This window comes from Biomphalaria glabrata, chromosome 1 (genome assembly GCF_947242115.1).
Source record: "Biomphalaria glabrata chromosome 1, xgBioGlab47.1, whole genome shotgun sequence".
NCBI lineage: Eukaryota > Metazoa > Mollusca > Gastropoda > Planorbidae > Biomphalaria > Biomphalaria glabrata.
The window spans coordinates 85,477,039-85,542,821 of NC_074711.1; the positions used below are offsets into that span (position 1 = coordinate 85,477,039).

The 65,783-nt window shown below is 37.3% G+C and overlaps 2 protein-coding genes across 2 annotated transcripts in view; both read right to left on the bottom strand.

Annotated features, from left to right (window-relative positions):
- Positions 1 to 10,005: 10,005 nt before the first annotated feature.
- On the bottom strand, positions 10,006 to 31,497 carry LOC106066622 (solute carrier family 28 member 3-like). Its single transcript, XM_056018289.1, has 13 exons — positions 31,379 to 31,497; positions 30,613 to 31,038; positions 26,118 to 26,285; positions 25,574 to 25,718; positions 23,758 to 23,955; positions 22,096 to 22,257; positions 18,876 to 19,001; positions 16,826 to 16,959; positions 15,493 to 15,661; positions 14,915 to 15,058; positions 13,755 to 13,868; positions 11,343 to 11,523; positions 10,006 to 10,235 (listed from the first exon to the last, which is right to left on the bottom strand). The coding sequence occupies exons 2-13, from the start codon at positions 31,017 to 31,019 to the stop codon at positions 10,216 to 10,218; spliced, it is 1,968 nt and encodes a 655-aa protein (XP_055874264.1). The 5' UTR covers positions 31,020 to 31,038; positions 31,379 to 31,497; the 3' UTR covers positions 10,006 to 10,215.
- Positions 31,498 to 47,115: 15,618 nt separating this feature from the next.
- The window catches only part of LOC106077350 (solute carrier family 28 member 3-like), a 25,420-nt gene continuing 6,752 nt past the window's right edge, over positions 47,116 to 65,783 (bottom strand). The window contains exons 4-13 of the mRNA XM_056018290.1: positions 64,008 to 64,152; positions 63,001 to 63,198; positions 61,177 to 61,338; positions 60,862 to 60,987; positions 58,790 to 58,923; positions 56,832 to 57,000; positions 56,270 to 56,413; positions 55,614 to 55,727; positions 50,344 to 50,524; positions 47,116 to 48,886 (exon numbers count right to left, since the gene is read on the bottom strand). Of these exons, the coding sequence (XP_055874265.1) occupies positions 48,867 to 48,886; positions 50,344 to 50,524; positions 55,614 to 55,727; positions 56,270 to 56,413; positions 56,832 to 57,000; positions 58,790 to 58,923; positions 60,862 to 60,987; positions 61,177 to 61,338; positions 63,001 to 63,198; positions 64,008 to 64,152 (1,393 nt within the window). The 3' untranslated portion in view covers positions 47,116 to 48,866. The remainder of the gene's footprint in view (positions 48,887 to 50,343; positions 50,525 to 55,613; positions 55,728 to 56,269; positions 56,414 to 56,831; positions 57,001 to 58,789; positions 58,924 to 60,861; positions 60,988 to 61,176; positions 61,339 to 63,000; positions 63,199 to 64,007; positions 64,153 to 65,783) is intronic.

Consider the following 65,783-nt stretch of genomic DNA (forward strand, 5'->3'; position numbering starts at 1 on the left):
CATGTAGATCTAATACCAAGGCGCGGTGGCCAATCGGTAAAAAGCTAGACTTTCGAACCAGGGCTCCCGGTTTCAATTCCCAGCGAAGACTGGCATTTTAAATTTCGGGATCTTTGGGATCCTGTTAGTCTACACAGCTCTAATAGGTACCTGACATTAGTTGAGAAAAATGAAAGGGGGTAGGTCGTTGTGGTGGCCACATGACAACCTCGTTGACCGTGTTCAACAGAAACAGATGACCTTTAAATCACAAGGTGTATTTGGGAACGTCTTTTTAATTACATGTAATACCTTATACAGTTGTTTTTTTTATCCAGAAATGGTTTACCAGTGTACCCTTATTCTCCGAATAGCTATTTTTAAAGCAGGGGTTCTCAAACATTTTCCACCCGGGGCACTTCATATAGTCCAAATTTGTCCACAGATTTCTAAGTGAAAAAAAAAACAATAATATATAGTATATTAGTTACAAAGGTAAAACAAATTCAGGTAAAGGAGTGTTTATTTAGGTAATAACGTTTGTAAAAAAAAAAATGAATTTCCCGTGGCTACGCAGCTCTGTGACCTACATACTTTGCCACAACCAGTGCAAGCATAACTATCGTCCACCGGGGGTCGATTAAGATTTTCTTTTCGCCGTCTACTTCTGTTCTAGGCAGCGGATTTTGTATTTTTTTTTTTTGCTCTCAAAGGTGTATCTCGCGGCCTTTGTAAATGATTCCAGCTGTCTCATATACAAATGACGGCAGAACCCCAGAACTGTAGACCTTCAGCTTTGTTGATATATTGAATTCTTTCCTTGACATACCTTTTCTTAGAGTCGACACAAACAATGAAACAAATAAATTCACAAACCAAAAAAAAATTTGTTTGTTTTTATTAATAAGATTTAGTGTTTCTATTCCTGGAACTGTTTGTTTATTGGAAGTTGTAAATCTTGTGTTGCTTTAAATGGAAATTCCCGATCCTTCCTTCAGCTTGTTGGAATTAGAAAACAAGAGAGTCATTCATTCACCATTTCTAAAACATATATTCTCATCTTCTCAAGATTGAAGAACTTTGTACCAGAGTGGAAAACAAATTCCCGAATGCCGTCCAACAGAAGTAGTCAGTACTACATTGCTCTCACAATGACATTATTACCTTAGTGACCACGTGATGGATGACCACTAGATGTACATTATGGAGATCAAGGTTTGCCCTAAAGACTGATATGTTGCAGGACTCTCTTTGGCTCAATTTTCTTTCTATTCTTCATCCTCCCTTTACCTCCTTCTATGTTAGCGGTTCTCAACCTTTTAAGTTCCCCGACCCCCTTTGTTTACAATCTCCCACTCTGCCGAGACCCCCACCCACACAGCAATAGAAGACTATACACTTAAACAATCCATATTTTCAATAGTCTTGGGTGACCCCTGGCTAATTGTCAATCGACCCCCCAAGGGAGTCGCGTTCCACAGGTCGAGATCCCCTGTTCTATGTCTTGATGTTAGACATTTGGAATCAAGTTATTTTATGGAGTATAAAGGAAATACAGTAGAACGTCGTTTTAGACCAATTGCTTGTTGCCTCGTCAAAGGTCTGTACGACGTGGCAATGAGCTATTGGTCTCCAGTGCCCACAGGTTGTGACGTTACAGTTCAGTGTTGGGGACTCCTATAATGATTACTCTTAAGTTAACTCACTAGTGTCAAATGTGTAGCTTCTTGTTTAGTAAGTTTTGCATACGTGAATAGCTTAAACGACATTCATTTTTAAATGTTAAACTAAAAACAACAAGAATTCCAAGAAAAATTTGGCCTGGTAGATAGACCATATTGCCTGAGGACATTGCTTAAGGACACGACAATAATGCTTAGGGACACGACCATACTGCCAGGGGACACCACTAACTACTAATGTGTTCGCCCGTTTACAATAAATTATGGCCCCTGACGTATTTTCTAATTTTGTTGAAGCTAGTTATCTGCCCTTCTTTTTACAAAATTTTTTTTTTTAAACAGAAAATTGTGATACAACATTTTTGCGTTTCTATATTTTAAATGAATTTGAAAAAACAACATTTATAACATAGCTTCTGAGCTTAGAATTGTTTCCACTCCATCATTGCAATGTCTCATACATTTTTTCAAAGTAAATTATTTCGATAAACATTTTAAGGAATGGGGAAAATCGATGAGGAAAAAATTTTGACACGTTGCAGTCTTTTTTCTATCACATGACCTTAAGCATCGGTTCTCAACTTTTTATGCTCGGCGACCCCTTTTTTACAATCTCCCACTCTGCCGCGACCCCTCCCCCCCCCGCACACATACACATCTATAGAAGTATAGACAAAAACAATCCATTTTTTTCGATGGTCTTTGGCGACCCCTGGCCAATCATCAATCGACCCCCCCAAGGGGGTCGCGACCCACAGGTTGAGAACCCCTGCCTTAAAGTTAAGAACAGGAGAAAACAAACGAAAACATAGTGTTACGAAATTATTTTTTTTATTGAATTCTGTCCTCTCTGTTAACAAGCAAAAACGACATTTTAACACTTAATTTTTCATTTCATCTGTGGCTGGTCAACCTCATTCAAACATTTTTTTGTTGTTCAATCTGAGGCTGGCCAACTTTGGCTGCCTGTTATTAACCCACACATGTTTGGCTTGGGCAGAGGCCTAGAAACACCTGATGTCATGCGGTGCGTGCATACACATCTTTTTTTTTTTTTATTCATCCCTGTTATGGAGTGTGTGTGTGTGTGCGCGTGTGTGTTTCTATGGTGACGGTGGAAAGAGTTCAGCCATTGGTTGTGAATGATGCAACATAAGGGCATTGTCTTCACTTGGTCTTAGGTGAGGCGACGTGACACTGAAATGTTGTGTTATTGTAGTTAGTTACATTTTTTAAGAAACATTATTACTAAAGTCTACTACATTTATTTGATTTCATATTAAATTGATTTTGTTTACATAATAAATAAGTGTTATGCTATTTAGTTTGTTCACAAAAGGAAGTTATTTGAATTGTTATAACGACCGGTAATAACAGTCCCCTACGACCTTAAGTGTAGTAACTGTTAATGATATTTTGCGTTGGGTTTAAGATCCAGACATCTAGCTCAACTTACCCTTGTATTGCTTTACTTGCACACAAGTCTTGAAACAGTCAAGAAAAACATATTTTATAATCTAAATAGGCTTGACTTTTATTCACTAATATTTATTGCTTTCAAGTTCAATGTACGCACTGTCTATCGAGAGGCCCGAACAAGACGCAGCCTCTTGGAACCCATTAGTAGACAGTGATATCCACTTCTATGAGGTTTACATAGGCCCACTTCTATGAGTTTTACATAGGTCCACTTCTATGAGGTTTAGATAGGTTCACTTCTATGAGGTTTAGATAGGTCCACTTCTATGAGTTTTAGATAGGTCCACTTCTACGAGGTTTAGATAGGTTCACTTCTATGAGGTTTAGATAGGTCCACTTCTATGAGTTTTACATAGGTCCACTTCTATGAGGTTTAGAAAGGTTCACTCCTGTGAGGTTTAGATAGGTCCACTTCTATGATGTTTATATCTGATTACATTCACGTATAAAAGGTGGTGGACGACCCTTTTTTCCAATGCGCGTTATAGTAATCACTTTATAATAGTTAGTTCAATCAAAGTAACTATAGGCCTAATCTGACATTTCGGGGATGGCAGAATACGCATTTGTAAGTTGCTAATAATGTGCCATATTAAGCCGCAAACATATTATGAGATTGTTTGCTATATTTAACTTGATACCTATTCAAAACTCTCTATATATCTAGCCAATACAATATCATACTAGCCAATTATTTTTTCTCTCTATGTTTCAATGACACATAAAATGTGAGTGTAATTAATACTTAATTAAATATTATCTTGTAGTAACATTTTTGGTGATTGGAAAAATATTTAGAAATTGTATTTTTTTAGCGAAACGTTTATGTTTATGGTGTGCTGAAATGTTCACACATGTTAGCTATTTAAAAATTTTGCATCTCGAGGTCTCCCTGCCTCCACAATGGAAGGCCGACGCGTTCGCCACTGAGCTACTCTACCTTATAAAAGAAGAAGGTTTTATAGCTGCGTATTGTTTGCTTAAAATTTTTAGCGAACGACCTAATTCACCACACAATGCTTGTCTACCCTTAGCGTAGTACATTTTACATATAAACACAATTAATTAATTACGATCAGCTCATTATAACAATTTGGTTATATTTTTTATTGATACATCTACTGTTAAGGGCGATGAATCACATACAAAGTTTCAACTTGATCCAAGAATGGGAAGAGGGAGAGATAACTCGTATAATATTCCACTCAGAGTGAGTCGACATAAGCCTTGTACAAATAAAATTAAAAAGCAAAACAGGAACTGATTTTTAAAAAATATAGGCCTATATTGCTTGTTCAATATTCCTTTTAGCAGCCATATAATCCTAGTGGTAAATGTAGCCAGATGAATATATCTCCCATGGCTCACATGTAATATTTTATACTGCTTGCATTAGAAGGGAAAATTAAATATTTCCTCCATATAAAAGCAAGAAATATTTACACATAAACGGGTTTATATTGAGACATATCTGACCACACGGAATAAAGGCAGAAAGCATTAACAAAACTTAACATTAAAAAATTGGTATTGAAATCTTCCATTAGAGATGTTCATCCATGGAGATCAGCTCTAAATGATTAACTAGCTGCTGTTTGTTAAGGAACAGAGAGAGCGGGAGTAAGCTTTGCATTTTGAAAGCATGTGTGTAGTTAGGGAATTTTCGTTTTTTTGGGGGTCGGGGGGGGGTTAACCTCTATGGGGGCCTCTGCATTTTGCGTAATATTTAATATTTAATGTAAAAAACACTCATTTTAGGGCACTCCTCAAGTGGGGGCCTGGGAGGATGCCAAGTTCTCCCCCCTCCCACTTCACCTCAACATAGCTACGCCACTGTTTGACAGTTATATGATTTAAACAGTTTTAGGAACTACAGAATCAGTTTTCTTATCAGTTTGCAGCACAATATCCTTACATTTTATATTCACCTTCAACTATCACTTAGCCTGATGAACCGTAGGGGCTCAACAAACGATCTGTTGACCATTTCTCTCCATCCCACTCTGCCTTTTGCCTTGAACAGAATCTCTTTCAATGACATGCCCATCCATCCTTTAATTATTTTACAATTTGATATTACAAAATAAAGATCTAAAAATTGTAAGTACATTTCTGTGTTTTTAACGTGTATGGCCAGGGTTACCAGAGAGCTCAATAAGGCAAACAATTTATATATCAGCACATCTTTTATTCTCTACAACGAATGTACTAAAAAAAAGCGAATTATTTATAGGTTTTGTTTTCCACCATTGGTGAAAAGCTTCAGTAATGATTGGTGTCTAGAGTTGGCCGACATTCTTTATTCTCGTCTGGTTTTTATGAATGGATATCGCTTTAAAAAAATATATATTCTTGCGCTGATGTCATTGAGTCACTTTGCCGTTGATAAAATTTACAATTCCCGCCGACATAAAAAATGAGTCCGCCTACGCTACACATATCCCTTCTTCTACGTGTAAATATTGTGCCCCTGATGCCTTCACACTTTCCTTCAAATATTCTTTACTCTGTTGGACAGTTGGGGCACCACACTAGATCTGTTGACCGTCTTTCTCCATTCCTCTCTGTCCATTGCATTTACCTTTGATGTTGTCTTCCCATCGCTTTCTCTGTCTGCTATTAAAATGAGCAAACACTACACACGTCTCTGTCTGCCATTAAATGAGCATACACTACACACCTCTCTGTCTGCCATTAAATGAGCATACACTACACACGTCTCTGTCTGCTATTAAATGAGCATACACTACACACGTCTCTGTCTGCTATTAAATGAGCATACACTACACACGTCTCTGTCTGCCATTAAATGAGCATACACTACACACGTCTCTGTCTGCTATTAAATGAGCATACACTACACACGTCTCTGTCTGCCATTAAATGAGCATACACTACACACGTCTCTGTCTGCCATTAAATGAGCATACACTACACACGTCTCTGTCTGCTATTAAATGAGCATACACTACACACGTCTCTGTCTGCTATTAAGTGAGCATACACTACACACGTCTCTGTCTGCCATTAAATGAGCATACACTACACACGTCTCTGTCTGCTCTTAAATGAGCATACACTACACACGTCTCTGTCTGCCATTAAATGAGCATACACTACACACGTCTCTGTCTGCTATTAAATGAGCATACACTACACACGTCTCTGTCTGCTATTAAATGAGCATACACTATACACGTCTCTGTCTGCCATTAAATGAGCATACACTACACACGTCTCTGTCTGCTATTAAATGAGCATACACTACACACGTCTCTGTCTGCCATTAAATGAGCATACACTACACACGTCTCTGTCTGCCATTAAATGAGCATACACTACACACGTCTCTGTCTGCCATTAAATGAGCATACACTACACACGTCTCTGTCTGCTATTAAATGAGCATACACTACACACGTCTCTGTCTGCCATTAAATGAGCATACACTACACACGTCTCTGTCTGCTATTAAATGAGCATACACTACACACGTCTCTGTCTGCCATTAAATGAGCATACACTACACACGTCTCTGTCTGCCATTAAATGAGCATACAATACACACGTCTCTGTCTGCCATTAAATGAGCATACACTACATAGGTCTTTGGCTTCAGCGTTTGGTTATGTTACAGTTTTATCGGATGTTAAGATTTTTTTTAATTTTTTTATATCCTAGTTCAAATCTTCTACAAGACTGCGATGGCAGATGGCAGGTTCGAACCCTGGACAATGGAGACGACACTCCTGAGTGCATACCACACGACCAGGAAACCATAGTGAGGGTGTAGTGTAGCCTACATCTGATGAACAATCCTTAATTGCATTATCTAAAATTAGAAACTTCTTGTATCCTTAAATAGACATTGTAGAGTTCTGACCTCGATGTTCAAATTTTCCGCGCTAATTTAATAAGAATTTCTATAACAGGAAAGCTTGGCAGTGCAGCTATCTAATATATAAAGCAGAATGTAAGGCGTATATATGTATAAATGTATGTATGTATATATTTATGTCCCGAATAAAAATCAAAACCGTTTGACCAATCTTAATAAAAAAACTTGGTATAATTGCTCCTTAGGTCATGGCGGAGACGTAGTGGGTGTTTTTACTCCCCCAAACAACCGGAGGGTGAGGGTGGTCGAATGGTTAAGTGCTTGGCTTCCGAACTTGAGGTCCTGGGTTCGAATCACGGTGAAGACTGGGATTTTGAATTTCGTGATTGTTAGGGCGCCCCTGAGTCCACTCAACTCTAATGGGTACCTGACTTTAGTTGGGGAAAGTAAAGGCGGTTGGTCGTTGTGCTGGCCACTTAACACCCTGCTCGTTAACCATGGGCCAAAGAAACAGATGACCTTAGCATCATCTGCCCCATATATTGCAAGGTCTGAAGGGAACACTTTTTTTTTATACAATCCTAAAAATATACCAAAATACCTAATTGTATCCCTATTAAAGAACGAAACTATTTTAACACATCGGGTAAACCCGTTTTCACACTATTTTATATTTGATAGGAATATGTCGGCTGAACGAGTAAATCTATTTATCACACTCTACTTTTATTTTCGTGACAAAATTTTAAAAAAAATGTGAAGGGAACATTCTCCAAAACTGGCAGATCTAAATCCAAAACCAGTAGATCAGTAATACCCAAAACTAAGGCCCTCAGACTAAAATATATCTAAAATTAAGTTTATTTATCACAAAACCCATAAGTTTAGAAACATTGTCTAGATTAGAGAAAATCCTTCAGCAAAACTTTGATATTCAGTTGAAACCTAGTATTGCGATACAAAAGTGCTAACTGTTTATTAACTAGGAGAGTACATATTAAAATATGCACATACAATCATTCTCTAAATATCTAAAAAAAAAAGACTCTGTTCTTGAAATGGACAGAAAGATTCTTGTTCCAGAATCTCTGATTATGACAACAATGGTGACAAAGAGGAAATACATAGAGCAAAGGAAGATAACTCTTGTTTATGTTGAGCTACAGGGAGGTCATTGATTCCATACGTTAAAATTTAAATTCACCAGAAATAAAATGATTTATATAAATGATACTTAACCCAAAAAAAAACAGATAACAATAACTTTTATTATGGGAAAAAAACACAGATTTGAAATAACATATAAAGGAATGTAATAAATGTTGTGATGTTTGCATTGATGTTAGCTTAGCATTGACAAGCTTTCTCGTGTCATAAATCAAATATTTATTAATATAAAAATAGTACTCTCCTAATTTCCACATTCTCTTCTGTTTGTTGTAAGAGAGATTTAAACTATAATCTCCCTCTCTAAAAAAAAATAAAAAAATTCTCCCTCTCTCTAAAAGGTCACGTGTCACACCACCTATATGAACGTTGTGGGCGACACCCAATCAGTCGACTCCGTATCCATATCATACACCCCCAACAGATCTGCTTTGCCCTTGACTGACCCTAGAGTCGTGATGTCCCGCCAGTAACCTTGACCCCTTAGTGATGAGACGCCCAGCCTCGCACTTCACCTTCACCTATCCCTTAGTCTGTAGGACCATTGGGACACCACACAAGATCTTTCAACCGTCTTTCCAAACTCCTCTCTGTCTTTAAGCTTGATGAAAGAAGAAAGGACGCTATTAGTTTTGTGTGAAATGTCTGTCCGTCCGTCAGTCCCATTTAGATCTCAGAAACTAGAAGAGAAAATGAAAATCAGACGTCATGATATTTTAAATCATTCAAAGTTCTGATGCAATGGCTACTTTTTCTTTTCTGAAAGCAAAAAATCTAATTTTTTAAATCAATTATGCAAGCATTTTTTTCATAAAAATACACCATTTTTACAACTATTCACTATTAATAGTAACAAACACTGGCGGCTTTTAAGTAGGGTGCAGATATATACCATATTGTGAAACATTTATGCAAATGGTTTTAGATTTTTTGTGAAATTTTTTTTTTCACAATTGTATTGCTAGTTTATATATAGTTCGTCTATCGTGGTTCGATGATGACCACTTTGTCATCCAGCGGGCTGAGGGCTTTGCACTGAGGTTTTATGCCTCCTCATGTGGCTGGTGAGACCTATGTGAGCCTGGAATGTTCGGCCGCACACTGGGCAGGTTATTCCAGCTGGAGCTAGTGTCGCTTGCCTTGCTTTTCTTCTCTGGCGTTTTTCTTCTGCCAGCGTTGTTCTTTTTTATTTAACTTTATTTAAGTTCTGTCATACTGAATACTACATTTACAAAGAAAAAAATGTTAACTTTTTTTTTATTTTAAAGAAAAAAAATATATTTACTATGCAAATAAGATGGACATAATTTAAAACAACAATTAATAAGTAGTAATTCATATTATCGCGTGAACTGCTGACGGGTACGAAAGCAAAGAAGCACAAAACTATTGACATTTTTTTTTTTTTCTTTTTTTTACGTAAATGTTTTTTTTCTTGAGGCTTTGAATAAGAGATTGACTCTTTACAGAACAATTAGATCAATTAGGTACTCATTATAAGACATCAGTTAGGCCAGGTTCACATCTAACTTCACATTCACTTTCACCTATCCCTTGGTCTGCTGGACCGATTTTGAGTTTGTGTTTCCACACAAACTGTCTTTGTAACCTTGTTATTGTTAGTCTAGATCTATTACAAATTAAATTACATGACTGATGCTAACTAATTAATACCTTAATGCTCATAGTAGTTTGTGTGTTTTTTTTTAAGTATTTTTTTATTTTCTTGTTCTACAATCATTTTAGGATTTATGTAATTTTATGCCAAAGTAATTTACTTAGAACGAGCCAATAGGCGCCAATAGCTCTATTAGGATTCAAGTCTTATATTATACAAGGAATCTCAAACAGTTATTGTGATAGAAACAAACATTTGAGTTTATTTGAGTTTTACATGAACAATATTTCTCGTCCTATAGAAGATCGAGACCGTGACATATTCATTACCATAAGTTTTATTCTTAAATCTCTTCCATAATCAGCGTTATGGCTCCGCCTCAATCTCTCTTACAGCAACAGTAATGTAGTTAGGCATAGGTCTTGTCTATTGGAGCATTGATGAGACCGATGTTAGGATGTGAACATAATTCCTGTTATAAATTGGAAAGAAAACATGATTTGTTAGGATTTGGTAAATGTTACTCAAAATTAATAGAACGTAATGGTTCCCCATCAGATCATGCTATCTACTTTGGAAGATTGTGTAAATTTGAACAGCTTCTATGGTCGACGTTAGATGAGCTTGTTATGAGGCTAGCAGAACAGCATCCACTTCCACCCACGTTTGTCAAGTACAAATTAGAGCTTGCCGCAATCAGAGGCGGCCTAAAAATCGCGAAGTTGAAGAAAATCCCAGTCTTCTCTGGTTATATAAGTGTCATGATAATTCTATGCTGTATCGGTTGTCGTTCTTATGTTTACATGTGCTTGTAGCTCGCCCGTCAGAATGTGTTCCACGAAATGTGTGTTGTGTAGTCATTCAGTGTACTAACTCTTTCTCTCCTAACAGACGATACCAGTGTTGATTCCACCAGAATGTGGTAAATAATTACGGAGAGAAAGAGTTAAAGCCATACTAAGCGGACGTGGTTTTCGACTATGATATCATTATGTTCATAACAATAAGCTTGAGACTCCTGGGGCTAGGAAGGAATCCAAGCCTTATCACTCGGCCAAAAAGCCTTAGTTATGGGCAACTTATGGGTCAATATATTGAAATATAATATGTAAAGAGGGATCATACAAATGGAAACTGAGCATCATGATCCTACGGTGAAGAGCAACGGTTCTCAACCTTTTAAGCTCGGCGACCCCTTTTTTACAATTCCTCACTTTGCCGCGACCCCTCCCCCCTTACATACACACACAGCAATAGAAGAGTAGACAATAACAATCCATATTTTCGATGGTCTTAGGCGACCCCTGGCAAATCGTCAATCGACCCCCAAAGGGGTCGCGATCCACAGGTTGAGAACCCCTGGTGTAGAGCCACTCTTCTCCTAGAACTGAAATAGGTCTTCAGGAGTAATTCTAACCTAATCTATTACGACTCCTGTAGCAACATCAACGCTTATAAGTTTTATAACGTCAAGTGCATATGTTCTTACATTTTTATCAGTTTTAAAAAATCGTGGGTTAAAGAATACCAAAATAGCAACAATAAATTATGATTTGTTTCAGTATCATGGATGACCAACCTGCAACTGCCCCTGTAACGTAGTTTGTCATGTTGCCGGCTAGGAAGGCTCTCAGCACCAAGGAGATAATTTCATCTTTTCTTTTGGGGCACATAGGCACCAGCGTGCCCAAGCAAAACCCAATAGCTGGAAAGGCAGAGATGCCACACAGGGCATATGTAGTGATGACCTCTGACCTCTCCTGAAATATCAGTGGATGTAACTCATTGGACAAGCAAGCCTAAAATGTGTTCGCTCTATCATTGTGCATAAAAAGTTCAACAGAACATTCTAACAAAGAATTTGTAACCAGTAGCTATATTCTATCAATGCAAATGTAACAAAACTACAATTTTAACATAAACTATTAAGACTCCTGTAGCACCATCAAAGCTCCTTGTTATATGGTCACGTACATAGGTCAGTGCACATAAATTTCATAAGCTAACAAAGCTATATTGCATTATGCCAGCTGTCATTTTACATGACTTTAGCTACCCAGTTGTAACATTGTGTTAGCAACCAGGATCTACTTTACATTATCATATTGAATGATATAATGTCAAAAAACAAAGACTAAAGCTTTAACACCACGATACGAGAGCTACATCAATTTCCACTCCTTAACTCATTAAGAATATTGTTTAGGCTTTCTAGTAAAATAAAAAACAAAATGTGGCAAAGGGGTTGGGGGAAATCCAACCAGAAATTTCATAATCTTTTTTTGGAACCCTCTACAAAGACCAATGAGCTTAACTTCATTAAATCTCTTGGAAAGCCGGAAGTTGTTTGGTTGTTTCCCAACCATTATGTGTCATGATCTCTCTCTAGATTTTGTTAAAAGTAGTTATTGTCTTTTTCAATAAAATGTAGTGCATTTCAACAAGCTGCTATCGCTGGAAGAGGTAGTGATCTCAAGCACTTCAGTTCCTTTAAAATGCTTCCAATGTGTCTCTCCTAGTATCTAACAAGTCCAACCTATGGCTCAGTCACTGTCACTGGCGGAACTGTTATTAGTAATAACTAACAGGTCAGAAGGCATACATGAGCGGCTGTCACCTAAACTAGTAAGCTTCGGAAAGGAGGATCTCTTTAGCTTTGGCTGGATATCCACCTAGGAGAAGGAAAACTCTAAATCCAAGCCTCATCTACCATGCGGTAAATCCCAAACCCTAGCCTTTGGAAGTCAACCCTGAGGAAAAATCAGGAGACCGTTAGACAGCTCACGGCACACAGCGCTACACCCTGACAGGAATTGCCACGCCACTGATTCCAAACTGGACACATCAGGGGCGTGAAGGGAAGGTGGATCAACTTGATGTTCAATATCAATCCCTCAGTAACAAATACCCAGTCGCTTATGCCCAGTAGCTAATGTCCAGTCGCTAATGCCCAGTAGCTAAAGCCCAGTAGCTAATGTCCAGTCGCTAATGCCCAGTCGATAATGCCCAGTCGCTAATTCCCAGTAGCTAAAGCCCAGTCGCTAATGCCCAGTAGCTAATGCCCAGTCGCTAATGCCCAGTCGCTAATGCCCAGTCGCTAATGCCCAGTAGCTAAAGCCCAGTAGCTAAAGCCCAGTCGCTAATGCCCAGTAGCTAATGTCCAGTGCTAATGCCCAGTAGCTAAAGCCCAGTCGCTAATGCCCAGTAGCTAATATCCAGTCGCTAATGCCCAGTCGCTAATGCCCAGTAGCTAATGCCCAGTAGCTAAAGCCCAGTAGCTAAAGCCCAGTCGCTAATGCCCAGTAGCTAATGTCCAGTAGCTAATGTCCAGTGCTAATGCCCAGTAGCTAAAGCCCAGTCGCTAATGCCCAGTAGCTAATGTCCAATGCTAATGCCCAGTAGCTAATGCCCAGTGGCTAATGCCCAGTAGCTAATGTCCAGTCGCTAATGCCCAGTCGCTAATGTCCAGTCGCTAATGCCCAGTCGCTAATGCCCAGTAGCTAAAGCCCAGTAGCTAAAGCCCAGTCGCTAATGCCCAGTAGCTAATGTCCAGTGCTAATGCCCAGTAGCTAAAGCCTAGTCGCTAATGCCCAGTAGCTAATATCCAGTCGCTAATGCCCAGTCGCTAATGCCCAGTAGCTAATGCCCAGTAGCTAAAGCCCAGTAGCTAAAGCCCAGTCGCTAATGCCCAGTAGCTAATGTCCAGTAGCTAATGTCCAGTGCTAATGCCCAGTAGCTAAAGCCCAGTCGCTAATGCCCAGTAGCTAATGTCCAATGCTAATGCCCAGTAGCTAAAGCCCAGTCGCTAATGCCCAGTAGCTAATGTCCAGTCGCTAATGCCCAGTCGCTAATGCCCAGTAACTAATGCCCAGGCTTTCATCTCGTTAGCTGCGAGATTAATCCTCGTCGTTCTCTACTACTGAAGTAGGCCAACACATTTGCGGGTCAGTATTTCACAATGACGCTTTCACCGACAGTTCATTGCACTTACCGACATAAAACCTTTATAGAGTGTGGTATTGGTCTCCGTAAGGATGACGTCTTCACCCGACACGTACCACGAAGCATTGGAGTTGCTTGCATAGCTCTCGAAAACATGACGATTCTAAGCAAAATAAAAATAGGCAATTTTTTATTTTTTTATTTTTGCTAAACAGTCACAACTGCGTGTTCAGTATATTGCAAAACTAAAAAAAAAATGTTACTGATTTGTCATTGATAAAGAGTAAAAATAAATCAATTTAATTGTGTATATATATTAATATATTAATATATAGCTATATTTTAATGATGTTTTGTTTATCAAATTACAAATGGAGCGGCATTAAGTTGTGCTTATTAAGTTGGGGGGGGGGGAGAATCTCATGGGCGCCACGTCAAAGTATTTCTTTGTCTAATTAGTAATCAATGTATTCTTAAAACATTATTTGAACAAAAAGACGTTATGTGTAAATGTTACAATAACATAGACAACTGATTTTTTTCATTTCGATATATGACGTTTGAGTGTTTATTATCTTATCTTATATATTACAGACATTACTTCAAAAAAGAAGATAATAATGTCCTACGCATTTAATATGTCAAACTAGTCATGTGCATTAATCAATGACTTTAAACTCTACTAAGTCGTTGGTTTTCCTGGCTGATTTAGGCAACCCATTCCATTCTCTAATGGCACAAGGGAAGAAACAACACTTGTAAGAATTTGTTCTAGCGTATGGACCAAGAAATGTACCTCTTTCTTTGTGACTTTCTGAGTATTTCATTAGGTGTATTGTGTATAGTGCATGCTATGTAAGAATTTTCAATATATATATTTATATGGTGCATTTTTGTTCTCTATATTTAAAAAAAATGTTTTCTATATTTAAAAAAAGTTTTCTAGATTAAAAAAAAGTTTTCTATATTTAAAAAAAGTTTTCTATATTAAAAAATAAGTCTGGTCGTGTGGTACACGCTCTGGACTATCGTCTCAATGGTTCCGTGTTCGAATCCTACCTAAACAATGCTATCCCCCGTCGACCTGCGAGAGGTTTGTGCGATGATGTAATTATCTTCAAATCTGAGGGAAACATCTTAAACATAAAATAAGCAAACATAACAGACAAACAACAAAAAAACAATAAGTAAGTAGGCTTTGCCTTTCACCTTTATCATTCGTCCTAGATCAGCGTAGGCAACGAACGGCGTCGCAATAAATTTCACCCCCATCAGAGATCCGATTTTGCCACTGTCTTCAGAGTCGATTCCCATCAAAAATGCTACTGGGTACAGCAAATAGGAACACAGGAACTAAACAAAGAAATTGAAAAACAGGCCAGTTAATATGAAGCCATAATGGAACAGAAACTAAAATACAGTAACTTATCCAATGCAAAGGGAAATGAGTAAAACAAAGTATTTAAAGAGCATTACTAGAAAAGCTTATATAAGGGCAATAACTACAGCCATGTCTCTCAATACTGTAACTCAATACTATATCAACGAAAATTAATTAATAGCCAAAGCTTAATTAATTAATTGTCCTTATTTTTATTGATACATGTTTTGTTAGGGACAATGAATAAGTGTACAACATTTGAACTTGATCCGAGGACGGAAAGTGTGAGAAATAAAACGTGTACAAAATGTGTACCAGACAGAGATACGTCAAGACTCAAATACAGAGTCAATAATTAAGAGCAATAAAATGTTGCAGTAATTGATGCGGATAGGGTGTAGCTTACGTCAAAGGTCATTCCCTGGACTCCAGCCCTCTCACCAAGCCAGACCAAAGTGGCGTTGGTCAAGCTTAAAATGGACACGAAGGCCATCATGTTGACCATAATCGCCGCCACCAGCTTCGTGGAGAATGCCGCACCGTCTGACGCGGCTTGGACCAGCGTTTTAGGAGAGCTGCAAACAAGGGAAATAATTAATGGAGTTATTTAGAATTAAAAAAAAACATTTTAAAAAATTAATTAATAAATATAAGAAACACATCTTTTAAAAAAAAAAAAGAGGGGGAAATTGTAATATTATCTTTTAAAATATATTATTTAAAAAAAAAAAAGAATTGTAATATTATCTTTTAAAATATATTATTTAAAAAAAAAAAGAATTGTAATATTATCTTTTAAAATATATTATTTAAAAAAAAAAAGAATTGTAATATTATCTTTTAAAATATATTATTTAAAAAAAAAAAAGAATTGTAATATTATCTTTTAAAATATATTATTTAAAAAAAAAAAAGAATTGTAATATTATCTTTTAATCACGCAATTTCTATTTCAAACTTACTTTGTAATGCTGAAGTGTAAGACATAATGCAATATTGGCCTACGCACATGGTGAGGGAAGAACTTGAGCACACTGTATTGTCTGTGCGCATAGTATTGCAGTACCATGTACACATTATATTGTGCGTACTTTTAAATATAGTATTGGGTAGACTTCAACAGAAAAAAAAAAGTGTATGGCCATTGTGGTGTCAATATAAAATATCAGGTAATAATGGATAGATCCATTTTTAGTAAGCACAGACCTCTAGTCAGATTACCAGGCCTTATGGTCCGCGCGCTTACCACATTCTGTTGATTCTCATACAAAATAAGTGAAAACCAAAAAAAATTGAGTGCACTAATAAGTGTGCTACGTCATTGATGCCCAACTTCCGGGACCGCAGACAACCCGAGGCGGCTGTTTTTGGACTTATCCAAACCATAACAAGGTGCTCCTGGAAACGTCCCACCCCTGATGAAACCGTAGACGATCGACCCCCTTTGGAATCGACCCGCGACACGCCTGTCGGTATGTAATTTACCTCTTCCCCCCTTCCATGCCACTATGGTGGTGGGGCAGGTTTCTTAAAGCTTACCTTTCTTTGAATGCCCCTCCCTAATCCACCTTAGGCAGACCCTACTTCCACTACAGCCCAATATAACCAACACCCTGTACGGCAGTGCTGAACAACTGAAGAAAACAGCACACTTTTTTTCTTGGCACAGTCTGCAAAAGAGCTCACAGCTCAGCAGCTATAAAGCTGGCTAGAAGAAGAAGAAGAAGAAGAAAGTTTACCTTTCGTCCCTGGCGCGTATGTCTTTTTGTTTCTCCAGGTCTACAGTCTCCATCTCTGGGTACATAAGTTTGGAGATGGCCAGCGCGGCAGGAGCGGAGATAATGGCGGCTGTCAACAGATGACTTGCTGGGGCCTGGCCAATACACTTAAGTCTTATTAAGGTGATATGAATTTAGCCTTAGCAATATACATTTAGCTCCTAGCAAGAATATGGAATGAAGTCTGTTGGTAACCTCGCATTTTAAACTTGTATAGATTTAAATGTTAATTTATCTCATTATTTTACTTAAATTCCCGTTATAATTATAAGATTGTCAATATTACAATGTCCACAGCAGAGATGGATGTCATTGCCAAAAGTGGTAATAGATATAACCACTCCACTACCTATGAAATGTTTCCTGATGGCATGCGTCTCAGACGGCCTCTGACAACCAGTCCAACTTCTGGCCTTCACGTGTGGCTCAGGCTCAGATATTAAGTTCGCCGAACTGTTTTCACTAACAGACGGGTCAAAAGGAAAGGAGCTTAGTGCTTTGAAAGAAGGTACACAACTGTGTTATACAACACATTTCTAAGGGAGACAAATGTTACATAATTATTTATTTTTAAGAAGACGACGTTGTTATTGAGTGATATTTAAGGGAGACGACTTTGTAATATTCAATTAAGAAATTGTTTACATTATAACCTGTGAGGAAGATATAATGAAAATATATTAATAATAATATTAAAATCGTTTGTTTTGTTTGTGTACTTTAAGAATATTATATAAATCAATTCCAATACTGATGTTTTTATTTAGTATTTTTGCGTGAAATTCATACAATAATACCCGGACACTCACAAGAGTATTCTATATTATTAGGGGCAATCAATACTTCAGTATAACTGCAGTACACAGTAGGAGAACATTATACTATTTTTCATTTAAAGATATATATAATAATAAGGTGAATTCCGTACATTTTCTATAACTTATAATCAGAACACAAACTCCACCGTTCATTCAATGTTTTTAATTTCTTTTTGAAAATTTTGTAGAACCTAGTCTCAGGGACGCAGATCTGTCATTCTAGTTTGTTGAATGACCTAAGAATAAAATAGACATGCGGAGAGGGGTGAGGGAGAGCGGGAGTGACTTAAGATAGAGAGGAGAGAGATATAGACAGGTAAAGAAAGATAGATAGATGGAGAGAGAGGAGAGAGATATAGACAGGTAAAGAAAGATAGATAAATGGAGAAAGAGATATAGACAGGTAAAGAAAGATAGATAAATGGAGAAAGAGATATAGACAGGTAAAGAAAGATAGATAAATGGAGAAAGAGATATAGACAGGTAAAGAAAGATAGATAAATGGAGAAAGAGATATAGACAGGTAAAGAAAGATAGATAGATGGAGAGAGATATATATATAGACAGGTAAAGAAAGGTAGATAGATGGAGAGAGAGGAGAGAGATATACACAGGTAAAGAAAGATAGATAAATGGAGAAAGAGATATAGACAGGTAAAGAAAGATAGATAAATGGAGAAAGAGATATAGACAGGTAAAGAAAGATAGATAAATGGAGAAAGAGATATAGACAGGTAAAGAAAGATAGATAGATGGAGAGAGATATATATATAGACAGGTAAAGAAAGGTAGATAGATGGAGAGAGAGGAGAGAGATATACACAGGTAAAGAAAGATAGATAAATGGAGAAAGAGATATAGACAGGTAAAGAAAGATAGATAAATGGAGAAAGAGATATAGACAGGTAAAGAAAGATAGATAAATGGAGAAAGAGATATAGACAGGTAAAGAAAGATAGATGGAGAGAGGAGGGAGGGGAGAGAGAGGGAGAGAGAGGACAAAGAGAGCGAGGGAGACATAGGAAAAGACAAGGAGAGACAGACAGAGGTGACACAGTTTGGGAAGAAGAGAATAAGTTTCAAAACTAAAAAGTCCTTCAGAAATTTAAGAGCCTACAACGTATTTCTATTTCTATTTTTTTTTCAGAGGATTTTCGAGAAACCAGAAGAATTATTTGGCTGCTAATACTTACCCCAGATTTTATGAACATGGCCATAAAAGCCCCGGATATACTGGAAAACCCACAAGTCATGACAGCGTGGAGTTCCGACTTTGTTATGGTGGGAAGGTAGGGGCGGATAAACAGCGGGGCCTCAGACTGAAATTAGAAATGAAAACTTTTCAATATTTTTTTGTGTAAAGCTCTGTCTGTCTGCCCGGTAAAAAAAATTTACAATCTATTTCGAAGACACTCAATTTTGGTTCAAGCTAAAATTGTGCACATTTATTTCTTTCACAACAATAAATAAAAAAAAAAGTTAAGCAATCAGTTAATTTGTAATTGGTAATTATTTTTTGTTTGTTTGGTATCCTCAACAAGGGAAAGAAACTGTATTTGAATGAAGTGGTGATATAAGCTGAATTAGTCCCCCTTAAATGTTTTTTTTTACTCTAAATTGAAATAAACAATATATAACTATCCAATCTGCACTAGTCATAAGTACCTCACTAGCAGAGTGGTTAGCACGTCGGCCCGGGGAGCAATCAACCACAAATTTGAACTCCCTTTTTTTTTGTATATGTTTTTTTAAAAATAATTACGGTATAATCCACCCATATAAAAAAGTAAAGTAAAGTCCCCACCCCCTTTCAGACCTTGCGATCTATAGGGCAGATGATGTTAAGGTCATCCGTTTCTTTGGCCACCCAGATATCCCTTTCCTTATCTCCCCCCCTCCCATATTTCCTCAACTGGTCCTGATAAGTGATAAGATCATAGCGTATTGAGAAAGCTAAAAGCATGAGATAACGCTAAACAAAAACAATTGGTAAAAATATTATTAATCGCACAGATGTATTGTTGTTTGTCTAGACTAGACGTCTAGATCTATTGTGAATGTAATGACACGACTGATGCAAACTAATTGATACAATTACACTTTGTATAAACTTTGGGATTTTAAAATAAAGAATTTTAAAACGTTTTTTCTTGTTTTATAATACTTTTATAAATTGAACCAAACATTGTATGACTCTTTAGAAAAGTATGTGAAGTGTCGTTAAAAGTAATCTACAACCTACGTTATATTATATATATATGTAATGTTCTCTCCCGTTCTCTTGACGTATACATACAACACAACTACTAATACATGCAGTAAGAAAGTTGCAGATGAAACAAAATTATACCAAGACTGTGTGGTGTGACACCTTCCCAACTGTAATGAATCTCAAAACATCGAATCACAGTAACAAACTCGAACAGCTTTTTTATTGTATATTAATCTTGTTAGATAGCTAGTTGAGTTAAGTTGGGTTGCGCACTTTATTAGGCTGACGGTGAACATACAGTTTATAGAGACGACATAGACTTTGGGTTAGAGATTAGAATAGACTTTTAATTAATCAGTTACTGCTAGACTCTTGAGGGGATAACATCTTTTTTAGTGACAGACTAGACTGTGGCCCATTCTGTATTATACGTTTGGTTGGAAGTTCACCTTGAGTCAACTTGGTCATTGAGTCTGTGTTCCTGTTTAGTACCTTATCTATATTTGTGACGGTGTGCATGATTTCAAGAACTCGCGATTGAAATACATCAAACAAGGTACGCACGCACTTAGTCTAATTAAGCATCTTCTAGAAATACTTCAGCTACATTTGATATACACATGCGTCCGTTACAATTTGCAGCTCTTTATTTACTATCTAGTTTCCACCTCACAACCTACACCAATAGGCCTAGCCGCTCAACTGTCTTTCTGCATTCCTGACCTCTCGTTACCCCGCTAGGTTGACCCATTCAACCGCTGGACAGGTACAGAACAGGGACGTAACTCATGCTCCACGACATACACACACACACACCAAAATACTTTCACAACAGGTGGGACGGGCCAAAACGGAAATTTGAGAGTTTGAGAGACATTAGTGACACCTCTGCTCATGCTAATGACAGTAACGAAGGTTATAGAGACATGAGTGACACCTCTGCTTATGCCCATGACAGTATCGAGTGTTATACTGCGTTAACTGGAGAAGTTTTATTCCGTTCTGACGTAAGAGGGTAGTAGACAATAGAATCGGGTTTATGAAAATAAATTGAAACGTCTTCTATAAAAGGAATATTTTAAACCAATTTTGTTGCTAAGATATCTCATAAACACTGATTAAAAAAAATACATTCGAATCCGTTTTATTGGATCAACCGTTAATCGAACCAACCGCTTATTATTAATACTAGTTGCTTTCTTGTTTGAGGTGGTTTATTTCAAGTGAAATCCCTCAAAAGAACGTTCTTTAAAAGGTGAATGTAATTCGGTAAGATTGTTTTAAAATAAGCTTTGCATGTGTACTTTGCGAGGCGCGGTGGCTGAGCGGTATAGCGCTTGGCTTCCGAACCGGGGACCAGGGTTCGAATCCTGGTGAAATTTCGGGATCTTCGGGCGCCTCTGAGTCCACCCAGCTCTAATGGGTACCTGACATTAGTTAGGGAAAAGTAAAGGCGGTTGGTCGTTGTGCTGGCCACATGACACCCTTGTTAAAACCGTAGGCCACAGAAACAGACCTTTACATCATCTGCCCTATAGACCATAAGGTCTGAAAGGGGAACTTTACTTTTTTTTAATGTGTACTTTGCATGTGTATCAAGTACCTATTGATTATGGTACATAAATTATAGCACTTCCAATTCTGTAGAGCAGCCGGTTAGTAGGATCGCATCGCGATAGGATCTAGTATACTGAATTAAACTGTACTATCATATGGATCAATAACTACAATGCAAATAAAGCCGCACTTTCGTCATTAAAATAATATCACCTTCGCCTACCCTCGTTTTTTTGTGTCCGCTTGTATCCTCTTTGAATGCCCCTCCCAAATCCACCTTAGGCAGACCCTACTTCCTCTACAGCCCAACACAATCAACACCCTGTACGGCAGTGCTGAATAACTGAAGACAACAGCACACTTTTTTTCCTTGGCACAGTCTGCAAAAGAGCCCTCAGCTCAGCAGTAATAAAGCTGGCTAGAAGAAGAAGAAGTGTCAGCTTGTAAAGTTTTGGATACTTTTATGGAATTTTAATCGAAATCTAGATCTACATAAGCATGTTTGTGTACGTAGGTAATGTAACTTAGTTAAATAAAAAATTGTCTAATTTTTGCAAAAGTTTTATTATATTCCACTTGAGTGTCACCTCTTTAATGGGTGTCGCCTAGTGACGCCACTGATGTTTACACTTGTTTTATCTTACCAGACCAATGAAGATGTTGGCGGCCGATACAACCGACTCTACTGGACCAGTGTTCAGACACAAAGATATGGCTCGGCCTAGTTTTAAGACAACGAGTTCTAACACACCGTAGTAGTCAAGTACAAATATACAAGAGTTGAAGAACACTATCACACCAGCGGACTGAAACAGAGAATAAGACAAACAAAGATAAACAAATAGCTAATACGTTGTTTGCCAGGAGAAACTCTATTAAGAGATAATGCAATAGATACTTATTAAGCTACATGTTTCCAGTTTTAATTTATCGGCCGCAACATTATGAAAGGAGGTGAGGTGGCTGAGTGGTAAAGCGCTCGACTTCCTAACCGGAAGGTCCCGGTTTTAAATCCTGATGAAGACCGGGGTTTTTAATTACGGGATTTTTTAAGGCGCTCTAATGGGTACCTGACATTACTTGGGGAAAAGGCGATTGGCCGCTATGCTTGCCACATGACACCCTCGTTAAGCGTGGACCACAGAAACAGATGACCTGTACATCATCTTATACTTTACTCTAATGTTATAAAAGAACGAAAACTTAAAATTAAGCTTCTGATTTCAGTCAAAGTAACCAACCAATGTCATGCTTACTTTTATTTACAAAAAAAAAAAAAAGAGATATATCAAATCTAACATGACAATGTAAATATTCTCACTTTTTATGCTCTCCAAGTAAGAATGTTGTTTAGCTGGGTCAGGCTGAGTGGCATGATCTTCTTGGGCTGGAGTTCGAATCTCGACGTGAATAGAGTTGTGTTTGATTAGCGTCTAAAGTCTGCACTATCCTTCTCCCAGATACCCTCCCCCCCCCCTTTCTAAACATGTTCATAAAATAGTCTGGACCATGCTATTGCTTAAAGATACAAAAGCAAGAAGTGTATCATAGCTATGATACGATTTCCATAAATTCAAAGTTAAACATTATTTTTCTGGCGTTGCTATGACTTCGGTTTTTCTACCACAAAAGAATAGCTATTTATATATTCAAATGTGTTTAAATTTGTTTAGATGTGTTTAAATGTGCTCACAAGTTTGTCTGTTCACAATATGAATAATTGAGGAAGATAAAAAAACTTTAACAATTCAAAACTAACACAATATTTACACGAAGACATTCTCTTCTATTTAAGGTATAAGTGATACACCAAACTTAATGTTAAGGAAAAGTAGGGATATGTGTGTGGGGGTGGTGGTGATGTGTGTATATACTGTACATGGGATAGTACTGGTGCAGATCTAGTACTTCCTATGGGGGGGGGGTGGGGGAAGGGGGATATGGGCCCTTGATATGTCAGTGGGTTGGTAGCTCGGTAAAAAAATGTCTCCTATAAAACGAAAATTGACCAAAAAAAATCAACAGCCGACGTGTACGGTTACTACATGACACCTAGGATGTGGTATGCGATCAAAATTTATGGGTTCGAACTCTGCCCAAGGCCATACGCCACCGCCCTGCGGGTGGTTTGGTCTAGGGTAAAAAAAATCTTGCTACAATAAGTTACTTTCGTTTTAGGAATACGAAATGTAATATTCAATCGTAAAAAGCCTCTTTTAAAAGCTGCCAAACTAGATACATTTTGAGCTTAGAAATATGTTAACCAAATTACAAAGATGATAGCCCAAGCAACACAAAATACCTACCTCGAAGAAGAAGCCTGCTCTGGTGTTTCTGAAACTATCCCCGAACACGAATGCTGCACCGCTGTCAGAAAAACGTACAAATAAAGTGACATGGTCGCCGACCCACTTGAACATTTCGTAACCAACTTCTGTTCGAAGAGTCAGAATGGCGAAAGAAAATTGGAGGACGAACCCCCAGAATACTGGATGCCAATCAACCTGAAAGTATTTGGAAAAGTTTTATTTGTATGTAATCGAAACAAAACGAAATTTATAATTAAATTAAACTGGTAAGATTTATGGGATTTTTTTTTCAGATCTTTTGATCTTTGGAGCAGATGATGAAAAGTTCATATGTTTTTGTGGCCCAGGATTAACGATTGTGTCATGTGGCCAGCACAACGACCATCCCCTTTTACTTTTCCCCAACTAATGTCAGGCACCCAGATGGGTGTATTCAGATGCGCCCTAAGATCCCGAAATTAAAAATACCAGTCTTCACTACGATTCGAACTCGGGACCCCTCGATTTGGAATCCAAGCGCTTCAGTACAATAGTTCAGTACATCGAGCCTCCATTATAGGTGATGATTAATCTTTAGCCAATGACCTCTGATGTTCGGGTGCAGATATTTCTATTTAGTCTTTTCAAAGTCTTAAGGAAATGTAGAATGAAGCACAAGCACGTCTACCGTGACACTAATTGGCTGTGACGATGACCACCAATTGGGCAGTCAATCTCACGATAACACGGCCAGTAAGTCTAAGTTGGAAAGCGAAACTAAGGCCCAATCTAATACTTCACCAGCCAACTCTTAGTGAAACTAATATACACTGTAAGCTGGCACTTTTTTTTAAAATATAAGATCATAGTTCCAGTGCGATATCCAATTATAACTCAATACACTGCTAACACAATAAATATATTTCCATTTTTTTTTTTGGTTCTGCTATTAAACATATAACATTGTGACTTTAATTAAATTCCCGAAATTCTGCCTTAATTCCGACACAGGATAAACCAAATGACAGCTATATGGCAGTGTGGAATTGTTAACAAACTCTATACAGAAGCTTATATGGTCTTTATATGGTCTGTAGGATAGTAAAAGGTGAATTATAGTTTTAAAGTTATAAATAATTGTTTCGTTTCTAAAGAAAAATAGCTCATATTAATATAAAATCTTATTTGTACTGTGGGTGGGTGTATGTGTGTAAGTCTGTGATTTTGTGTGCAACCAATGTTTATGATTTTCTCACTGTTAGAAGTGTCACATCCTTGTTTGATAGTCAGTGACAAGTATTGGTTGCGGAGCACGAGATACACTTGTTTATGGAGAGTATGATGGTGCACGAGGGAATCAAGGGGCCACAGTTGCATTTTGGGAAAAGAAATCTCGTTTTGAGAGCTGACCCCATGGTCAAGAAGCAGTCGACGCCATGAGTATCAAGAAGACAGTTTAAAATATGGTAAATATTAGTCTCCCACACTAAATCGCCTCCCGTTATTGTTACTATTAATAGTGAATAGTTGTAAGAGTGGTGTATTTTTTATGAAAAAAACTGCTTGCCTAAGCAAGCAAATTAGATTTTTCGCTTATAGAAAAGAAAAAAGTATCAGAACTTTGAATGGGCTAAAATATCATGATGTCGAATTTTTACTATCTTTTCGAGTTTACGAGATCTAAACGGGACGGACGGACGGACGACAGATATTCCACACTAAATTAATAGCGCCTTTTCCCCTTTTCGGGGGCCGCTAAAAATCAGTTTAGTGTTAAATATTTCTTTGTTAAACCTAAATATACATGTGAAAACGTTACTCATAAATCCATTACCCTGCTAGGGCTGACTGATAGCAGAAAACAGATGGTCACAAGGATGAACAGACCAACCAATGCTTGGACATTCTTTGGGCTTTGTGAAATGACCGAGACCCCGAGATATACACACAATGTAATGGTCACTGCTAAATAGAGAAAACTGAAAAACAAAACAAAAAAAACATAAAACGAATGTAAATATGTGAGTAATTTTCCGTTTATTGATTGAGATTAAAAGAATGCTGACTTTTATTTGTGATTTAGTGACTATGGGTCAGTTTGCGGAGGGAGAGGATGGCTTTGATCGGAGCATGCCAGCCACATCGCATGTTCCGCTAGAGTGTAGCATACCAGTTCCTGATTAATCTCAGGTTTAATTACCAAAGCCTCTTCTTTATCATAAATATGTATAGTTCTACCTTTGAATTTAATTGACAACTATGTATTTAAAATTATCGCAACAAATGTATTCGTTCTTATTAGGATTGTATTACTATATTGAACGTGATTGTTTATTTAACGAATGTCTATTAGAAACTTTTTTTTTCTAAATACTTACATTTTTATATAAAATCTAAAACTTAATATTTTTTTCATCAGACTATGTAAAGTGTAGTACAGTTTTGTTAGTAAGTCCAGTTTACAGCCACTGGTCAACCTCACACAGACCACACTGATCAAAACGACAGTGACTGCAGTCAGCACATAGGAGCCCTCATCAAAGTACCTAGAGGCAAGAGAACATGATCTAATCAAACACTAGTCCATTCAAGAAATTATTGTAATGTTTATATAGATTTAATATAGGAAACAAAAGTCTCATGTAATATGTTCTTAACCCTTATGATGCGTGTGGTAGTTTAGCCTCTAAGCATGAACATTGTAATTTTATTTTGTATGTCTTCATTGCCAAACAGCTCAGCACTTTAAGGGTTAATATTCTCTTTATAGATATTATTTTATTCTTTGTTATACTAGTTAAAATAGAAAGTAGAGAGGTAAATTATACAGAGAGACAGACAGATTGACAGTCAGACAGTATGACTAACAGAAATACAGGCATATAGAGAGACAGAGAGGCAGTCAGACAGGCAAAAAGGCAGAGAGACAGCCACAGAATCAGAAAAAGACAGTTTAACAGACACACTTATGATCATTCAGAAAGAGAGATTGACGAACAGACATACATTTAGACAGACTATCAGACAGACAGACAGAAAGAAAAACTTAGATAGATAGACAGACAGACAGACAGACAGACGGACGGACGGATAGACAGATAGATAGATAGATAGATAGATAGATAGATAGATAGATAGATAGATAGATAGATAGATAGATAGATAGATTCTCTCATATATAAAGATTAATCAGCAGACATTTCAGGTCTTGTTGTGATATTCCGTTATTTTTTGTTTTCCTTTTGCGTTTTCAAATAAAATGTCTCTTTTCCACGTAGATTTCTAAATATATCTCATCCTACGCCTCCACATGTCTAAGTAGCTTTCTTAAAGTCTAATACGATGTAGCGTGTCTTATTTTCTGGACGTTTCTATACCGAATAACCAAAAAGAAAAAAAAACATTTGCAACAGTTTAGTCTCCAAAACAAAAATATACTGGCTAAAAATAACAGAAAAAACAACAACAACCAAAACAACTACGCCTTGATAGAGCTAATTTCCAGGACCTAATTTCCAGGACCTAATTTCCAGATTCAAATATCCAACTTGAATACAACTAAATAGCTAACATAGGTTGTCTGCTATATTTGTTAAAGGATGCAAGGTTAAAGGGCGACGTGACATATCGTGTGGAAAAAAAATGCACTAAATGAATCAAAGTCCCCTAAAGCAGACGTCATCAATAGATTCCAATGTTTCCAATGTTTTATTTAAACTCATTCAGATGGTTTGTCAAAACATATTCTTTTTTTCTTCTAGTGATTATGTGATATATAAAATGTCGGTTAAATTCACACCAGGAAAGAAAAGAGAAAGCAAATATAAGCTTTTACGTTTCTCGCGCTTCGAGCCAGATCCTTTGAAGTGTAAGAACAAATGGTGAATTGTGTGCTTGTGTCAATACCAAAATATGCAGGACTTAAAAGTGGGGCAGGTTAAATTTGCATTTTGCGAATTTTTGTTTAAGTGACCACCAATTCTCGTGTCATATGTATTCATTTTACATAGTTACCAGGAGTTATACTATTTTTACAACACGTATACTTTATTTTTAGAATTCCTGCACTGAAGTCATAACTTTATGGAATCTGGATCTGGACCCAAGGAGTTATACTATTTTTACAACACGTATACTTTACTTTTAGAATTCCTATTTTTCAGTCTTAACTTCACGGAATCTGGATCCAGGAACGCTGATATCAAAAACGGTCTTAACGATTTTCCTGTTAATTTAACAGTGTTGTTGTAAAATGTTTGACATGTTTCGGATGTTCCTTCAGAGTTGAAGATAGTTTACTTCCTAGTCCAAACCTCCCGCAGGACTACGTGGGATGGGAGCGGGCAGGGTTTGAACCATCGACCGTCGATAAATCCGAACGACAGTCCAGCGCTCAAACCGCACGAGCAGGCAGCCATCCTTGATGTATATCTATGAGAAAAGAATTACTGGCTCGTTGGCCACTCGGGAAAATCTCTAGTTTGTCCGATATATTTTCAAGTATAGAATTAAATACATTTAAATGACATTATAAATTGGAGTTCAAACATAACCTGGCGTAGTCACCCCTGGTGTACCGCTTGCTCAGTTGTTTATTAAATTTAAATGTGCTTAAAGTTGCTTATATTTTTAAGTACATCTTATACAGATTACGTCTATATTCTAGAATTAGAAGTAGATCTAGATTAGACAATAAAAGCTCTAACTCAGAAGTCTAGTTCTAGATGAAAGTGTCAATAAATATTTTACTCAATCATACGAATGCCCGCATGACTAATGGGTTACATTGTTCGTTCAAGGGGCGGAGTTTGACATCGATTAGAGCTAATTTTAAAAAGTTATTTTATATTTTATTTTATTTTAAGGTGTCTCATGGAGGTATTGTCTTTAAAAAATGTACTTTAAAATGTTTTTTCATGTTTAAAATTCAGTTAAGAAACAATATTCTAAACCATGGGGTGGGCAACCTTTTCCTGCCGAGGGCCGCATTACAAAATTTGGGGAATCCCAATTGAGGAATTATAACAAGAGTTAGCAATTTCTTGCACTAATTTTACAAAACATTTTCTTTTATATCTATATACATCACAACATTTCACCACCAATATATAGTTGCACCTTATGGGAAGTATATAACTGTTCATTCTCGTGCATAATGTTCAGAAACAATGGAACTAGCTTACTAGTTGTTATCATGCATCGACCTGTTCTAACACTTGATAATTTTCAAACAAAAATAAGCTTGTTCACAGATGAATGTGGCTCCCAAAAATGTGAAAGTTTAGCAGTAAAGTTTTTTTTAAAGTGCGGATATATAGCTTCTGGCACCCATGAGCTCCCGCGAAAGAACTGAATGGAACTTCTCTTTCGGGTCATGATTTGCTAGGAGGTATGTCCTCTGGTGCTGAGTCAGCTTTTGTATAAATGGTGAGCTGAGGGTATTGAAAACTGCTTCTAAGTTGGTGACGTCTTTTTTTTTAATTTGCTTTCAAATTCCTCAATCAATGATCACAAACAAGTCTTGTACTTTTCAACCATTTCACTAGAAATAGTTTCACCTTTCAGCTAAGGAAAATGATAATACCTGATTTCACTTGCTGGCCTAAAAAAATGGAATAGCTTTTGTTTAAAAAGAATTAAGATGCACATACAGACAACTAATTAAAATAGCCACTACGGTAAACATGAAGTCTGTCTTCAACTCTTCATTAGAAATATTAGTAACAGATTTACAGTCTATGCCCTTCAAGGAACCTAATAATTTTTCCATAATATTCCATATTCTTCTAATTCTAGGCCAGCGGATATTACTGTATTACCTAACATCGGAATGTTTTGTTTCCAAATCTTAAAGTACTTTTCGGAACTGCCAGTCAGGGCCGAATTTAGACAATAAGAGGCCCTAGGCGAAGTGAATTTGGTGGCCCCAAATAAAATAGAAAAATAAAAATTAACAGCGAAGAAACTAAAACTATGCAGCTAGCTAAACACCTAGTTTACTTCAACAATATCAGTGAGGACACGTAAGGCTACTTCTTCTCTAAAGTAAGTGCAGACATACACTATGTGCGGGGCTCTCAACAATCGTGGACCTTAATCAGATACATTGTTTATCTGGGTTTAAGTGACTCTTGCCTAGTGATTCTTCATTAATAATATTTATTGCAGATTTGTGTAAACTTTCTCGTAATGATTTTATGGTTGGGATATTGCTCTTCTTTTTATTAATCAGTTGTTACCCTTACCATCTTGTACAAGCCAACCCAACACTTTCAACACATTACTCCATTGCATAGAATAGATTTGTGGCTTGCAAGGAGGTATGGTCGAGAGGCCAAGTGCGCTTGAACTTGGCTTGTCCTGGCTACCTAAAAGGGGGCTCGAGGTTCGACACCCGACTCGGGCAAAGTTGTGTTTACTGAGCGCCTAAAGGCAGCACGGAAAACCAACTCCCTCCCCCCACCCCCCACTGGTCCACAAATGAGATTGGACCAAAGCGCTCTGAGCATGCTATAAGCATGAAAGTAGCGCTATATAAAAGCTATAATAATAAAAAATATTGCCATTTAAAGAATTCTTCGTTTACGTTGAACTTTTCAGAATGACGTTTACAGACAATGTTTTTTAGTTTCTTCAATATAAGTGATAAGAATCAAAAGTTTCCATAATTTCTATAGATATTTAAAATTTTTTATTTTTAATATATTTGCATCTGTATATGTATAATGTGATTTCTTTAGATGTCCGCGGGCCGCATAAAACAATTCGGCGAGCCGCATGTGGCCCGCGAATCGTAATTTGCCCACCCCTGTTCTAAACTATGATTTTTCATATATTTCAGTTTCAGTATATATGCTAATTAATAGTAATTACCTATATTGAACACAATATCCAAAGTATGTTAAATACAGTAAACACGCTACTATTCTGATGAAGATGTACACTTTTCTCCTGAGGCGTCGCCACAGTTTGTCAAACTTGTCTTCTACCCTCGCTACGAAACGGCTGTAGCAGCCGTGAGGATACAGCTGGTCGCACCTATCCAGCAGAGGAGTGGACACCATGGAAATGTCCATTGCTGGAGACTCAAGGAGTTTTCCGTTTTTGACGGCGTCATCCGACTTATCCAAATTCGATTTATCTTTCGCCGTTATTACAACATCGCATTCAGACGTGTCATGGAATGACCCAAGAGTTGTCTCCCTTTCTGTCCTATTTTCAGGCCTGGGTTGAGGATTTAACGAGAAACTGTTCACACATGTATTAGTGTCAGCGTCCATTTTGGGTACTTTAAGTACTCTGTTAATAAAAGAAAGGGAATTAATTAATTAATTAATTAATTTAATGGAATTTCAGCTTATTTTAAACAAGTAAAACTATATGACATAATGCTTTGAGTGGTTGAGAAGCATAAATCACTATGCTAGGTGGTTGATAGAAAAACCTTCTCTCTCTCTCTCTCTCTCTCTCTCTCTCTCTTTATATATATATATATGTGTTTGTGTGTGTGTGTGTGTGTGTATGCAAATAGTTGCCGAAATACACATATTATGACGAATTGTCAATATGACTTTAGAAAGGTCACGGTAGGCCTATTAAAAGCAAAAAAAAAATGACAAGTGTCAGTTGATTTAAATACCTCGGAGCTATCGTTTTAAATGAATGAACCAACCCGGAACTACTGGCCAGAACTGAACGGTCAACAGCAGCATTAGCAAAAATATTTTGAAAGACAAATGCATAGCCCTCAACACTATAATCAGACGAATGCGCTCCCTGGCCACCATGTTGTTTATGCAGGTTTAATCTTGGAGTGCTAACTGCAGAGCTATAGAGCAGGATCCTAGCAACGGAGTATAGACGCTGGGGAGGGATCCTAAGTATCAAATACATGGACCGCGTCACAAATGAATAGATTAGAAACATGATCATAACGACAATGGCGCCCCCGTGATGACCCGCTAACTACTTTCAAAATATGCACAATATCCCTGAATATTTTAGTTAGGTAATCCATTCCAAGGTTATTTATTGAATACATTTTATTTTTACAATATTTCTATGTGATAAACATGGAAAATGGGAAGGGCGGCGCCAATAAGGTACCTTGCCCCGGGCGCTCGCTTTGCTCACTACGCCCCTGCCATGTACACAACCTAATAAATGCTATTTCAAGGGGAGACTAGCTTGATGAGAACTTTTTTTTTTCTACTATCGTGTATATAACACAGAGTTAGACGAAAGACTACACTGGTCATTAACTCTTTCTCTTCGTAATTATTTTTCCACGTTCCGAAGGAATTCTTCATTTTGCTCATTACTATTTCACTACCCCTGTTATGATTAAGACTCAATAACTTTGTTATCAGAAAATGTTGTATTTGGTATTGAATTAAAGTGAAATGTATGCTGTTTTGTATACAACACAAAGTCAAGTTTATAAAATTAAACATCAATTTATTTTAATGAGGTCAAAAACCAACGATGGTATCGTCGATCAGGAGAGAAAGAGTTAAACTGCAAGTCTGTACGTTTAGAAATACTACCTACCATGCATATTTGGTCATTCAAATTTAGGTTATTATAAATATTGATTAAAGAACATTTGCTTACCGTCTTTCTTGTATCGCTTGGATGAAGAAAATACTTTTTTTGATATATACTCTCCGTATCACCAATATAGTCTTCCTAGTAGAAATACCTTCAGAAAAATTGAATCCAGTTTCTGACCCAGGCACAATACCTCCCGTGAATGATTTATAAAAGGCCCCTTATAGGGCCTTCTATCTTGAGATCAGTCTTTGAGAGTTCAGTCTTTAAGTCAAAATTTCTAGGCCGTAGCACCATGCAGGTAAACACTGATACAATAGTATATACTATGAAGAACTGATCCCGCAGAGTTGATGGACATGAATATGTTACAGTGTATGGTTTTGTTAATTGGAATGATGGGATACGTGATGATTGTAATTAATCTCTGCTACAAAACAGAAATACTTTTGCCTAAGTTTAAAAAAAATCTGATCCAAATATTTATGATAAAATTATAATCTTGCCAAAAGTTGACATTAGTATCCCTTCAGAACTTGCGGTTCATGGGCAGCTAGTGTAAATGTCATCTGTTTCTGTGACCCAATGCAAATGAGGATGTCATGTGGCCAGCACGACGACCAACCGGATTTACTTTTCCATAACTATCCATTAGAGTTGGGTAATAGGCGCTCTAATGATATCATAATTTTAAAAAGTTATGAATGATATAAGGACATCAGATTTGCCAAGGGGAAGAAGAGTACTGCACAGTAAATATTTAGCCTTGTCAGAATCCTTATTATATTTACAAACTGGACACTTATGCACAAAAACACAGGTCATTGTTACATCCATAGAACACCGCGCTTTCATATCTAGAAACTTCGTAACGCAATGCTATTGACAGAGTGGATTCAGCAGCTAATGGTAGTCTGCCTTAATCAACATCAGGCGCTGACACACCATCTGATCGAGCAAAATTTGCCTTTCTTCTTACTTTAATCACTCACTACCAAAAGTTTTTAAGTCTACCTACCAGGGGCGAAGTGGGGGCCAAGAGTGCCACGATGCCCCGGGCGCCACCCTCAGTGGGGGGGGGGGGGGCGCCACACGCAGCTTATATTTCTATGTGATGTTCAAGGAAAATGAAGGGGGTGGGGAGACGCTACTAATGTACGTTGCCTCGGGCGAACTTTTTACTCACTACGCCCCTGCTACCTACACTACCAAGACTTGTATTAACAAACAAGATCATGGATTTTAATTGATTGGATCTGCTGTTTACAGAAAAAACACATCACTGAAGTTGCAGTATAAATGGCCTCCTTCAGTCGCGAACCGGCTATGGATCATTTCCTGGAAATGAGATGAATTCTTGGTCCTTAGCTGTGGTCAGAACGATGTCGCCCACACAGCATTTCCCCCCCCCCTCCAGGCAGCTGATGTATCCCAAATTCTTTCCGATGAGTGAATATAGCTGCAAGGCAGCAGACGTTATAATTCAGAGGGTACTTTTAAGACCGCGCTCTAAGAACACTACAAACATGATCAAAAAAAGAAAGAACCAAATAACATCTACGTTCCTCAAACGACTGGGACATTTAAAATAAAAAAAAAACACAATTGTGTTATCAGTAGATGAATTGTGACAACTGACCTAAAAGAAATCTAGGCAGGCGTCATGAACATTTTTAAGAAGATTCTCGCTACCTGTCAGACTGTTGCAAACGTGCAACATTACTTGAAAATTCTTCATTAGACACTGTTAAGACATTTGTATCTCGATCTTATCAGCGCAAGGGAATGAATGTTAATTCATTTTTCTATACTGAAAAAATATATATAAATAATGTTTAAAAAAATAAAAATAAAATGTTAAATGCTGTGCCTTTAAACGTTTATGTTACACAGTAGTAAAAAAAATATACATGTTCACAGGTGCTCACAACTATCAACAAAATGTCTGTTATTTCATACCGTGGCGCCTTCTCTTTTGAATATGATGCAAGTACAGTAAGCATCAAGCAAGCACTTTAAGCAAGAAAAGCATATAAAATACTTTTAAAAAAACAAAGCATATACAAAGTTTAATTATATCAATTAGTTTGGATTAGAAAAAAAAGAGTACCTCATAAAAAAAGGGCCTTATTACCAGATGCAATATTTAAAAAGGATACATACTTATAACACATCACTGTATTCTGCTTTGTTAAAGAATGAACAACATCAGTGAATCATTAAATTTAATAGGCAACTTATCACATCTACAAGAAATCGATATCTAATTAAAATAATCTAAATCCTAGAAATGCTGTTTATTTATCGGTTTGCTTTTTTTAACGTAATTATTACATCACGAGAGAGTGGCAAACTATGTAGGTCACAGCTGGGGCTCTGTAGCCAAGGAAAATACCGCATTCCTGATTAATCTTCGGACTCAAAGACAAGCCTTATTATTATTATTACATCACGAACAATCAAGATTATATAAGATAAGATTTGGCAAATTTGTAAATCAAGTATAGATCAATATTTATAATAAGGCATATTATTGGAAATCATTGCATTCACAAGTAATACGTCTCAAGAGTTAGAGCAACATCACAAGTATAAACATAGGCTACTGTAGAATTTGAACCCTCGGGGCTTACAAATTTTAGATCCCAGACATAAAACGGCATTTACAGCAACGGATGGCTTTTAGGCAAGACATAAATCTATTATTTTATTTACAGATTTCCTGTAGGAAACCCTATAATAAAATCGAGCTGATAAGATTGCCCTACAATAAACTTGTTAAATGTCCTACTCAGTGTTGCACTCTTGACATTTTTGCACCTCCTCTCTAACCTCGCCCCTCCTCCCTTTTCTTTAGTACATAAACACGCCCTCTTATACTATTCATACAATGGTTTATACTTAACCATTTACCACTAAGCTTCTCGCAATCACCATGACCTAAAAACCAATTTTAAAAATTCAGCATCCAGACCTATGGGTTAGATGATGTAAAAGTCATCTTTTGTTTCTGTGACCCACGGTTAACGAGGGTGTCATGTGGATAGCACAACAACCAACCGCCTTTAATTTTTCCGTGTGTCCATTAGATCTGGGTTTATATCAGAGGCGCTCTAAAACTTCTGAAAGTAAAAATCCCATTAGTCATCAGGATTTGAACCCGGGACTACCGGTTCTGAAGCCAAGCGCTTAATCACTCAGCCACTGCGCCTCCAAAAAAAAACAAGGAACCTTGATTGTAATTAAAGGACTTAGGCAATAGTTTGAATTCAGAAATTAGATCAGGATTTCATAGATGATATATTTGACTGTGGCATTTTACGTTTCCTGTAGGGATACTCCACCTATGCAATTTCTCATATGACTAAAGAGGCCAATGTTACACAACTGCGGTCACCGGATGGGCGTCTGTAGCCTTGGCATTTAGGAGGAGCTTACAACAGCTGACGAAAGCCATGGATACGTTTTGACTTCGGGATGTTACTTGAGTAGAAGGTTAATGACAATGTTTTTGAAACAAATGTTGGAAACTGAAATTGATGCTTTCTGCGTCAATATTTTACTAGTCAATTATATATAATTATTTAACAATTTTTTTTAAAAATAGTGAATGACCGTTTTTCGTTTTGAACAGATCTAGGATGTACTTGTATCCTTGACGTGTCATGAAAATACCAAGAGTAGGCCTACAATAAAGAAGTTTAAAAAACCTTATCTTTTCAAAACATTTTTTTTTTGTTTCGTAAACTTTCGGTGACTAGTCAAAAAGTTGAAAAAAATCGCATGAAGTAAACTGTTCATGACGGCTGTTTCGCAGGCCAAGGTGACATGATAAGGCTTGGTGTTGGCGGGCTGGGGTTTATAGAGGAAGGTTTTCCGTGCAAAGCGTTGTATCTCCCACTCAGCCCCCCCCCCCCAACCAGACACATGTAAATAATAACCTTTTGTGTTTCTAATTAATTCTAAAAAATTTGCTTATTTATGAAAAACAACATTGCAACTAGTCTATATGTGTGATCTGCATGAAATCATAGACGATCAATCCTGTACTCATATTCATGACGGCTGTTTTATAAAAGGTACGATACGTTAGATTAAAAAATGTAGAATAAATTCCAAATACTTTCTAAAGCTATTCCAACTAAGTTTATATCTTTAGTTACTTTTACTCTTAGTGTGTAATTTTTTTTAGCACACATTTATTCTAAAGTGATGCATTTTTACAAAGCTTATACCAACACAATCTGTTTGTCTGTGAAACGTTTGTACACTTTATTTCTCTCACACCCAATCTCGAATCAAGGGGAAATTTTGCATAATTACTTCTTTTACCTGACAGCACAAGGATCAATAAAAAAAAAAACAGTTAGTTAATTTTGTATTGATGATCAATTATTTTGTTTGGTATGTCAAACAAGGGGAAACAATGTGTACTTGACTGAAGTGGTGGTATAAGCTGAATTAGTCCCCTTCGTAGGTCGTCGTCTGAGTGTTAGTGAACACAACATGAAAAATAGGATGAGACTATAGAAACAATAGATAATTCTACAATCTTCCATGTTTATAGACTCTCCACTAGCAGAGTGGTTAGCGTGTTAGCTTCAGAAGCCTTTAGCCATGTGTTTGTGATGAAATCATTTCCCCTTTTTAAATATATTTTTTTAAAATGCTTTTTTATTGTTAGTTTATTATTACAAATTTAACTACATGAATGATCCAAAAAACTATACCAAATATAAGCTTTTTTTTTTTAAAGTACTTTTTAAAAATTTTTTTGTTAATTATTTTATTATACCATATTTTAGGCCTTTAAATGCGATTTGTTCATAAAGCATCACTCTGCCATAGAAAGACGTTTCCTCTTAAGAATTAAAACAAAGGGCGGTCATCACACTATTCCATAGGACTAATCCGAATCGGAAAGACATCTTTTCAAGAATCTAGAAATGGGACATGATAAGTGACAGCCACACGAAGACACAGCTTATCAGTTAACAACATTTTGTTGACGTGTCATAGAAAAACCAGGACAAAGTTAATACTAGAAACAGGGGAGAAAATTTACAGTAACAAATGTGTGTAGCGAATTTTTTTTATTGACAATTCGAAGCAAAAAAGTGTGTTTAAAACAGTACTTGACTTGGAGTGACCACTCTTTAAAAGTAGGCTTGATCACAAACCTGTGACAGCCTGTGGTCAGTGGCTTAGCTAGGGTGGAGGGAAAAGAATTTGAAAATCCTTTAAGGCCCCCACTGAAGAGAGCCCAAAGGAGTGTTTTTTTACATTAAAAATTACGCGAAATCCAAAGAGGTCAAGCCCCCCCCCCCCCGGTCCCGCAAACGATGGAAAGTTTCTAGCCACGCCCCTGCCTGTGGTCAATAGCCCGTTACCAATACACAGGTCAGAAGTACATATACACAGGGCTGCACGTCTGACCTGTGAGGTAGCATCGAGCTATTGTTCTCTACCTATGACAGTATGCTGCTTCACAGGTCTGTGTTCAGGCTTTACTATAAGGATTTGTTCCGACTTGACTGACGACATGGGCATGTGGTATGCCATTCGAACTGTTCGAACCGTAACCACCATCATTCCCTGATCCTGCGGGATGTTTAGACCTGGACGTAATTATCTTTATGTCTAATAAAAGAATTCTCAAAACATTTAAATCAAGATAAACCCAGTTCTTTCCCCTTTTTTTGTTTAGTATAGAAATAAATTATCGTTACAAAAAATAACGGATTAGGTTTTTAAATAAATAAATCATCCATCCCAGTGGCACTACAGCCATTGTCGCAGCCCATCCTTATGTTCAGATCTCAACTGACATGCCTCCGCTCGTCGATTTATCGTATTCGCGGTTTTCCTTAACTCTTTCTCTCCGTAATTATTTTTCCACGTTTCGGAAGTTCTTCATTTCAATCATACTATTTCACTACCCTGTTATGATTGGGCTTCAATAGCTTCATTGTTTGTTATCAGAAACTGTTGTTTTTTTGGTATAGAATTAAAGGGAAATGCATGTTCTTTTTATACAATTCAAAGTCAAATTTAAAAAGTAAACATTATTTAATTTAATGAGGTCAAAATCAACGATGGTATCGTCGATTCGGAGAGAAAGAGTTAAACCCGTTTTGTTTATTGACGAATAATGACAGTGAATATCAGAATATCAGATATGTTTTAAATGCTGAAATAAAAACAGGTAGTCCCATAAAGATTGGGCCTGGAAGGCTGAGCATACTGCACAAGCACGACTCGTAGGACGTAACCGTCTTCTTTTTTGAAGTAATGTCTGTATTTTATTAGATAAGATAAGCACTACTAAGTACTAACTGTCAGGATTGTAGAAACTAATGATTTTAAAGGGAAACTCCGATGGTTTTGACAATTTTTGATATAATATGTGTTTTGATTTATAGATAATGAATATATTATTCTTTTTTTTTTATTTGCAAGAATAACTTAGTAATTGATGTTTTTGTGACATAATTTTTCTGCGCATCCAAAACAGTCAGATTTTCACTGAATTTCTGTGTGACGTCACGACGGTGCACTCAAATCCTATTGATACTCATTGATAGGGAGGCGAAAAAGAAATTATCTTTGATAAAAAAAAATTTTCGTTATTACATCATTAAAATACTTTAAAAGAAATTTCTAATGGTGTATAAATTATGACTGTATGTTTGACCGTAAGAAAATTATGATTTTTTTGTGCTGTTTCGACCTAACATTGGTTGACATGGAAAAAGTGATGAGAGAGCTTGACGCTGGCTCAGCCGGCGAGACACACCCCCAAGTCAAAAGTTAAAAAGTTGGAATTGAGTTTCGTAGACGATAGATCTACTTATTAAATAAGAAATTTAATAGTAGATCTAGTATTCGTAGTAAATTTCTAGCTCACAAATCTGATTTCATTTATATTTATGAACTTCAGTTGTTTAAAATGTCTCAGTAGTATCATTAATTGAATTCTTTGGCCTGGAAATCCAATGTATTGTTGGTACTGCACCTGGTATTAACTTCAATTTTTTTTTTAAATCCCATTTCCACAGCAGTGAAGTTGCTGAAACAGCTTCTCTCAAAATGGTTTGAGCATAAACAGGAATTAGCTAATGCCTTTGTAAAATATTTGCTCTTCAGGCGAATAAATTTTCCCCATTTTCCCTTTAAAACTTCATCTCTTGGAAACAAATGAAAAGAGACACTAATTTCTGTATCAGCATACTTGCTGATTTTATCTTTGTGATTGGAACTACTGCAACAAGCTGAAGAACAATATTTAATTTTCTTCAAGTAGAAATAGAGGTTTATAAACAATGACCGATTATAAATCAACGTGGAGACTAGATCTAGCTGTGAAGCGTAACAATAAATGCGATCCGATAGGTCTAGATCTAGACTAGAGAGTTTATCGGTTATATAGGTCTAGATCTATATTTAGCCAGCACCTTCGTGACGTCACGTTTTTAAAAACTAAAAACATCTCGCAGAACCCCGTTTTTTTGGGGGCGTGGAGAATTTTCTGTCTAATTTATTAAATATAAAATTTTCCGAGCATTTAAATAAAAAATGATATAATGTTTACTATTACAACTTTTTACGCAGAATTTAAATATGTCAATAACTAAAATTTGAAAAACTATCGGAGTTTCCCTTTAATAACAACTGACGCCCAGCGGTGATTCTATGACCATAACATACATTGTTTATTTACATAAGATAGAACATATAAAATAAAGGGTTGATGCTTAATGGTAATGAATTCTAATTGTGATCAACAATATTGGAAACCACACATAACAATATATTCATTTGAATAGAACGGCTAATAGTTTATTTACACAAGATGAAACATAATAAAATAAAGAGTAGTATGTCAAATAGTGATGATCATGAATTTGAATAGTAATTAACAATATTCGAAAACCTTAAAAATATATACATTAGAAAAAATAGTAAAGTAAAGTTTTCTTTTCAGAATTTACAATCTGCTGGTCAGATGATGTTAAGGTCATCTGTTTCTTTGGCCAAAGGTTAAGGAGCAGGATGTCATGTGGTCAGCACAACGTCTAATCGCTTCACTTTCCACAACTAAAAGTCAGGTACCCATTAGAGTTGGGTGGACTCAGCGACGCCCTAAAAATCCCCAAATTAAAAATCAGAAGTTTTCTCCGAGATTGGAACCCCAGGTTCGGAAGCCACACTCAACCACCGCGCCTCCATTTGAGTTGATAGGGTAACCGTTTATTTATATAAGAATATAATAAAAAAGAAGGTTTTAATGTAGTGGAGATAATGAATTTTAATGGTAGTCAACAATATTCAAAAACCAATTCTACTAGTAATAAACATTATTCAAAAACCAAACACATTTGAATAGATAGGCTAACAGTTGAACAAAACTTCAAGGCTCTACTTCGGCTTCCAGAGCTTTTCTTTAGTGTTTAAATAAATTCCAGAGTCTTGAGGGTATAAGCATCATCATCACCATCATCTTTCCTTTGATTTCCTCATGGAAGACAGGGCCTCAGTAAAAACACGTCACTATCCACGGTCTCTTGCTTATTTTTTTTTATGGCTTCCCAGCTCTTTCTAGTCGGCCTCATCTAGTATACAGCGTTGACGTGTTCTTTTTTGGTCTTCCTCTATGTCTTGCTCCCTGGGGGGGGGGTTCCTCTCTAAGGCCTGTCTAGCTCTGTTGTTTGTATCTTTTCTAAGGGCGTGACCAATCCTTCTCCACTTCCTAAGATCTGCACCACTATATTTTTCTGCCAAATCATCTCCCACATTTTGGTGTTTTCTACTTTGTCAAACCAGTGTATTTTAGAGATATTTCTCAGACATCTGTTGATGAAGGTCGGTATAAGCATACAGCTACACAAGTATCAAACTCATCAGCTGCTTCTAGTTCAATTTCTTCATGTTGTAAAAGTAAAAGGTCTCCAGTCATGCCCTTCGATCTCTAGGGCAGATGATGTAAATGTCATCTGTTTCTGTACCCAACACAACAACCAACCGCTTTTACTTTTTATCCATCTATTATCAGGTACCCATTAGACTTAGAGGCGACCAAAGATCTCGAAATAAAAAAAATACGTCTTCACCAGGATTCGAACCCGGAACCCTGGTTTGGAAGCCAAACGCTGTAACGCGCCTCCTCCTCATGTCGTGGATCATACTCATCGGCATTATCCTCTCAGTACACAGATTTAATACGCAGGGCTCCAGCCAAACTGGCTCTGGTCCTAAAATATCGTGAAAAAACGGTTTGGCCTAACTCTAATTAATTAGTTAGTTCTTCTAAAATGCCATGGACAAGATCTAAAAAAGAAAATTAACTTCTCCACTAAAACTGTATAGAAGGCCAACTGATAAGGGTCGCATATCTTCTAACGTCTGAAGACCAACTTAAGCCAACACTATGGCCCCTTTTTAATAGTGGCAGGTCGACCTGACCTCCTTGCCCAAACTACACACTGATCCTTCTCAAAAATCAAAACATTGAGGAGTCATTCACAACAGAGGTCAATTGGAGTCATCCAGACAATAAGTCACAATGAATAAATAGACTAAAAAAAAAAAAAGTAGGAAGATATTCACACTAACATGTTTGTCTGTTTACAAAAAAAAAAAGGTTACAAAGACAGTTTGTGTGGAGACACAAACTCAAAATCGGCCCCCAAAGTGGTCCACCGAGGCAGGTAAAAAGGCAGGTTTCAATATTTTCAGAAAGAACATCAGAATGAAATTCTATCAAAGACAAACGACAGAGAATAATGGAGTAAGAAGACTGACGGATCTTGTGTGGTGCTCCAACGGTCCACAGGCCAAAGGATAGGTGAAAGTGCATGTGAAATTAGATGTGAACCTGGCCTAACTAATGTCTTATAATGAATGTATAATTGCTCTAATTGTTTTGTAAAGGGACAATCTCTTATTCCTCAAGAAAAAAAAAATTCCGTAAAAAAGAAAAATTCCTTTACTTCAGTGTTCTACCGTCTTTGAGTAATTATGCAGTTCACGCGATAATATGAAAAACTACTTATTAATTGTTGTTTTAAATTATGTCTACCTTTAATGCAAAGTAAATATATTTTTTATTTATACAAAAAGTAAACATTTTTTGTGTCAATGTAGTAGTTAGTATAACAGAACTTAACTTAGCAATACAAATGTAAAAAAAAAATTGACAAAAATCTAAAACCGTTAGCATACATGTTTAAAAATGGTAAATTATAATCTCCCCTACTAAGAAGCCTACCGTGCTTGTTACTATTAATAGTGATTTGTTGTAAAAGTGGTGTATTTTTATGAAAAAAACTGCTTGCATAAGTGATTTAAAAAATTAGACTTTTCGTTTTTAGATTTTTAGAAAAGAAAAAAGTAGCCGTTGCATCAGAACTTTAAATGGTCTAAAATATTATGATATGGGATTTTCACTATGTTTTCTAGTTTACGAGATCTAAACGGGACGGACAGACGGATGAAAATTCTAGACAAAACTAATAGCGTCTTTCCCCTTTCAGGAGCCGCTAAAAATTGCTCAAAAACCAAATATGCTTTGAGAATTTTTTTTTAACAACGACAATAGAGAAACAATGATTTTATTGACTTTATTTTGAACGCATGTCGTGTTTAAATGTAGCGAACACAAAGGCTGGGGGTACACAAAAAATGTTTTTATTCTTTATATTATTTTTTTGACAGCAGAGAACAAAACAGTAATTATTTTGATAAACATTCCGTGAAATGAACAAATCGATGAAGAAAAATTGGTTATTTCAAAATGATTTACATCTTTTTTTTCTCCCACTTAAAACTGAAACTAAGAACAGGAGAAAGCAAATGAAAACAAAAGTTTTGCAATGTTTAATATTGAGTTATGTCCTCCTTGTTAACAAGAGACTTCACTTTTCACTTGTGGCTTGTCAACTCCATTAAATACTTTTTTTTTTCATCTAAGACTTGTCAATGTCATCTCAGGTAGCCAATTATTCTCTCAAACAAGCTTCGGGAGGCGTGTTATGTTCTTGGTAGGGTTTCCCTTAGGCATAGTCAAACTAGGCAGGTGCCTAGTGCCTTGATTTGTAGAGGCCTTCTACTTTGCAATACATATGTGTGCTTTACAATTAAAAGACGAAAAAGCGAAACAAGTCATCGATGTTTTGTAGGAGTACACTAGGTTTTTAATAAATGCATAATTTTATTTTTTCGTTAATTTTTTTTTTCTATTTTATTTGGAGACACCAAATTCACTAGACGCTACTTCTGTACATGACGTTCAAAACAGTGAAGGAAAACTTCAATTTCTATTACAGAATTTTGCAAAGCATAGTTTAAAGAAGCAGTACTTTTTACCTTTTGGTTTACAAAATTAACATTTCTTTAAAGAGTTGAGCCTCTTATTATGATTTCGATCAAAACGAGAATGTAATAAGGCATTAGAAGACACAATAATATCTTATCTTATCTTATATAATACAGACGTTACTTCAAAAAAGAAGATGATTACGTCCTACGCGTCATGCATTTAGTCATGCATATTAACCAATGATTTAAATTCCGCAAAGTCACTGGTTTTCCTGGCTAGCTCAGGCAACCCATGCCATGCTCTAATAGCACTAGGAAAGATGGAGTATTTGTACAAATTTGTCCTAGCATATGGGACGAGGAATGTGCCTTTGATAGACAAATAACAAGAATATAAATTGAAAATAAATTTCTGAAATATTCAGTTTCTAATAAGAACTACATAACGTTGAATTTCTAAAGGAATCAGACTAAGGTGCTTTACGAAGAACTGTCAACGAAAAGAAAGTTTTCCCACTACATCTCTACAGGGCCGGTCTTAGACCACTGCAACCTATGCGGCCGCAGTGGGCCCCGCACTTTCATAGGCCCCGCGCAAATTGTAGGTGTAAATTATTAAATTAAACCATCTTAACTTATCATTAAAGGGTTCATGGAATTCTCATGAAATTGCAAAATATACGAAAAAGTCATGAAAATCTCCTGAAATTATTAAAATCTTCTAAAAACTGATGCAAATCTCCTTAAAAATAGACAAAATTGTCATTCAAAATGGACAACACCAATCCTACTTGCGATTAAAAAAAAAAACGGCATTGTCAGCTTTCATTTAATAAAAATGTAATAATAAGGCGAATTTTAACCAAAACAAGAAGTTCAAATACTTAATTTACTTTAATAGTCACTGGCATTTAACTATATATCTTAATCTATCTCGACCTCTTAATTAAAAAAAAACAAAACAAAAGCGATATTTTGCTAGTCGATAGTAAATCTAAAAGGCAGATCTGAATGTTTATCGGCTTTTAGTTGGAAAACTACTATCTACTACAGATGGTTCGTAAAGTTAATTTGACAGTGATTTTGTACTTAGTAAAGAATGAATAAAATGCAAAGACGAATTTATTTTCTAATACAAAATCTAAATTTTCACTTATTATCCTTATCACAACCTAGAATGGGCCCCGCGCAATCCGTTTCGCATAGGGCCCCGCATTCTGTAGGACCGGCCCTGCATCTCTAGATAAACAATCAAATCGTTCTGAAGGTTTTTGATGCCATTTTCTTTGGTGATCTAACAATTAGACTGATCATTCATAATGAAGATTATTATTTATAGGATTATCATCATCATTGCCTATCATATCCGTCAGGTAGGAGAAAGTAGGTGTTACTTTTATTGGTATCAATAACTTTGTATATAAACAATTAGCATATACACGGGATAAAACAAGTTAGACATTACATAAATAGTTTGCACAAAAGCTGGCGCTCGAAATAAGCCAAGACTTTTGTATAGATGTCTACGTAATCCTAATTCACTCGATATCTATGTGTACGTACCAGACCACATACCAGACACAGAAATCCTAAAGATGTCCAACATGCGCAGTATTAATGCGAAAGTAAAAAGGTCACAACTTCGATGGGAGGGACATGTAGTCAGACAATCGCCTTCCCAAGCTACTTCTGTACGGGGAGTTGTGTGCAGGAAAGCGCTCCCAGGGAGGCCAATACAAGTGCTATAAAGACACTCTCAAGAGCTCCTTCAAGCCATGAGATATCGACATTCACGGCTGGGAAGCACTAGCTCTCGATCGCCCCTCTCGGCGAGAAGTTGTGAGTCTCGGAGTCTCAAGATTTGAAGCAAGAAGAGTAGCCAGGGTGAAAGAGCGCCGAACCAACAAAAAGCTGAGAGAAGAAGCAGACCTATCAGCAACTGACCTAACCCACCCATGCCACGTATGCGGTCGGCATAATTTGTCCAGAAAAGGTGAAAACATTCAAAGAAATAATGTTAACTAGGAACACTGTGGCAGATAGAATAAATGACATGTCAGTCAGATTGCGTGAACTATTAACCCTTAAAACGCGTGTGGTAGTTTAGCCTCTAAACATCACAATTGTGTATGCACTCATTGTAAAACAGTTCAGCACTTTAAGGGTTAAAGAACAAAATAGTTGATTTTGAATTCTTTTCATTGGCTCTCGATGAGTCAACTGATGTAACGGGTGTAGCACAGTTAGCTTTATTCATAAGGGCTTTTGACAAGAATTAAGAGATACACGAGGAACTACTTGAGATCTGTTCTATGCATAACACCACAACAAGCAAGGATGTTTTTGAGGATAAGAAGAAGTGTACTAAAATAAAATGAGAAAAATAGTTATTCAGTAGTTTGCATTTAAATTGATTTCCTTTATTAAAAAAATGTCATTTAAAACTGAAACTTTCTTTTGCGATTCAGGACACCGTTATAAATTATTTATGGACCAGGGCAGTAGATCTCAATTCTATTTGAGTGTATATCCTTGGAAAATATCTTAAGAAACCGTCGCTGAATGTTATAACATACGTACAATGTGATGGAGAAAAACGTCTAGAGATACTCGCGATCGAGATACCAGGTCTATAAATAGTTCCGGATTTAAAGTTTAATAACAAGATTGTGAACTCGGAGAGAAACACAAATTGTAAACTATGAAAGCAAGTCGTGTTTTGAACCTCACTGGCTTTAGCTTTATACAAATATATACAATAGTGAAAATACAACAGTATTAACATAATATCAAACTTTTTCTTTATTACAAAATATTATCATATATTTATATATAAAAAAATAGGTATATAATAACATAAAAAAAAGTCCAAATACTCAATGCCAGATATTGGGCTATCTATGTTGACTACAACTCTACTCCAATAGAGATATACATTAGGTTTAGGTAAAACGAAGAATACTAAACTATTTGAAACCATTTGTTACGGTTTTCTTATTCTACAATAATAATAATAATAATAATAATAATAATAATAATAACACATATGGTGGACAGTGCAGTGAAAAATACAGCTGTTTCTTAAGACCCTTTATTTCCTCTAAACTCCGACACCGTCGTTGACTTGTAGAATCAAAGTGCTGGTAGACAGCTAAACCGCTGCAGTCGTATTATGTCTTAACTTGTAAAACTTGAAATAACCTGAATAAGTTCTAAGTCAGGGGTTCTCAACCTGTGGGTCGCGATCCCTTTGGGGGTCGATTGACGATTTGCCAGGGGGTCGCCTAAGACCATCGAAAATATAGATATATTGTCTATTCTTCTACTGCCGTATGTGTGTGTGTGTGGGGGGGGGGGGTCGCGGCAGATCGACGGATTGTAAAAAGGGGTCGCCGAGCATAAAAGGTTGAGAACCGCTGTAATCTAAGTGGACAATACTATATATTACGTCTTTTACAATATAGACAAATTTGAACTTGAGATGAAAAAAAATAAATGTAGTAAACTTTAGGAATTAATAAAAATGGTATTTTGAACAAAGAAAACCCCAACAAACTAACTCACTACAAAAACACGTCTTTTCAGTCTGACAATCTGGAGTCGTCTGTCCTCTTCAAGACAGCTGACTACAATGACGCTTATCTGGCATCATTTACAACCAATCGCTAACTTCTTCCCACCGTCACCATAGAAACACACACAATGCATAGTGGGATATAGTGTCATTAGTGTAATAGAAGAGAGCACCTGGTGGCATGCGGCTTCCGGTCACTTTCAAAAGCCGCGGGATACACATTTGAGACCAAAAGAAAATCCGCTGCCGAGGACAGACGCAGACGACAAAAAGGAAATCTTAATCGACCAAAGGCGACAAATGGTTATGCTTGAAACGGTTGTGGCAAAATATGTAGTTCACAGCTGGGGCTGCGTTGCAACAGGAAATACTGCATTCCTCATAAATTTTTGGACTTGAAGACAAGCCTTATTTTTATTATTATTATTATAAAATATCCATTTACACTATTGTATGCTCACCATTAATTAGTTACAGAACCTTTCAATAAAAAAGAAGTCACTCGATTATTAGCATAAGGGTAACAATACACATCCTACAAAAAACAGAAGATAATTAGATCCCACGCAGTTCATGTATCAATCTAGTTACAGATTTGAGTTATTGCGCTCCCTACAATTGAAGGAATATGGAATTACGAAATACATTTATATTTTTAATATAATATAAGTATAAAAACATTTTTAACGTCAGCTAAAATTGTTATTAACGATTTAGAAAAAAACAACAAAAGTCTTATTAAAACGGCAAGAAATGTTTATTTTCAAAAACTTTCTGACATCATAGTCAGTGTGAAGGGAGATATTGAAACTGTCATCAGAGATTTAACAATCTAGAACTAAACCAATGACTGATAATGAGGGTGTAACTGGTCGAGCACAACGACCAACAGCTTTTACTTTCTCATACTAATGCCCGTAACTAAATTCTCCTTTAAAAACAATACCAACCATCAAGTGAGATTCAAAATCAGGAATAACTCCACCACAACGCCCTCTCCTCCCGCCCCATCCCCCGCAAAAAAACAACAAAAAACAAAAACAGTAGATCTATTTTTACTGTAATATAACATTCATAAAGTCTCTACCATCAATACAAACATACGATCCAACAAGCAAGCAGAATGAAACGAAGCGAAACTTATTTATATCTCTGACTGTGCCAGAACAAAGTTGCAACTCACAATACTCAGGTACAATTCGAGCCAGAAATGAGTTGCCTGATAAGACAAATAAAATCAATCTCTCGGCAGCATTTTAATTTTCTACATCAACATGAACGCTCGACATTAAAAAATGCATTGAGCATTGTCATGTAAAATTTGTTAATGTTAGTAAAGACTACATATATTGCCGAAGCTTTTTATGAATGATATAACTTCAGGTTAGATTGCTATGGCCTACGAGACTCAATAGCGTACAAAGTTCATGTGTCTACGAGGAATCAACTCTTTTGTGGTAAATGATTTTTAAATACTAGAACTGTTTTTGGTATCCTGATTACATTTTCACAAGAACCGCTCGGATGTAAGCTCGAGAGGGAGAAACTTTCATAACCAAAATATGTATTTTTAATCTGCAGGAAAGAGAACGATTATATCCAAAGCAAACTACATAGATTTAGCTCACTCTGGTATCAATAATAATCTGGTAATTTCCTATTTTTAAGTCTTTGGGTTAGATCGACATTACGCTGTAAACATTATTCCTGAAAAAAAAATGGAATAACAAATATCATGATCTTAACGATTTTGTAAATAAATAAAAAATCTATTTAAGCTTATCAAAAGAAACAGTAGAATTAAAAAAGATACATCTTAATAAAATTATATAAAGAAAAATGCAGACATTGACATTTTTTTCTTAATATATAGCCGCTTGCTTTTAGCATTATGATTCTCCCAGCCACCAGGTTTGAAAGGGGAACTTTACTTCTCCCAGCCACAAGGTCTGAAAGGGGAACTTTACTTCTCCCAGCCACAAGGTCTGAAAGAGGAATTTACTTCTCCCAGCCACAAGGTATGAAAGGGGAACTTTACATCTCCCAGCCACAAGGTATGAAAGGGGAACTTTACATCTCCCAGCCGAAAGGTCTGAAAGGGAACTTTACTTCTCCCAGCCAAAAGGTCTGAAAGGGGAACTTTACTTCTCACAGCCACAAGGTCTAAAAGAGGAATTTACTTCTCCCAGCCACAAGGTATGAAAGGGGAACTTTACATCTCCCAGCCGAACGGTCTGAAAGGGAACTTTACTTCTCCCAGCCACAAGGTCGGAAAGGGGAACTTTACTTCTCCCAGCCACAAGGTATGAAAGGGGAACTTTACTTCTCCCAGCCACCAGGTATGAAAAGGGAACTTTACTTCTCCCAGCCACCAGGTATGAAAGGGGAACTTTACTTCTCCCAGCCACAAGGTCTGAAAGGGGAACTTTACATCTCCCAGCTGAAAGGTCTTAAAGGGAACTTTACTTCTCCCAGCCACAAGGTCTGAAAGGGGAACTTTACTTCTCCCAGCCATAAGGTCTGAAAGGGAACTTTACTACTCCCAACCACAAAGTCTGAAAGAGGAACTTTACTTCTCCCAACCACAAGGTTTGAAAGGGGAACTTTACTTCTCCCAGCCACAAGGTCTGAAAGGGGAACTTTACTACTCCCAACCACAAAGTCTGAAAGAGGAACTTTACATCTCCCAACCACAAGGTCTGAAAGGGGAACTTTACTTCTCCCAAACACAAAGTCTGAAAGGGGAACTTTACTTCTGCCAGATACAAGGTCTGAAAGGAGAACTTTACTTCTCCCAACCACAAAGTCTGAAAGGGGAACTTTACTTCTGCCAGATAAAGGTCTGAAAGGAGAACTTTACTTCTCCCAACCACAAAGTCTGAAAAGGGAACTTCCAGCTACAAGGTCTGAAAGGGGAACTTTACTTTTCCCAGCTACAAGGTCTAAAAGGGGAACTTCCAGCTACAAGGTCTGAAAGGGGAACTTTACTTCTCCCAACCACAAGATCTGAAAGGGGAACTTTACTTCTCCCAGCCCACAGTATTAAAATATGTCTAAAGTAAAGTCTCCAGCTCTGATTTGTTAAGTTTAAGCTTAACTTGAAGACTACCAAGACATTACAACCAATAACTAAAGTAACGAATGAAGTCTCAAAGATGACCAACCTGCAACTGCCCCTGTGACGTAGTTGGTCATGTTGCCGGCTATGAATGCACTCATCACCAAGGAGATAATGTCATCTTTTCTTTTGGGGCACATAGGAATCAGAGTGCCCAGGCAAAATCCTATAGCTGGAAAGGCTGAGAGGCCACATAGTGCATAGGTACTGATCACCTCTGACCTCTCCTGAAAACAACAGAGGAAATGGTCTATTGAATTGAAAACTAAATGGAAATAGATAGATTATGTGGATACATTACAATTTTACTGTATGCACGACGTTTGAACATTACTTAATATATTCAAAACCTTTGAATCAACATCACTTATTTTATCAAGGCATTTGTACCAACATCATATATATTCTAAAAAGGCATCTGTAACGTCACATATTAGGATGGCTGCCTGGTCGTGCGGTTTGCGTGCTGGACTGTCTTTCGGAATTATCTATGCTCCCGGGGTCAAACCTTACCCACTCCCATCCCCGTCGTCCTGCGGGAGGTTTGGGCTAGGAAGTAAATTATCTTCAACTCTGAAGGAACATTCGACAAATGTAAAACATATTCTAACAAGGCTTTGTATGAACATATCATATTGTATTAGGTATCTGTAGAAACATCACACATTGTATCAAGGCATCAACAACATTACATATTCAATCACTGCCATTATAGAATCACATATATTATTAAGGCTCGTGTGCAGGGATATTAAAAGGTCCATGGTGTGACATCTCGTCATGGATCATGTAAGCTACCTAAGCTTGTTACATTTCAACATCTGTCATGTTACATATCTGAAGCTACTCTAACGATGGGATTGTGTAGACCATACGATGGGATTGTGTAGACCATACGGTGGGATTGTGTAGACCATGCGGTGGGATTGTGTAGACCATACGGTGGGATTGTGTTGACCATACGGTGGGATTGTGTAGACCATACGATGGGATTGTGTAGACCATACGATGGGATTGTGTAGACCATACGATGGGATTGTGTAGACCATACGATGGGATTGTGTAGACCTTACGATGGGATTGTGTAGACCATACGATGGGATTGTGTAGACCATACGATGGGATTGTGTAGACCATACGATGGGATTGTGTAGACCATACGATGGGATTGTGTAGACCATACGATGGGATTGTGTAGACCATACGATGGGATTGTGTAGACCTTACGATGGGATTGTGTAGACCATACGATGGGATTGTGTAGACCATACGATGGGATTGTGTAGACCATACGGTGGGATTGTGTAGACCATACGGTGGGATTGTGTAGACCATACGATGGGATTGTGTAGACCATACGGTGGGATTGTGTAGACCATACGGTGGGATTGTGCAGACCATACGATGGGATTGTGTAGACCATACGATGGGATTGTGCAGACCATACGATGGGATTGTGTAGACCATACGATGGGATTGTGTAGACCATACGATGGGATTGTGTAGACCATACGATGGGATTGTGTAGACCATACGATGGGATTGTGTAGACCATACGATGGGATTGTGTAGACCATACGATGGGATTGTGTAGACCATACGATGGGATTGTGTAGACCATACGATGGGATTGTGTAGACCATACGATGGGATTGTGTAGACCATACGATGGGATTGTGTAGACCATACGATGGGATTGTGTAGACCTTACGATGGGATTGTGTAGACCATACGATGGGATTGTGTAGACCATACGATGGGATTGTGTAGACCATACGGTGGGATTGTGTAGACCATACGGTGGGATTGTGTAGACCATACGATGGGATTGTGTAGACCATACGGTGGGATTGTGTAGACCATACGATGGGATTGTGCAGACCATACGATGGGATTGTGTAGACCATACGATGGGATTGTGCAGACCATACGATGGGATTGTGTAGACCATACGATGGGATTGTGTAGACCATACGATGGGATTGTGTAGACCATACGATGGGATTGTGTAGACCATACGATGGGATTGTGTAGACCATACGATGGGATTGTGTAGACCATACGATGGGATTGTGTAGACCATACGATGGGATTGTGTAGACCATACGATGGGATTGTGTAGACCATACGATGGGATTGTGTAGACCATACGATGGGATTGTGTAGACCATACGATGGGATTGTGTAGACCTTACGATGGGATTGTGTAGACCATACGATGGGATTGTGTAGACCATACGATGGGATTGTGTAGACCATACGGTGGGATTGTGTAGACAATACGGTGGGATTGTGTAGACCATACGGTGGGATTGTGTAGACCATACGGTGGGATTGTGTAGACCATACGATGGGATTGTGTAGACCATACGATGGGATTGTGTAGACCATACGATGGGATTGTGTAGACCATACGATGGGATTGTGTAGACCATACGATGGGATTGTGTAGACCATACGATGGGATTGTGTAGACCATACGATGGGATTGTGTAGACCATACGATGGGATTGTGTAGACCATACGATGGGATTGTGTAGACCATACGATGGGATTGTGTAGACCATACGATGGGATTGTGTAGACCATACGATGGGATTGTGTAGACCATACGATGGGATTGTGTAGACCATACGATGGGATTGTGTAGACCATACGATGGGATTGTGTAGACCATACGATGGGATTGTGTAGACCATACGATGGGATTGTGTAGACCATACGATGGGATTGTGTAGACCATACGATGGGATTGTTTAGACCATACGGTGGGATTGTGTAGACCATACGGTGGGATTGTGTAGACCATACGATGGGATTGTGTAGACCATACGATGGGATTGTGTAGACCATACGATGGGATTGTGTAGACCATACGGTGGGATTGTGCAGACCATACGATGGGATTGTGTAGACCATACGATGGGATTGTGTAGACCATACGATGGGATTGTGTAGACCATACGATGGGATTGTGTAGACCATACGATGGGATTGTGTAGACCATACGATGGGATTGTGTAGACCATACGATGGGATTGTGTAGACCATACGATGGGATTGTGTAGACCTTACGATGGGATTGTGTAGACCATACGATGGGATTGTGTAGACCATACGATGGGATTGTGTAGACCATACGATGGGATTGTGTAGACCATACGATGGGATTGTGTAGACCATACGATGGGATTGTGTAGACCATACGATGGGATTGTGTAGACCATACGATGGGATTGTGTAGACCATACGATGGGATTGTGTAGACCATACGATGGGATTGTGTAGACCATACGATGGGATTGTGTAGACCATACGATGGGATTGTGTAGACCTTACGATGGGATTGTGTAGACCATACGATGGGATTGTGTAGACCATACGATGGGATTGTGTAGACCATACGGTGGGATTGTGTAGACCATACGGTGGGATTGTGTAGACCATACGGTGGGATTGTGTAGACCATACGGTGGGATTGTGTAGACCATACGATGGGATTGTGTAGACCATACGATGGGATTGTGTAGACCATACGATGGGATTGTGTAGACCATACGATGGGATTGTGTAGACCATACGATGGGATTGTGTAGACCATACGATGGGATTGTGTAGACCATACGATGGGATTGTGTAGACCATACGATGGGATTGTGTAGACCATACGATGGGATTGTGTAGACCATACGATGGGATTGTGTAGACCATACGATGGGATTGTGTAGACCATACGATGGGATTGTGTAGACCATACGATGGGATTGTGTAGACCATACGATGGGATTGTGTAGACCATACGATGGGATTGTGTAGACCATACGATGGGATTGTGTAGACCATACGATGGGATTGTGTAGACCATACGATGGGATTGTGTAGACCATACGATGGGATTGTGTAGACCATACGATGGGATTGTGTAGACCATACGATGGGATTGTGTAGACCATACGGTGGGATTGTGTAGACTATACGATGGGATTGTGTAGACCATACGATGGGATTGTGTAGACCATACGATGGGATTGTGTAGACCATACGGTGGGATTGTGCAGACCATACGATGGGATTGTGTAGACCATACGATGGGATTGTGTAGACCATACGATGGGATTGTGTAGACCATACGATGGGATTGTGTAGACCATACGATGGGATTGTGTAGACCATACGATGGGATTGTGTAGACCATACGATGGGATTGTGTAGACCTTACGATGGGATTGTGTAGACCATACGATGGGATTGTGTAGACCATACGATGCTGCTGCTTAGATTAGAGTTGAGATGTCATGTTAACGTTGTGTATGTCTTTTATTGAAGACCACCGGCAGACAATCGTTATGCCTGCGCTAATTGTGAGAAAATATGTAGGCCGCAGCTGGGGCTCTGTAGCCACGGGAAATACTGCATTTCTCATTAATCTTCGGGCTCAAAGACAAGCCTTAGTATTATTATTATGTATGATCACTCAAACAACATTGTAATGCCAAAGATATTAATTTTAAATATAAGTTTAAACAGGAATACGTTTTAAAATAATTACAATTTTTCAAGAACTTAACACCACTATAATGATGAAAACTCGTTATAAATAAACAATACAATATAATTTTAATGTACAGACTATCATTACCAAAGACCCGAAACAGTTAATGCATCCTCTACAATCTGCGTCTTTCTACCTTTTTTAAAACCATCTAAGCTATGATTTGCGAGTATGGACAATTTTAATGTAGTCGAAGTTTTAAATAACAAATGTAAAGATCTTCTTGCTGCGTAAATACTCCATGTTCTTGAAATACACCAGCGACCAACTAAAAACAAGGTATTTTTAAACATACGACTTTGACGCGTTGATTACGAGACAGCTACCGACGCCCCAGTTTTTACGTCATTTCAGCTACCACATAAGCTACCACATAAGCTACCTTGTAGCAACAAAACGTTGGGTAAGACTTATGTCAAAACATCACGACGTTTACTCCCCACCCCCCCGCCCCTATTCAACAACCTTAATAACAAATCATTTCAGGCTATGTTCAGGTAAGGTTTAGATATCAGATTTCCAAGAAAAAAAAAAAATAGTGGAGAAAAGGGGAGGTAAAAAGCCAGGCCAACCTGGTCCCGATCTGCCAACAGCTACCAGGACAGCCCCACAACTTAAGTTCATTGAAAATACTTAAAAAGTTGACAGCATGTCTTTTGTGTCATAATTTACATTCTGTTTTGTTTTCCTTTTAATAGATTGAAAGCTGTCAACGTCCTGTAATTGTTCAGGCTGAGTCAACACTAACTCTGCATTTAACTTACCGACATAAAACCTTTATAGAGTGTGGTGTTGGTCTCCGTTAGGATGACGTCTTCACCCGACACGTACCACGAAGCATTGGAGTTGCTGGCGTAGCTTTCGAAAACATGACGATTCTAGATAAAACAAGCAAAGTATTTTTTAAAATCCTTTAAAAAAAAAAGAAAAACAAAGATTATCAAGGGAAAGAACTTCGCACTTTATAGATGTGTCTCTCAAAATGTAGATACCAAACAAAATAATTAAATACCAATAAATTGCCAAATTTGTTATTTTTAATAGATTAATGTCATTTAAGGTACAATAAAATTTAGTTTAAAGTTTCAACTTGATAATGGGTATGGTAGAAATAACGTTTTCAATAATGCAAGGAGCTGAAACTCTACAAATTCAGCTCTATCTGTGAATACTTAAGAAATAACTTACATTGTTATTCCTGGATCCGCCCACAATAGTAACAATAAATTGACTAATCTGTTATTTTTTATTATGAATTCATGTCTTGTTCATGCCAATGAATAATAGTGCAAAGTTTCAACCTGATCCGATAACGGGTGTGGGAGAAATAACTTGTACCAACTTTTTTTCCAGTCAAATAGACAGAGTAAGTTGATATAAGTTTTGTAATACAAATAGGTAAACTGGCCAGGTCACTCACTTTAATCATTAGTCCTAAATCTGCGTAGGCAACGAAAGGCGTCGCCATAAATTTCACCCCCATCAGAGATCCGATTCTGCCACTGTCCTCTGGGTCGATGCCCATGAGAAAAGTTATCGGGTAGAGTAGGTATGCACACAGGAACTAAAAGAAATGCAAAGTAAGGAAACCATAAAAGAATACACAGTAAGATGCCATAATAAAAATTAAAAAATAAAACTAAGATTATAACACACCGAAAGCCTTTACTTAAGGAGGTTGGTCGTTGTGCTGGCCACATGTCATCCTCGTTAGCCGTGGGCCATAGAAACAAAAGTCATTTATATCATCTGCCCTGTAGATCGCACGGCCTGAATGGGGAGCTTTTTTTTTACTTGCATATTCTAATGCAACGTAAATAAGATGTCAATTTCAAATCCGAAGTAAAATGATGTCATAATTAAATTTAAATAGAAGGATGTCATATTCTGACATGTCATATCTCATTTCAGTGTAATATGATTCTTATAAGTGAGATAAACATTTAATTAATTTAGTGTATTGGAGATAAAATGCAGCTTACATCAAAGGTCATTCCCTGGACTCCAGCCCTCTCACCAAGCCAGACCAAAGTGGCGTTGGTCAAGTTTAAAATGGACACAAAGGCCATCATGTTGACCATAATCGCCGCTACCAGCTTCGTGGAGAATGCTGCACCGTCTGAAGCTGCTTGAACCAGAGTTTTAGGAGAGCTGCAGACAAGGGAAATAATCAGTAGACATTCTAATACACATTAAATATAAGCATTACAATAAATTTTAAACGGTCTTTGTCTATTTTAGATTTTTAAAGATTTTCTAGATTTAAACAATAAAATAGATAAAGAAGATAAAGCTATATAGCGAAACGAAGGAGTCAAATAGGATCGTAAAAAAAAAATAATATAAAAGAAGCCTAAAAAATTAATTTGTTTAAGAAGAAAGCTTATACGAAGTGTAATTATATCAATTAGCTTGGGTAATTCATGTAATTAAATTTGTAATAGATCTAGACCAATAGCAATAAATCTGTGCGATTAATACTATTTTTACCAATTGTTTTTGTTTAGCGTTACCAAATGCTTTTAGCTTTTTCAGTACGCTAAGATTCTATCACTTACCTGGACCAGTTGGGAAAAATGTGGGGCAGTGGATGGGTGAATTTTACTGTGATTGGTTTTTAAAAGCATTTACTCAAAACAAAAATTCGATCTCATTGCCCACACCTCCTAAAGCCGACATTCTAACCGCTCTGTTAGGGAAGTGACTATGAGTATAAAACACTGTATAGTTATGTATTGTTTGTTTCAAAGTTACTTTAAAGCGGCGACCCATAAATGGAATAACTCTGTTTTTATCATTACTTTAGTCAAGTACTATTTCTTTTCCTTATTCAAAATACCAAACAAAATATTTAATTACCAATAATTAATAAACTAGTTGGTTCATTTTTTTTTATTGATTCTTGTATTGTCAAGTAATTGTGTAAAATTTCAGTTTGATCCAAGATTATATATTGGATAAATAACGTGTACAAACGTTTTACCAGACAAACAGACAAACAGGCAGACAGACAAAGAGACTAAGTTGATATAAGGTTTGTAATGAAATAAAAAGCACACCGCCGCGGACGCTGTATTTAATAATTATTAGAAATTTACCAACTTAGAAGAAATTTGATAATACGATTATGAAGAAGTGGATAAAAATAATCACTTTTAAAAAACCCATAGGTACGATAAGTATCCAGTGACAAATATATTTAGGCGAATCAGACTACATCGATGTTATGAAAACATTCTTGTGATATTATGTAAATATATAAAAGTAAGATAGAAGAGACTACTTTTATTTTTTTAAAGTAAAGCTTATGGTGAGTGAAATAGCATTTTGAATAAAGTATTCCATTATTTGTTATAGATCTAGAGTCTAGACTAACAATATTAAATTTGTGCCGTTGGAAATATTTGTATTATTATTATTTTTTTATCTTAACACTCTTGCATTCAGGAATCGCCTGGCGTACCTAAGACAGCTTACGACAGTTCCGCTCTTGTTGCATCATTCACATTGTATAGCCACCAACCAATCGCTAACTTCTTCTCACCGTCACCATAGAAACAACACACACACACGAACACACTCTGTAACACACGGTTCTATCACATTCAACAGCAGGGGCGAACTGGCTATAAGGGCATTCGGGCAAATGCTCAGTAGGCCGGTGTCCAATAGGGCCATGGAAAGGGCTGCATGAATGCCAGTAAATTGTTTTAATATTTATAATATTCTCTTTCAAAGCAACACTTTGAGCGTCGTCATTTGAAAAAAAAAAGGGGGACAGGTAGGTCTATGATTGGACGTCCATTATGTGGCATACAATTTGTGTGTCTGATTGTATAGAAATGCCAAAGCCGATTTTGACACCCAGTCCGCCCCTACTCAACGCTGATGCGGCATGAGACACCTATGTTGCCCCTCAGGTTGGTCAAGAATTACTTACTTCTCGTCTCTTGCCCTTATGTCCTTCTGTGTGTCCAGGTCAACAGTCTCCATCTCTGGGTACATGAGTTTGGAGATTGCCAGCGCTGCAGGAGCGGAGATAATGGCGGCTGTCAACAGATGACTTGCTGGGGCCTGGCCAATATACTTAAGTCTTATTAAGGTTATATAGACAAAAACACTTAGGGCTTAATTAAGGTGATGCAGACCAAAACACTTAAGTGTTACTAAGGTGATGTAGACCAATAGATATAGGTTTTATTAAGGTGATATAGACCGATATAGGTTTTATTAAGGTGATTTAGACCGATATAGGTTTTATTAAGGTGATATAGACCGATATAGGTTTTATTAAGGTGATTTAGACCGATATAGGTTTTATTAAAGTGATATAGACCGATATAGGTTTTTATTAAGGTGATATAGACCGATATAGGTTTTATTAAGGTGATATAGACCGATATAGGTCTTATCAAGGTGATATAGACCGATATAGGTTTTATTAAGGTGATATAGACCGATAGAAAATAGAAGACTTAGATCTTCTGTAGGTGATAGAGACCAACATACTTCAGTTTATATTTTTAGCAACAGTAATCAATAAATATTCTTGGTAACCATGCATTTTAAACATGCAAAGATTGATATATTAATTTGTCTCTATATTTATTCTACATATAACAAGCTATCATAATAATGGTAGTGAAGTTAAATGAAGTTTGATAGAAGAGGTGTATTAGTAACGTAAGATACATGAAAATGATATATGCGACTACACTTAGGGAAACAGGTGCATCAAACTGTAATATTGATATAAACAGTTAATTAAAATATCTTAGACGGTCAATGTCTATATTGAATCTCAGAGGCGGCGAGTGGGGCAACCGACCTAGCCCCTTCGCCTTTTTGGGGCCCTTCCATAAAAATAGTATTTTATCACTCTCAGCCCATTGTATAAATATACTCTGGCTCCATGCATTTCCAAGACCGCCTGTGGTCTGAAGCGACAGAGCGAGTTATTTCAAACTTAATAGAAAGTTCTTATGTTGATTTGTAAGAACTTTTTTTTTATTACAATGTCGCTAGTCTATTATACGTGAGAAGATCTAATGTGATTATTTTGCAATGGATATTGTAAGAGACACCAATGTTTTACAATATAAAATCTAGAAGTTATTTCCCTTATTCGATATTAAACAAAATAATTAATTACCAGTTTAAGTTGACTAATTGGTTATCTTTTTAATTAATTCATGTCTAGCTAGATACAATAAATTATTGTTTATAGTTTCGACTTGATCCGACAATAGGTGTGGACGAAATAAACTGTTCAATTACCTGAAGGGAACAAACCCTACATATTTAGGCTAATTTAGACCTATCTTTGAATACTGTAGAGACTTTCTCCCTTGTTGGTATGAAACAAATAGTTAATTAAAAGTAATTTATTGACTAATTATTTAAATTTTGATTTAACTTATGTTTATGTCAGACAGACAGACAGACAGAGTGAGTAATATAAGCTTTGTGAAAAGCTTTTGCATTCAGCCAGAACGATCATTAGATTGGGAGAGAGACAAACACAAGAGACGGAGAGTCTTGAGACAAGAGTCAGTAAGAGAGTCAGTAAGAGAGTCAGTAAGAGAGTCAGAAAGAGAGTCAGAAAGAGAGTCAGTAAGAGAGTCAGTTAGAGAGTAAGAGAGTCAGTAAGAGAGTCAGTAAGAGAGTCAGTAAGAGAGTCAGTAAGAGAGTTAGTTAGAGAGTCAGTAAGAGAGTCAGTAAGAGTCAGTAAGAGAGTCAGTAAGAGAGTCAGTAAGAGAGTCAGTAAGAGAATCAGTAAGAGAGTCAGTAAGAGAATCAGTAAGAGAGTCAGAAAGAAAGTCAGTAAGAGAGTCAGTAAGAGAATCAGTAAGAGAGTCAGTAAGAGAATCAGTAAAAGAGTCAGTAAGAGAGTCAGTATGAGAATCAGTAAGAGAGTCAGTAAGAGAGTCAGTAAGAGAGTCAGTAAGAGAGCCAGTAAGAAAGTCAATGACATATTCCGTAAGTCAAACAGGAATATATGCTAATACTTACCCCAGATTTGATAAACATGGCCATAAAAGCCCCGGATATACTGGAAAACCCACAAGTCATGACAGCGTGGAGTTCCGACTTTGTTATGGTGGGTAGGTAGGGGCGGATAAACAGCGGGGCTTCGGACTGAAATTAGAAACGGGAACCTTTTTTTAAATTTTTTTTTTATAAACATTGTCTATTTTTTTATTTTTAAAGAGCAATATAATAAACTGAATAACAAAATTACAAGTGAAATGAATTAAAAAGCTGCTAAAAACTGAGTTTACTGGCATCTATGGAGCACATAATTCTGTAAACGATGTTTAAACTTACCAGACCAATGAAGATGTTGGCGGCCGATACAACCGACTCTACTGGACCAGTGTTCAGACACATTGATATTGCTCGGCCTAGTTTTAAGACAACGAGCTCTAACACACCGTAGTAGTCAAGTACAAATATACAAGAGTTGAAGAACACTATCACACCAGCGGACTGAAACAGAGAATAAGACAGTTAACTATCAACAAATCTTCACGCTTTACTAGTGGTATTATGTAGTGAACTGAGGAAATAGTAAAATTACGCCCAAATGCATACAATTTTTAGTTACATTTGTAGACTAAAAAAAAAAGTATAAATATAACATAGGATATTAAATTGTTCTCTTTCGTTTATACGTTTTAAAAGCACGTTTTCTTATTCCGTATGCTAGGAATAATTTGTACAAGTGATCCATCTACCATAGCACTATTACAGCCTAGAGCGGTAAAACTAAAAACTTAGTTTCAGTCTCTAGCACACCACGGCTAGATTTACCAATGCATACACATAGGACGTAGTTATATTCTCTTTTGAATGAACGTCTGTAATAAATAAGATAAGATAAGTGGATACAAAATTTCTGAGACGTGGAAGCAAGATTCACAGTAGTAAAAGTTTTGGAACTATCCAAAAAGTTCTGCGCTGCTTTAAATTCTGAATAAAAAAGGTTATCATGTGTTTTCAGGTGTGTTCAAATGTGTTTACATGTGTTCAAATGTGTTTACATGTGTTTTTATACGTGTAGAAGTGTGCCTGTTTGTAGAACGCAAGGTTAAAAAGTATTAAAAGAGGTAACGATTTCAGAACTGGGTTATTATCGACGTGAACTTTTCTTGTCTCTATAATACATGCATAGAGAACAATAGTATCCCGAAAGTCATCCTCTACGGACAACTCGCGACTGGCTCAAGAAAAACTGGTTGCCCCCACCTCCGTTACATAGATGTAATAAGACCTCAAATCAGTGAACATCAATACTGACCATTGGGAAGACATAGCTCTAGACCGCACCAAATGGAGAGAGACAGTGACCGAAAAACCTATGGACAGTGAAAGAACATGGGTCTCAGCTCAGGAAGAAAATCGTACGATTCAGAAAAATGGCCAGCTCCTCTACCACCGAAGCAAGAGCCACCTTAACCTGCGCTATTTGTGGACGGGAGTGTCTCTCCAAAATAGGGCTCCACAGCCACATGAGGAAGTGTGCTCTGAGATGAACCAGAGTCGTTCTACGACTGAAGGAGGCCAACTAACTAAGTGCACGCAGTTAACATAAACATGGGGACGGGGTAAACTATGCCCCTTCTTTCCTCCACCACCCGGGAGGGTTAGAGAAAACAGATGCCGCCAATGAGAAGGAAAAGTGACCCCTCCCCCACCACCAAAAAAAAAAGTTATTAAAAAAACATGACATCGAAAATATCATACTTTCGTTTTTTACACTTTGCAACTTTGTAGCCTGGGCTCTGCTAAAATCTGGCAAACAAGATACATATTTAAAGCTATTAATATCTCTGCAAAATACTTACATAGCTGAAACCTAGTTCCCTACTTTCAGATCATGTGGTCTATACGGCAGATGATATAAAGGTCCAACGGTTAAAGAGGGTATCATGTGGCCAGCACAACGACCAACAGCCTTTACTTTCTTCAAACTAATGTCAGGTACATATAAGAGCTGGATGCACTCAGAGAAGCTCTTTACATCCCGAAATTTAAAATTCCAGTCTTCACCTGGATTCGAACCTGGGAACCTCCGATTCTGCAGCCAAGTGTTTTACCGCTCAGCCACCGCGCTCCCTAGCTGAAGTCTAAGCAACACTAACTACATACCTCAAAGAAGAAGCCTGCTCTGGTGTTTCTGAAACTATCTCCGAACACGAAAGCTGCTCCGCTGTCAGAAAAGCGTACAAATAAGTTGACCTGGTCCCCGACCCACTTGAACATTTCGTAACCAACTTCTGTTCGAAGAGTTAGAATGGCAAAAGAAAACTGGAGGACAAAACCCCAGAATACTGGATGCCAATCAATCTGTAAAATAGTTTAAAAACAACTTTCAGTTGTATTTGGTTGAAACAGACTTAAAAACAAGCAAAATAAAAAAATCCTATTTTTTTTTTATTTAAAAAAAAATTCAAATGGGATTAACTCCGCACTTACAGCTATATCTCTCTGTAATGTATAAGTTTTTTCCCTTGTTCTATATCTAAGCAATCGAATTAATTACCCATAAGTAATTGAGTAATTGGTTAATTTTTTAATTTAAAATTTATTCATGTTTTAGTGGACTCAATAAATAATTGTTTCAAGTTTGTTCTGAGAATGTATTTGGGAGACAGACAGATTGAGCTGATAAAAGGTTTTTAAAAACATTAGACTAGAAATGAATATTAGCTAATATTAGTTTTTTTTATTAATTAACAAAACCGATAAGATGACATTATCTCTACGTAATGCATTCAAAGTCTCAAATAGGCTACAGGTAAAAGGAAATTCATATGTCTACGACGACATTAAGTAGTTATGATAATATCCATTCCATCTCTCTCAACTCGACCATTAAATCTTTACGTTGTATAGCAAAACGTTCACCATCCATCCTAATGGCAGGACCGCCCATGGAGGGGCCCCCGGGCCTGCTCTGCCATATCTTTCCATTCTGATGTGTCCTGGACTTTACGTCTCCAAGCCAGTACTCTTAGCTGTTGTAGATCTGCTTCTACAACATCAAGCCACTGTACTCGTGGTCTGACACATTCTTGGACATTTTTTTTGTAAATTGACGTTACTGTTAAATCTAATCACACCAATGAAAATGATAAATTTTCTAAGCCTATTACCCTGCTAGGGCTGGCCGAGAGTAGAAAACATGTGGCCACAAGGACGAAGAGACCAATCAAGGCTTGGACATTCTGTGGGCTCTGTGAGATGACCGAGACCCCGAGATACACAGACAAAGAAATGGTCACTGCTAAATAGAGGAAACTGAAAAAACACAAACAACAAATAAACAAATCTTAATTTGTGTAGTGTTGTCTAATATGGTATTTCCCTGTGTGGTATTGTTAAGTGTGTTATTTCTAAGTGTGTTATTGTTTAGTGTGGTATTTTTCTGTGTGGTATCTCTCAGTGTGGTATTGTTATGTGTGGTATTTGACATGTAGAATTTTGTTCATTGTGTGGAACTTCTTTCTCTGTGGTATTGCCATGTGTGGTCTTGAATTGTGTGGTATTTTTTTTATGTGTTATCGTTCAGAGCGGTATTTTTCCAATCTGGTTTGCCCCCTGTGGTATTTGTTTAGTGTGGTATTCTGTGCGTATTGAATTATAAGGTATTGTCCTGTCTCGTGTTGTCCACTGTGGTCATATTTGTTCATTGTAAACAAAACTTTAAAATGAGTAATTAAATTGTATGAACGTATCACAAGTACTATGAATATAGCTTTCTTAAATTCCTAGCTTTTAAAATACTAACTTAATATGAAAAACTAACACTTTTCAATATCTCCCTTGAAAGGACCATGGAAGATGCCCTAGAGGGCTATGAAGATACTGTAAGCATTGGAGGAAGAAGAATTACTAACCTTCATGTATGACATTGATGGCCTAGCAGGGACAGAAGAAGAACTAGCTGACCTGGTGATGCGCATAGACAAGACTTCCGCAGCTTATGGTATGCAAGTAGATGCCGAAAAAACTCACATTATGACCAATAGCCAACAGGGCTTTAAAAGAGGCATCAGTATTGGAGGTGAAAAGCGGACTAGTGTCAGTAGTTTCAAATACCTCGGAGCTATCGTCTAAGATGAGGAAACGAAACCTGAACTATTGGCCCGAATCGCACAGTCCACAGCAGCTTTTTCAAAACTTAAAATAATATGGAAAGACATAGGCATACCCTTCGGCACCAAAATCAGACTGATGCGCTGATGGCCATATTTTTAAATGATTGTGATTCTTGCAAGGTCTTCTGCGCTTGCAAAGACCTTCCTTCAGGGAACAGTACCAGGAAAAAGAAGAAGAGGCAGACAGAGAAAACGATGGGAAGACAACTTAAAAAAAGGGACGGGCCTGCCATTGAAGGAGGTTGTGACTAAGGCAAAAGACAGAGAGGAATGGAGAAAGACGGTCGACAAATCTTTATACAAAAAAGCACGGAATCTAACACTATATCAATAGTTATAGAACACCTGGCCGTAAGAGAACACTGGCATGTTATATATAATACGTTAAACATCAAAACTGTTTAAGGGATCTTCTTCTTCTTCTTGAAACTGTCAGGAAGAGTTGAGAATTAGGCTCTTGGAACTCTAGGCAAGCAAAAGTTAACAAAAGCTCCCTCTCACCGGCCTGGCGGGTGGGTCAGACTCGCGGTAAGAGGCCGGGTACACTAAGACCCGCGCCATTTTCCTTTTCTATACCAGGCTAACCGTGCGGGACACGCCATTTATGTAACGGCCTCTTGAGAAACAGCGCCTGGATTGTGACAAGGTTGTGGGAGCTTTTTTTTACAACTCTGCACAGTGCAATGAGGATGCTCTCGCACCCCCCCCCCTTAGGCACCCCCACGGGAGTCTTGTTTTGCTACCCTCTAGCCTAATCGTTTCCTCCTACGA

What these genes read in the sequence shown, in the direction of transcription:
- LOC106066622 (XM_056018289.1), bottom strand. Translation starts at nt 31,019, where the DNA reads ATGGACGCTGACACTAATACATGTGTGAACAGTTTCTCGTTAAATCCT. An exon ending in TTTAGATTTTATATAAAAAT is followed by an intron (nt 25,719 to 26,117) that starts GTAAGTATTTAG and finishes TTTGTTTTTCAG; the next exon opens with TTTTCTCTATTTAGCAGTGA. An exon ending in GAGCAGGCTTCTTCTTCGAG is followed by an intron (nt 22,258 to 23,757) that starts GTAGGTATTTTG and finishes TCTCTGTTTCAG; the next exon opens with TCCGCTGGTGTGATAGTGTT.